Source organism: Pyrus communis, chromosome 11 (genome assembly GCF_041283825.1).
Source record: "Pyrus communis isolate YQ-2024b chromosome 11, ASM4128382v1, whole genome shotgun sequence".
NCBI classification, from domain to species: domain Eukaryota; kingdom Viridiplantae; phylum Streptophyta; class Magnoliopsida; order Rosales; family Rosaceae; genus Pyrus; species Pyrus communis.
The window spans coordinates 26,672,636-26,727,100 of record NC_142575.1 but is presented as its reverse complement, the minus strand read 5'-3'; the positions used below and the strand labels follow the sequence as shown (position 1 = coordinate 26,727,100).

The 54,465-nt window shown below is 38.2% G+C and overlaps 1 protein-coding gene, 1 long non-coding RNA gene and 1 pseudogene across 3 annotated transcripts; 1 reads left to right on the top strand and 2 right to left on the bottom strand.

Annotated features, from left to right (window-relative positions):
- Positions 1–14,545: 14,545 nt before the first annotated feature.
- On the bottom strand, positions 14,546–15,819 carry LOC148693193 (uncharacterized). The gene is made up of 2 exons (XR_015953688.1): positions 15,634–15,819; positions 14,546–14,811 (listed from the first exon to the last, which is right to left on the bottom strand). It is a non-coding gene; the product is annotated as an uncharacterized LOC148693193 (long non-coding RNA).
- Positions 15,820–17,999: 2,180 nt separating this feature from the next.
- LOC137742849 ((-)-germacrene D synthase-like) lies at positions 18,000–22,011 on the bottom strand (annotated as a pseudogene).
- Positions 22,012–29,294: 7,283 nt separating this feature from the next.
- On the top strand, positions 29,295–32,329 carry LOC137743838 ((-)-alpha-pinene synthase). 2 transcript variants are annotated; one of them, XM_068483771.2, is made up of 7 exons: positions 29,295–29,480; positions 30,124–30,400; positions 30,498–30,870; positions 30,983–31,201; positions 31,297–31,435; positions 31,523–31,771; positions 31,857–32,329. In XM_068483771.2, exons 1-7 carry the CDS (start codon positions 29,340–29,342, stop codon positions 32,148–32,150), a joined length of 1,692 nt encoding a protein of 563 aa, XP_068339872.2. In that variant the 5' UTR covers positions 29,295–29,339; the 3' UTR covers positions 32,151–32,329. The 2 variants fall into 2 exon arrangements, with proteins under 2 accessions (XP_068339872.2, XP_088535132.1); XM_088679006.1 differs by having other exon boundaries at positions 29,337–29,564.
- Positions 32,330–54,465: the final 22,136 nt, after the last annotated feature.

The window sequence follows — 54,465 nt, the reverse complement described above, 5'->3', positions numbered from 1 at the left end:
TAAATCGGTGTTCGATGAAATAGCTTTTCATATGGAGATTTGTTTGACAAAACCTTAGTTGGTAACCTATTAATTAGATATGTGGCTGTCAAACAGGCATCAAACCAATATTTGTCAGGGATGTGGGCATGGGAAAGCATGACAACACTAGTTTCGACTATGTGACGATGTTTTCGTTCCGCCATTCCATTTTGCTCAGGATGTTTAGGGCATGAAAACCGTTGGGAAATACCTTGAGTCGCAAGAAACTGTTTAAAAGCTTGACTCTTATACTCACCACCTTCATCACATTGAAGGGTTTTAATGAATGTGTTAAACATTTTTTCAACATGCGCCTTAAATGTGACAAAAATGCCAAATACTTCAGATTTGTGTTTCATGGGAAAAATCCAAGAATAGCGAGAAAAATCATCGACAAACAAAACATAATAACGAAAACCTTCAATTGATATAACTGGTGAACACCACACATCGGAATGCAAAAGTTCCAAAGGAGAGTGAGACACAGACTTGGACTTGCTAAAAGGAAGTTTGGTACTCTTGCCCAAAGGACAAGAATCACAAAACAGTACATCGGCAGTACCATGACTTGGTACTTGATTATTTGAAATTAAAAGCTTAATAATTGAAGACGCAGGATGACCAAGACGAGAATGCCATTTTTTGGCTGAGACTCTAACACCTAAGAATGTTGACATAGGATACTGGGTTAATCCACCGCCACCTGGAAATGGGTATAACCCATTCTCACATCTCACTCGGAAAAGCGTCTTCTGGGTCTTGAGGTCCTTGACAAGGAAAAAATGAGGAAATATTAGTAGGTAGCAATGGTTATCAAGAGTGAATTTATGGGCAGAAATAAGGCTAGTGGAGGCGGATGGACAATGAAGGATATTGTTTAGTTCAAATGAGCAAGCCTTAGTACTGATTTTATTCGAACCATAATGTTTAATGGAAAGGCCAGTATCATTACCTACACCACCGATATTCTCATTACCATTGTACTCCTTTGGATTTACCAGATTTTGAATATCAGGAGTGACATGGGCATTAGCTCCTGTGTCCAGTAACCAGGTGCCATTTTGTTGTCGATTCAAAGTAATGGGTGAAGAGGCCATAGCAGTAAGACGTTTGGTTGGAATACGTCCTTCATAAGCACCATTCATGCGCTGATAACAATCTAAAGCAGGATGGCCAGGCTTACCACAAATTTGACAGGTGATTCGCTCTCCACTTGTATTGAAGCGTTCCCCATTAATGGCAGGATTACGCTGATTAGTGTTGCGAGGAAAGAAACCTCGCTGGTTGATAGGCGAAGCACCACCTCGATTGGACGGAAAACCACCACGTCCATTTCCACGAGAACGTCCACCACGTCCTCTTGCAGCTACAAAAGCATTGACTGGAGTAGCTTCCACCATAGGTACAGTGTGTTCCATCATGCGCCTCTCCGTGGTCAAAAGGAGGGCTTCAAGGGTTGGATACTTGATCGGAGTATCACGTGCCTGAGCTGCATTGACAGTCATCTCAAATGCAGGTCCAAGGTTATTAAGAATAATTTGAACCAGTTCATTATCACTTACTGGTTGTCCGGCGAGGGCAAGATTATCGGAAATAGCATTGACATGATCCAAGTAATCAGCTACTGAGAGATCGCATTTTTTGGTCAGGAGCAATTCATTGCGCAGAAAGAGAATGCGATTCTGAGAAGTGGATGCATAACGCTGCTCAAGAGCCTCCCATGACGCACGAGATGTGCGTTTGCTGGCAACAGTTGCTAGAACGGAAGCAGTCAGCGAGCCATTGATCCAGCTCAGAACCATTTGATCGCGTTGCACCCATGTAACATACTCCGGATTGACAGCAGTATTTCCAGCCAAGTGTTTCGGAGGACAGTCCAGAGAGCCGTCGACGTAACCCATCAGGTCACGACTCTTCAGTATTGGCAAAATCTGCGCCAACCATAGAGGATAGTTGGCACGATCAAGCTTAATATTCACTATGGTAGTCATGGAAGAGGAGAAGGGATTGACGGATGAAGTTGTAGGAGGGGGAAAAATAGGGTTGACATTATTAGTTTCAGCCATGGAAACAGTGATGCGGAAGAAAAAAAAACAAGGATCTTTTGTCGTTAGACAGAAAGGCTCAGTATACCATGATAGAATTTCTGATCTCAATGAATCCTCTTTCTCATTCTCTACGGCCTTACAGGAAGGATCTTATATATATACTACAAAAAGACAGTTAGATGTTTTATATACATCTTACACACACACACACACAATAAACTAAAAACAGGCGTGCTTGCTGCCCATGCTGTCAAGGAATATTGCAGTCAATGCAGTATTCCTTCTGTCCAGGTTACTGCCCTCCCTGCTGTCCATGAGTCAGCAATCACATGTCCACTATAGTTGTAATGATGGCAGGCACTTTAGAGTTTAAACATGAGCTGGATGACTTGGTCTAACAAAATGGAGGATGGTCATGGATGAAAGAAGCCCATTCGCCTGAGGCTTTTGGAGGTTCTTTTCAGCGGTTCAAAGAAGTTGAAGGAGACAAGAATATGGTTCTCAGTAACAGCAACGATCGCTGGGCATTGCTGGTATAAAATTCATCTCCTTGAACTTACTCTCTCTCTCTCTCTCTCTCTCTCCCCTCGAATTAAGGGTCTTTTTTGGGTTGGGAAATTGGGGTTCTTGGTTTTGAAATCTTGGGTTTATTTTGCCCTTTTTGTAATTTTGAGTTCTAATTGAAATTGGATTTATTAGGTGTAGGAATCTGGTTTGATTGACAAGAATATGGTTCTCAAGAACATCAACGATCACTAGGCATTTCTGGTACAAAATTTCATCTTTCGAACTTGTACTCTCTCTCTCTCCTCTCGAATTAAGGGTTTTTTTTGGGGATGGGAATTTGGGGTTCTAGGCTTTGAAATCTTGGGTTTACTTTTCCATTTTTGTAATTTCAAGTTCTAATTGAAATTGGATTTATTGGGTGTAGGAATCTGGTTTGATTGACAAGAATATGGCAATTTTTTGTATTTCGATGTTGCAATCTTTATTTGTGTTCGTGTTTACCCTTGTACTTCTTTTTCTTAGCCCACATATTCTTAGAAACCAAACATATCCTAATCAAACCTAAAGGTGCATTTTCTCCATTTTGTCTTTGTAATTCATGATGTTATATGAGAATGCTGAGTGTTAGTAATATAATGGAATTATTAGGTTCCACCAATGCTCTTCAAATTAGTTCAAGAGCCAAGACTTCCGTCTCTAAGTCAAGAGCCAAAACTTTGTAAGCAAGAAACGGAGTGTGGAAAACCAAGATTTTACATTCCGCGTCCCATTAGAAGCTAACACAGTAATCAAACCTGATGGTGCATTTTGTTCTTGTGAATTGATTGTTGAAACTATGTTCGGTTATCATTTTAGAATTGATTGCGTTCAGTTCTCTCTTTACAACATTGGGAATAGGGAAAGGATTTAGAGCTTCACATCTTTACAGAACCCCATTACTACATTAGGATTAACTTGCAATCTCTTTTATTTCATGCAATTTCTCTGTACCTTTAATTTGCTTGTTTGCATCTTTCTTTGCTGATTGATACAGGAAGAACGCAATCGATGTGGATCTCACATTAGAATCTAACTCAACGTATGTGGGTTCTAGTATACTCAGAAACAAATATTGTCATATTCCCACACCTTTTTTTCTTTAATTTTTAGAAATGGTTTATAATTCAGAAAGTATATGTGATCACCAATTTCAAATTCTTCTTCTTTGGATACATTGCTTGTAGTGATGATGACTGTTTTTACCGAAGCCATTTGTAAGTACCCTTGATCCTTTGATTATGAGGCATTCTCCATTTTGATTAAGATACATAACATGTTTTATTTAGAATCATTTTTGTTGCATTTTTCTGAGAAATAAATAGGGGTCTAGAATTGCTTCTTGAGCAAGTTTAATAGTTAATGTATTATTATATTACATAGCTACCTGTAATTTACTAGTTATAGGTTATTGTAGATAGCTATGTGTATATACCTCTCTTTCAATAGTTCTTAGCACTAAGTTTGATACATTTCAAGAGACAAAAACCCTTATATCCTTCTCTTTATTACCCTTGTATCATTTTCTTCCCAAAGTTTCTTCTATTCCTCTCAGATCTTTCTCTCTGTTACTTCCTACCTATTCATTTGCCATGGATGCTGTAGACTTTAGGTCCTTAATGCTTATCAGGGGAGGTGTTGAAGTCCTTGTACAACCTTTCCAATGCCTTCACCCATAAACAAAGAGGGTGATTTTGAGGTATTCGCAGAGTTGCATCGCGATGTGTTGGGAGCTTTGGCCTCATGTTGGAGGCGCGTGGGGTGAATGTGTTCATTGACCTGTATGAAGGTAAGAAGGTGACCTGGCTAGATGTCTGTATCCACCCGTGGTATTTAAGCATGGGTCTCAAACTCCCCATGTTTGGCTTAATCAAAAAGGTACTAGCCCATTATCAGCTTGCCCCTATTAATCTTACCCCTACTACCTATAGGGTCATGTATGCTTTAGAGCGCTTAAACATGATTTATGAAGCTGGGTTGGGCCTTCCTAAGTTTTGAGCCTTATATCTATTAAAGAGCATCTCCACGAGTTCAAGCTACTTTTTCCAGAGTCGCCATGCCGGATGATGAAATCGAACTTGGATTAGGTTTGCCTAACCTTACAATCGTGACGTACTTCGAGTCATAAGGAATTAGGAGGGTGACATTACAGGCCGTCACATTCTCATGATACCTGCGACCTTATCTGCTATTTTGGATCGTTCATCCAAATCGGAATTTTCACAACAGAATGAAGGATGTTACTACACGGTGTCTTGAAGAGGTGGTGATTGAAAAAGTTGGTGATTATTTGGACGTGAAAAAGCCAAACAGAGTTGTCAAAGTTCCCAAAGATGACCAGACGGATTCAAGGGCGACGAAGAGGAAAACTGCCACCTTTTCTTAGAAAGAATGCAGGTCATCCTGGGGAAAGGTTCAAAAGGAAGTTGTCGATTTATGCAAATTTGGTGGCATTACAGAAGGTGAAGCGGAGTTAATGGCAGAGCTGCTGGTAATTAAATCTAGACCTACATTGGTGATTAAAGGAGGAGAAGCGGACCCGGAAGATTAAGTACCTTTAAGAAAGAAGAGACTTCGCAATGCAAATGAAGTGGTCGCTGCCAAGTTCATGAAAAGAAAGACAGAGTTGGTTAGGCTATTAATGTTGAGAATGTTGTGGAGGTTGTCAATGTTGGTAATGTTGTCGTGCCTGCTGATGGGGGGACGAATCCTGTGGAGTCGATGTTGAAGTTTACTGGTAGAATGGAGCTGAAGGACGTGGGAGTTTAATCCGCCAGAATTGACTTTTAGGTTCCGATCACTTATATCGCCAGACTGGCACCTTAGGCCGTAAAAGCCAACGGTCTTGACAAAGTGGGCACTAGAGAGTTTATGATATGAAGGCCACTAGAAGCTGGGTTATCTTTTTCTTAGAAGGCAGTTCCTCGCCATTCGCTTGCTTTAGAGGATAGTCGCCATTGATGTAATGTTGCCCCGAGTTTCTAGATTGAGAATTATGTATTCAATATCTTCATCCGCCTTGGATTCAAGCGTACAATCGTCCTGAGGTTCAAGATCAATGTTGAATTGCTTAATGTCCTCAACAAACTCCCATATTTTGATTCCTATGCAATGTTGATGGCCGGAGTGGGCAACTCTGCCCGGTTGGGCTTAAGGACAAAGTTAAAGCTCGAAACAACATAGGAATAAGCAGTTGCCTGGTCATCCTCAATCTCATTTACTCATGTTGGAGTAGGATACCAAATCACTTGATACTAAGTGGAAGGGACTGCCCTCATAATATGTATCCAATTCCACCTTAAGATCGCGTTTTGAGGCGAATATGTGTCTAGAACATGAAAGTTGATTATAGAACTATAAGGGTCGGCAACAATCTACAATTTGAGTCCCTAAAGTGACAGGTGTCATTTCAAAATGCTAATAGAATCAACCAAGTTTTCTTGATGTCACTGAGTAACCCCATCCACTCCATGGTGTCTTTGAAAAGTAGATTGACTTCGGCTCTGCTATCGACTAAGATACGACTCACCTTTGTGTGGGCTATCTGTAGAGTGACATTGAGTGCGTCGTTGTGCGAAGTGCAAACTAGCTCCATGTCTCAATCTGAGAACATGATTATGTTACTATTAATGGGGAGATCTTTATTGACAGAGGCCACTATCTTCAGTTTCTTACAGGAAATTCTCTACTCTTTTTGTGAGGTCCTTAGATACTTTTGGGGGTAAATGCAGTTGATATGAAATGTCGACCTTTTCATAGGTCTTTCGTCTCAGTCACTTTTATTTTGGTGTCATCTCGCTTACCTTCCTTCGCATTTTCAGCTACGAACTTCTAACAATGGCCATGGTCAAGTAGATCCTCGATGAACTCCTTGAGGTTTATGTAATTTCTTGTTGTGTGATCACAGGTTTTCTGGTAGTTACAATACTCCTTCGAATTTGGGATTCGAATTCCTATGGAACAAGGCTTCTTAAAGTAAGGTTTGTTTCTGATTTCATTCAGTATGTTGTTGAGGGATGTGTTCAGCAGAGTGAAGGAAAATGAATCTCTGCGATGCTCTATGCGTGGTTCGTTTGCCTTGCTCGTTTTCCTTTGCCTTCGCTATGTTCATATCAGGGCTCATTCGTTTTTTTTTTTCCGACGAGCGCGACGTCAATGAAGGGCCAGACTTTAATGGTTTCCCATTCCGCCAGTATTCCTCATCTCAGACGACTATCTCTTTTACCTTGTCGAAGCATTCTATAAGTGTGATATACTCGTACATGGGTTTATGCAACTAAGTTCAAATTTAATGAGAAGTCCATTTTTGAATGTGGTGGTTGCCATGCGGTCATCAGGTCTGTCAACCTTGGCGTACTCTGTACGGAATCTTTATATGTAGTTTCTGAGGCTTTCATTGTCTTTCTAATGGATCAGAAACAAGGTATCTGTTTCGTGCTTCACCTCCTTATACGCAGAGAAAACCTTCATGAATTCATCGTTGAGGATCTTGAAGTCGATGATGGATTTGGAAAAGAATTTTGTGTCATGGCATTTCCCTTAAATATGGTAGGGAACATTTTACATATTAGGGAATCATTGTGGTTGTACAAGGCCATAACATTCCGATACGACATCTTATGGCTTAAAGGATCGGAGTCCACCTTGAAATATTTCACCATTAATTACGTGAACTTGTCTGGTGGTGCTTCATACGCCAGAGCATTGGAGAGGGAGTCACCGCCATAGCATGACTATGTGCCTCCATCCAATGGTGCCTGGCTTGCACCATTCAGATAACAATTCAAACGTCTCTGGTTGATTGGAGAAACTCTAGTCTAGTTCTGTGCACGTTGGGACTGCATGACTGAAGGAGGCTCTAATGGTGCATCTCTTGCCCTTAGAGAGGTTTCTGCAGCTGTTGGGGCATGTACCAAAGTTAGGGCATTCGGGGGAATGTCGTCCTCCAGAGAGCCTAGATATCCCATCCAGGTAACACATATTCTGGCATTGTTGCAATCTAGGGTAGATTTCAGTCGCAACAAGCGTTTTTTGACATCATGTGTAGAGGATGCGTGCTGCGTAAAAGAGTCTGCAATAATGGCAAGAGTGGGTGTAGGGCATCTCACCATTTCTGCCTTAAGGAGACTGAAGCCGAAAAAATCAGCCATGATAGGATAATAATGAGTAAGACCTACATAGATCAAGAATAGGCAAACGTCGTGAGTCCAAGCGCTGAGAAGGGTGGTTCTCGGCGTAGAGGCTTTGATGCCTAAGCTAGTGGTTATAGAGAAAAGGGTGTAAAGTGTGTTTCTGAGCTGTTCTGGGCTTACCATTGGTGAGAGGTCACCAGGCACATTTATAGGCCATTTGTAGAGTCGGTAAATGTCACCCGACATTCCCCTTCATAGAAGGGAATAAAGGGTCCGAGAGGATACCATTTTCACATACAGATGCCATATCAGAGAAGGACAATTTGTCTCTTCTTCATCATGGGTAAGAGGAGTGGTTGTGTTAGATCGATCCCCTTCGGGGTAGACTTAGCCTTCACTTCATTCCAGGTCGTACCTGACGGTGCTTGTTTTACCATATAGCCCAGGTAAGGCAAATCCTCCATTTCCTTAGCCAACACCATATAGCTAAGTAACGCAGACGCAACAAAAACATTGTCCAGTTCCCTTGAATCTACCATTAACACGTCTCAATGGAATATTGGCTCCAGAACCAGATATGAAGCTCTCCCCAAAGTGGCAGGGCATGATTCTCTCCACCCACAAGAATGTCGGCTGACCGTGAAATGATTTTCCCTTCGCTGGATAACCTAACCTCCAGTAGCTTCTAAATCTAAGACCTCTGATGGGCTCTGAACTCACTCTACCCTCTTTCAAAAATCGCGCTTCCCTTTTCTTAGGCAAAGTGACTCATCCCTTAGTTACTCCGCTAGATCTTTTCTTAGTAGGCTCAATGATGACATCCCCTGTATCTACTTTTAGATTAATCACTTCACTAGTACATTTAATAACAGAAACATCCCTAGAAGAATCTACGCCAGCTTCAACAACCATGGGCTCAGCTTCTCGGTGAATCATTATCCCCGATTCATTTCCTCATTCCACGAGCTTATCCATACCTTGCTCTTCTCAACAGCTACGGACCATTTTGCTACTTTGTTGTTCCTAATAATCATTGACAATTCTTGCACTCTTACTCTTACCCTTATCAGGAACTGTGATCCTAACCTCTCTAGCAACCTTAATCAGCTTTGGCACAAGAATAACACGAAACCTATAAATCTTTGCAATCTCTTACCTAGCCTTTTTCTTAGCCACCGTACTTCTAGAATACTAGGACTCCGCACATAAAAGAATCACCTCTCTTTACTCGGTTGTAATCTTTAACCACCTTAGCAACCTTTAGCTCTAAGCGTTCTTCATCACTTCCACCAATCATCCATGCATGTCCCAATCCGAATGGGCGATCTACTGGCATTCCCTATGTCTACAAGGATCACTGCATAGATCTTGTTGATAAGATGTGCCATGACAACTCCAACTTTATCCAAAAGGTCATCCAACGTAATAGATTTGGTCCGAATGACTACAACTTGTTGGTGTCACTCATCGAAAACAATTAACACATCGTGTTGTAGTCTTGCGTGGGAAGGTTCTTAATTCACGAGTAGTTCCATTTCCAGGCAATGCAGCTTTGGAAGAAAAATCTTGAACTGGCAGGGATCATCTTCAAAAAATACAATGCTTTGAACTTCACTACGCCCATTCAGGTACCAGGGATAGATTCATTGAAAATGCTTGTTCCGCGTAGGCCTAATTCCAGATGGCATCCACCCAGAACTGCCCCACAAACTTTTGCAGTGCTGCCTTATTATACATCGTTGGCGGCATCGGAGGGCTGCACCTTGAATTGTTGAAAACAGGAATAACCTTAGATGAATGGGCAACAATGATTAGGGCTTTTGAATTAGGTGACGCCATCACAAGGTTGAGGAAGAATTGAGAATATCATAGAAGGATTTTCAACAATTGCTGGGTAAACTTGATAACTCAAGAACCAAGGTTTGCAAGATAAAAAATGAAGGCAGAAAGAGGGAAAAAGAAAAGGAAAAGATATAAATACCCAAAGCCCCAACTGCATGCAATTGGCGACGTTAAAAGCAATAGACCATGTGGCTATTTGTCCACCGTGATCGACGGGCTCGTGCACGCTCTCCATCTCCAACAGGCATGACACCTAAACTAATGATGGTGTTTAGTAGAAACAAAGCGTCCCCGACGCACCTATTGGGAAGAATATGAAACCAAGCGCCAGGGATAGTGGTTCCCGGCGTAGGTATTTTGACGATCAAGTTAGGAAGTGAATGAAATGGAGGATTGAGATGCTATGAGTATGGAGAAAACTTATAGTGTCTAACCATTCTGTAAAGATTTAGGATTCCTATTTATAGGCTATTGGGGAGTCATACTAGATGCTTTGTCAACTCTTTGAAACATCAGAGTTATTGGAATTAAAGGTAAGGCTCTATTCACTTAAACGTCTCTATTGCATAGGTTTAGCTCCCTGCACAGCATGGGTCAGTCTAGTTATTCATTTGCATAGTATGCTTTATCACATTGCCTATGCCTATCATTTTGACCAGACTTTCTATGTAGCAGAATGGAGATGACGTGGAGGCGATTAGACATGACGTGGGTGCCTATAATGCCCATTCTTCTCTGAGTGGCTAGAAGACAAATTGCATAATCCTGTTAAGGCTCCGACCTGGGGCAGTGAGATTTTTTTCTTTTAAAACCAAGTGTGATCTTGTTAGAGCTATCAGCAGAAGTGTGGTTGCCCTTTAACCTATAATCTGTTGAAATATCTTGGGGCCCCCTGCTTTAAGAAAGAGTTTCGGAGTGGTTGTGTTGGACTTAGCTAGAAACCACCAAGTTTTAGTATATTGCGATAGGAGGAATGAGGTACCTCACTTACTCCGGCTAGGTCTACAGGATAGGCTTGCATATTCATGGTTACAGCTATGCCCTAGAGTACCTCAGGGTGTAGTTAAACAAGAGACCGTACCCAGAGTAAGATTGGAGTTGTCATCAAAGGGATGCAATCTTGTCCTAGATTACCTGTTAGTAACTGTAGAGATTTTATTCCAACATTAATTATTTGGTGCGAAGTGGAAGTTGTCACTGTGAGCTAGAACTTGGATATGGGAAAGACTAGCAAACACTTAGCACTTTTTGGATAGTCTCTTAAGGAGCTTGTTGAGTGATCCATACAAATGGAGGCAAGAGTTAATGCTTGACGTCGAAGTTAAGGCGCGCACAGAACTCCAGTTTGTGTCAGAGATGCTTTGTTTCTGCCAACCGTCACCATTAGTTGGGGGTAGCATGCCCTTTATAAATGGTGGAGCATGTGTGAGATTTGGTCCGTCGATCACGGTCGACAAACCGCCACGTAGCCCATTGCCTCTGTTCGTCTAACGCCGCTTATTAGGCTTTGAGTATTTAAACCCACTTCATGACTTTTTCCTTATTTCTTTTTTCACTTCTGATCATGCCCTTGTTTTTTTCCTTCTTAAATTTATCTAGCAATTTTCAAAATTTTTTTTATGATTTTTCTCAGTTCTTCCTCAATCTTCCTAACTCAAAAACCCTTCGTGAAGGATTTTTTCCGGCAATTCAAGGTGTAGTCTTCCAATGTTGCCAACAATGTACAATGAGGTGAGGCTGCAAAAGTTTGTGGATGAGCATTAGGCAGTTCTTGGCCAATGCCATATGGAGTTGGAATCACGGGGAGCAAGCATTTAAGATAGCTTGAGTTTGGGGTGGCTCACCACCTCTACGTCTGAATCTATCCCTATTACTTAAGTTTGGAATTAATATTCTTGATGTCTAGAATTGTGAAGTAACCGTTGATTCACTACGGCCTTGTTCTTCCAACCTCACTTAAATTGCTTACCATGTTCTCACCATTAACTGGGATGGGCTTTGCAGCATTTAGAGCATTGTCCTTATTGAAGATGTTCCCTGCCAATTCAAGATTCTTTTTCCAAAGCTGCACCGGGGACCCTTATTACCAATTCGCTTGCGTTGGGCGACAGCTCCTCTCACTTCTTTTTTGGTCTAGGAGACTTCGGTACAAGCTTGAGCTTGATAGGTTTTCCCATCTTTTTGTATTATGTCCTAAGCTACAATTTCTTCCACCTTATTTAAGCACTCCGACAAAGTTAAAAACTCACATTTTGGCTTGTGGAGTTTCTTGTTACTCTCAAGCACAATAAGAAGGCCCTTCTTGAAATTTGTGGCAGCCAAACTATCATATGGTCTATCCATTTCTGCGAACTCCGTTTGGAATTATTTTATGTACTCGCGGAGACTTTCTCCTTTCTTTTGCCTTATTAGGAAGAAAATGTATGTCTCGCTCTCTTCGCTCCCCTGTAGGCGAAGAAAGCTTTCACGAACTCTATGTAGAGGGTCCTAAAATCCGAAATGAACCCAGATGAAACTCAACATTCCATTCTAGATTAAGGGAACACTTTGTAGATCAATGAGTCATTATTGCCATATAGAGCCATAACATTTCTATATGAAAGAATATGGTTGGAGGGGTCAGACTTTCCCTTGAAATATTTTACTCGGAGTTGAGTAAACTTATCTAGAGAAGCATCCCATATCAGATTTGCGAATAGGGGGTCATATTCGACTGACGACTGCAGTCCTTTTTCGGAGTGAGTTCGGCTGGAGCCGCCAAAATCAAATTTATGTCGTCTGGGTTATTTGGAGGTGCCTTTGTCTAGCTCTTCATGCTGCGGGATTGCACGATAAGCGACACCTCTATGAAAGTCACTCATGCACGAGAAAGTATTTTTGTAGTTATAGAGAATGAGTCATCGCGCTGCGCTATTCATTTACCCTTTTTTGGATGAGAGCAGACCTTAAGAAGGGTGTAAAAGGTTAGTTAACCCTCTCTATAAGGAGATCAGACCTTAAGAAGGGTGTAAAAGGTTAGTTAACCCTCTTCATAAGGAGAGCAGACATTGAGAAGGGTGTAAAAAGGTTAGTTAACCCTCTCCATAAGGAGAGCAGACATTGAGAAGGGTGTAAAAAGTCAATTTACCCTCTCTTGGTGTAGAGCATAAAAGTCGTTGAGTATGTGGTCAAGCAATGTTTATGAATGATTTTATGAATCTTCATTGAAAATAAGTAAAATGTATCAAAATTTGCTAGAAAGAGAAAACTACAAAACAACAAAGACAATCCTCAAACACTTAGAGGAGTATATCGATCTGCTTGAGTCTTTGAACTTGATAGGCCTAAATGAGATTCAAGGAGTGACGGGAGGTCACATTTAGTACTTTCTCATATTGTAGGAGTTCTTATGCTTTTTAAATCTACTTCTCGTTCATGGTGGTGAGGGTGTAGCTACTTTTTCCACCTACCCTCCTAACAACCTTCTCAGATATGATCCATCTTTATAGAGCCTTCTCCATGGGCAGTGATGAAGGTCTTTCTTACGAATATGTCTTTAATCTGGAACTATTAGATCTTGGTCCTTTTATTGTAGTAGGACAAGAGCTGCTGCCCAATTTAGTGACAACCTTCTCACATTCTTCCTTTGCCAGGTACAAGTTAGTGGCCACCTCATTGTTTTGCTCTAAATTTGGCAGTATAATGCTAATGGTTGGCATAACGATGTTGGGATGGATGATTGCCTCAATGCCAAATGCTAAGGAGAAGATAGTTCACCAATAACTTATCATTTGGTTGTATGACACGTTCATAGAAGGTTGTCTGGCCACTTCCCTTTCTTATGTATAAGAGACTTCTTGAGGCAATCCAAGATAGTCTTGTTGGATGCCTCATCTTGCTCATTTCCCTAGGGGTATCTTGGTGTGAACATGTGATGCAGGACGTTGTTAGTGACGGTGTAATGCAGGATTCTAAATCAGCAGAAGATGTTCTTCTAGATAAATTTCTCTATGTCCGTCTCGGGGTTCAGCCTCAACACATTTGGTGAAGTAGTCAGTTACTACAATCATCATGTCTCTGCCCCAGTAGTAGGCGGCATTGGTCCCACCATGTTGGTTGCTCACTACATGAATGAGCAAGGGCTTATCTGCGGATGAAGTACGATGGCAATTATTGCACCTTTGTACAAGTTTCTTAGCAACTTGATGCATGGTTCGCCAGTAGTAGCTTAAGTTAAGAGCTTTCTGAGGGAATCCCCCTCTAGAGTGGTTGCAACAAACGTCTTCATGGATCAAGCTCATAACCTTCAGGTCTTCAAGAGGCGCCACACTTTCGTGCTTCTTTCGGTAAAAAAGTTTGGCTCCTCATTAGGCCATGGGCCAAAATCCTTCAATTAGCTAAGTCTTGATGAAGACTATCGTGACTAATTTCGGGAAACGCTGGCTCAAGTCGTCATGCACCCATTTACACCAGAGCAGCCAAACTCATCCATGTTTGGATATACGGGTAGTTTACCTTTTCCCAGGGGAAAGTAGACATTGAGAAGGGTGTAAAATATTAGTTTACCTTCTCTTGGAGGAGACTAAGTCATGAGAAGGGTGTAAAAGGTGAGTCTACCCTCTCTCGAAGGAAAGCAGACACAAATAAGGGTCAGTTTACTTTCTCTCGAATGAAAATAGCCCCTAAAAAGGTGCAAAAGATTAGTTTCCCCCATCTCGGATGAGAGCATGAAAGTTGTTGTTGACTATGCAGTCAAGCAAAGTTTAGGAATGATTTCTCTTGAAAAGAAGTCAAATGTATCAAACTTAGTGCTAAAAACTATTGAAAGAGAGGTATATACACATTGCTTCTACAATAACTATAACTATTAAATTACAGCTAGCTACGTAATATACTAGTACATTAACTATTAAACTTGCTCAAGAAGCAATTCTAGACCCCTGTTTATTTCTCAGAAAAATGCAAAAAAATGATTCTAAATAAAAATGGAGAATGCCTCATAATCAAAGGGTCAAAGGTACTTACAGATGGCTTCGGTAAAAACAATCATCATCACTACAGGCAATGTATCCAAAAAAGAAGAATTAGAAATTGATGATCACATATACTTTCTGAATTATAAACCATTTCTGAAAATTAAAGGAAAAAAAGGTGTGGGAATGTGACAATATTTGTTTCTGAGTATGCTAGAACCCACATACGTTGAGCTGGTTTCTAATGTGAGATCCACATCGATTGCGTTCTTCCTACATCAATCAGCAAAGAAAGATGTAAACAAGCAAATTAAAGGTCCAAAGAAATTGCATGAAATAAAAGAGATTGCAAGTTAATCCTAATGTAGTAATGGGGTTCTATAAAGATGTAAAGTTCTAAATCCTTTCCCTATTCCCAATGTTGTAAACAGAGAACTGAACGTAATCAATTCTAAAATGATAATCGAACATAGTTTCATCAATCGATTCACAAGAACAAAATGCACCATCAGGTTTGATTACTGTGTTGGCTTCTAATGGGATGCGGAATGTAAAATCTTGGTTTTCCCCTCTCTGTTTCTTGCTTACAAAGTCTTTGGCTCTTGACTTAGAGACAGAAGACGGAAGTTGTGGCGAAGATGATCCTACTTACTATCCTCAGCGAAATTCAAATATGCAGCCTTCAACTAGCTTGAAGAGCATTGGTGGAACCTAATAATTCCATTATATTACTAAAACTCATCATTCTCATATAACAGCATGAATTACAAAGACAAAATGGAGAAAATGCACCTTCAGGTTTGATTAGGATATGTTTGGTTGCTAAGAATATGTAGGCTAAGAAAAAGAAGTACAAGGGTAAACACGAACATAAATAAAGATTGCAACATCGCAATACGAAAAATTGCCGTATTCTTGTCAATCAAACCAGATTCCTACACCCAATAAATCCAATTTCAATTAGAACTCAAAATTACAAAAAAGGCAAATTAAACCCAAGATTTCAAAGCCAAGAACCCCAAATTCCCAACCCCAAAAAAACCTTTAATTCGAGGAGAGAGAAAGAGTACAAGTTCAAAAGATTAAATTTTGTACCAGAAATGCCTAGTGATAGTTGCTGTTCTTGAGAGCCATATTCGTCAATCAAACCAGATTCCTACACCTAATAAATCCAATTTCAATTAGAACTCAAAATTACAAAAAGGGCAGAATAAACCCAAGATTTCAAAGCCAAGAACCCCAATTTCCCAACCCAAAAAAAACCCTTAATTCGAGGGGAGAGAGAGAGAGAGAGTAAGTTCAAGGAGATTAATTTTATACCAGCAATACCCAGCGATCGTTGCTGTTACTGAGAGCCATTTTCTTATCTCCTTCAACTTCTTTGCGCCGCTGAAAAGAACCTCCAAAAGCCTCAGGAGAATGGGCTTCTTCTTTCATCCATCACCATCCTCCATTTTTGCTTCTGTTTTGCTATTTTGGATGGCACAGTATGTATGCTATTTTAGCTTTCAAAGCTGCGAGACCTCCCCGGACATAGACCTGGTTTTGTTACTGAGGTGATTCTGAAAAAAGTTGGTATAAAAAAAAGCTGAGAGCTGTTTTTGTGTTTGGTAAACATTCAGCTTTAGTTTTTTTTCACAGTTTTGGGTGAAAAAAAGCCAAAAACAAGAAATTGCAAAACCCAGCTTTGAAAAATTGGCTTTTTTTTTTTCACATCTGTTTTACATAAAAGTTTACCAAACACTATAATACTGTTTTTTTTTTGTTCAAAAGCACTTTTACAAAAAAGTTTACCGAACACTCTGCTGCTTTATTTCACAGCCGCTTATTCTCACAGCACAGGAGAATCAGCTTTTTTTTCAAAGCACAACAATACCAAACCAGCCCGGAAACGGACGGCGCAGGACCGTGATTGTGAATGGATAGAGCTAGCTTCAACTATTTGACCGTTAGTGGAATTCAAATTTCAAGGAAAACAAAAGGTTCTCACATTGGTAATGGGCCGGGTTCAAATTGAGGTCCGTTTCAAAATGGGCTGATGGGTTTAATTTTGGCACATTGTATTTTTAGAGGTTTCAAAATTATATCAATATTTGACAGCCCGTGTAAGAGACCGGATAAGACTAAAAATATAGACCCGTTTACTTGAAGAGGTTTTTTAGTGTACAGGGAACACAGTCGAATACACCAATTGTCATAATACAAGTAGTTGGATACCTGAAAAAAAAAAAAAATTTCAATCATTTATATTATGATACTTTAGAGGTACGCAAAAAAAAAATTTCTCGTTTATCTTGTCAACATCATTGAACAACCTTGACATTTTGTGGTACCCATACCTGTTGCGAGTTCATTCATGTCTACTGATAAAAGAACGTTGTGACGGACGGCCTTGCCAATTGAAGTTATAACATGAATCTTGGGTATCATTATTTTGAGAATCCACCTGAATGAATTGGAACTCATTTATTTGATGACTTGATCGGAGTCTTTAGGACTCGAACTATTTGTAATAATGTATGGGGTAATTGCATTCTGCGACCTCAAGTTTGGGTACAACTGCAAACTCATACATCACCTTTAAAACATTGCAATGTCATACACAAACTTACTATTTCATTGCATTGCAGTTTCATACATCCATCCCAATGTCTGTTATTTCCTCCATTATTTGCCTATTTGGAAGTCGTGAACCCCACATATTTGTGCCATGTGGATTAAAAAAAACCTTAAAATGTTAAAAATTAGAAAATCTCATTTATGGGAAAAAAAGAAGAAGGAATGCCTACTGGATCTCCCATTCTCATTGTCCACCGAGAGTAAATATACAGGTCATGAAAACGTGTCTCAAAATGTGTGTCTAAAATAGTGTCCCCCCAATTCTAACTCTTTATATAAAGAGATGATTAGATATAACTCCAAAAACATAATCAATTATTATGGCACTTTCTATCCCGCTCCTTCACGGTGGAGCGAGATTCCCAACAAATTGTACAGATTTGTGCCGTCAAAGTTGTTTGGAGACTTGCAACCGAGTTCCTAGATTAGAAAAATCTATCCCTTACAGCGCTAGAGTGGAGAATGTCTTAGCTTTTACGACATCCAAGGGCTATGAAGAAATTTCAAAGTGAAGTAAGGGCAACAGCGCCGGCTACAAAACAAACATAACAGAAGATGTTGGAATGCACAATTCACTCTAGAAGAAAAACTCAGACTATTAAACATCTTCCCTTTTTGTAGATAGTAGATGTAGACAACAAACTGACAATCCAAATCATTTTATTCAAGCATTTACACACACACACACACACACACACACACACACATATATCAACAAGAAGAAACACTGTCTTTCGAAACTAACTTCAGAGGACTTGCTGCTCCGTGTTTCACTACAGGGCCTTCGGAGACCACATTATTTATCGGCTTATAGCAAAGACCATAATTTTTAGTAGGCTTAATTATATGGGCACGGGATCGACAAACAAAGAAACAATGGAATCCTTAAGCACTAGGTCGGCATGAGTAAAGCCATCTTCATACTTGTATATAACTTCATTTGTACGTGCCTAGGAATGGTGCCTAGGAATTCGCAACAGAAGGTGCCTAGGAATGGTGAGAATCAGCCATTCTTCGTTTATGTCATTCCATGCATCATTCAGTTGTTTGGTGCATTCGATTGTTGTTTCTTCTTCTGTGGCACCATGTTCCGTCATGTAGCATTCCACTGCCGATGCAATACGTCCTCTCTTTTGCTCAAACTACATATACATACATACATGCATGAATTTTAAGGTTAAAAGAGTTTTTTAACTGTTAGATCTTGATTTGTGTGTGTGTGTATGTGTGTGTTTTTTATTTATTTTTTATATCAAGGATCTAAAGTTTAAAACTTAAATCTCCAGAGTATCCAATGCTCGGTTGCTATAGAAAATCCCATGTGATTGTTTGTCTAAGAACAAAATATTGTTTTACGAAAAGAAAAAAGAAAAGGTTGAGAATAAAAATACTTTTGTCTATGAGTGATGTTGTTCGTACTACATTTACTGATGAGCATCTCAACTAAAGATGAATCTCACATAATAGGTGAGTCGCTTCTCTATTATTGAGTAACGTATTTTGTAAATATTCTACAAATATCTAGCATTACTCTAAGTATATTACTCATATATCACTAGATATATACGTTTATAGATATTAGTATAGGTACGAACCTTGTGGGATTTCATGTCATCTATGAGTCTGCCAAGTAGTAATAAAGCGTGAAAACTCTTAGAGTCATTGAAAATCCAGTCCAAGGAGTCTTTTGTCACAATATCTGCCATTCCGACAAATGACACGACTGATAGCAGAAAGTAGGACGTGGTAAGTGCTACTGACATATATTCATCCATTTTTGGTGTGTAATTTTGGTGCAACCATTTGGCTTCCTCGAAGTAAGCTCGAACTAGAACTTTCATCTACGAAATCAACACGCAGTCTCTAGTTAATTACTTTCCATATGTAATCTGATGATAATACAACTACAACATTATTTTCCATGATCAATTAAATTTGTTAATAAACAAGATTAATTTAATGGTGTAATGGTATTCATATAATTAACTTATTATGTGGCTTAAGCTCAAATCTCACACCCCTGACTCTATATCATGAGTTTTGGTAATTTTCACGGTAGTGGTACAAGTGTGACATTGAAAGTCAATGAAGTGTGGTGAGTCATTGAGACTTTCAGAAGCCTTTTGAGCAATTATTATGAGCCACTAAAACATGGTATAATCAATTCATTTATATCATGATAATACTTTGATATGTTCTTACTACTATAATATACGCATAAATTCACTTTTAACCCCTTATTATAACATTGATATAATATGAAGTGAATGTGCTCAGTTGAAAATATTAATAAGTCTTGCTGCTTCTCTCGCATAGTGAATGCCATCTAACTTCCCCTCTTTTGTAAGCTTTTCTTCAATTTCAACGTATTCATCCAACATATCTTGATAACAGACTTTCATATACTTCGGCAGTTAGTCGATGACTGAGATATCTCACCTCCAGGTGATTAAAAAAAATTAGCAAGACCTTCTCGAGTGGTGATTATATATTTAATCAGTGTTTAACTAAATTTGTAGTATAAGGTATGAAATTAAAAGGATAATTGACTGTATTAGTATATAATCTACGAACTTTTCAATAGCTTTAGTAAACAGCTCTTGTTTGCATATGTTCCATAAGCATCATAAATGTCATCAATAGTCGTAACCATAGCATTAGCTTTGCAGAATATTCTCCTAGCAAAGTAATACTTGGGCTCGATGAAGACTCCCAAAGCCCAAAAGTAGCATTCAACCACTCTATCTCTTATTTTGTCCACCAAAAAAAAAAAAAAACAAAAAAAAAAAAAATACTCTCTCTTATAAAAGGTAGTTTGTTTACAAAGTCGAAATCCTTCCACCACCTGCCAATTAATACATAATAATAATGGAATTAGTCAAACCAATTACTATTTATTGTAACCTTTGTGTATGCACGTGCGTAAAGAGTGATGCTATATTTAGACACACGAACACACTTGCTAGTATATGTAGCCATAGAGAATAGTAGGGCATAGTTTGATTAGTGTCAACAAATGTATTATAGTTTTATGTGTCTAAATAGCATTATTCACACACTTTTACATTCACTATTGTAAGAACTGACATGTCACTACAAAAAAATAACCATAAAACAAGTGTGATTTTTGTCCTTTTTCTTGTAGCATGTATATGGCTCGTGGACGCGATCAGAGTTAGCCTTGTAATTTCACTTAGTTCTTTTTTATGGACTTGCTGCAACAGATTGAAGTCCAACTTTGCAAAAGTTAGGAGAGTTTGATTTACTAAATGACCACGTTCTTCATAAATAGACAAGTAACTCCATGCTTCTAGCCTAGGGAAGCCCTTCCAGAATGGTAGATACAAGGCATGAGTTACTTGTTTTGAAAGTAACGGGCTTAAACGGTGCGCTTCAATCGATGATTAAAGATGAGTGGTGGTGAAAGTCAGTGCTTCATCTAGCAAGTCCTCTCCGTGAACTCTACATGTGCGGCTTCGAACAAGCTTAATAGCCCTACTGCATCAGTTGCAAGTGATTCCTTGAATTTTCCATGGACGTCCTTGAACTTATTGAACATGTCTGCTAGCTCCACCAAATAAACGTGTTAACGTAAACAAAATTAGGGAAAATCCAAGGTTATAAACATTATTAATTAACAAACCATGACCGCAGAGAGAAAACTGACCACATGAAACCTTAAAACCTTGTTGTCTAACCAACCGAAAACGGAGAGCGGTGGAGTAAAGGTCATCATCATTTTCTCCGCCATCACCTTCATGATAGTCTTGTGAATTTGCTGCAAAACTTCCTCAATCTCATTTTCGAAATGAAGGGAGACACCTAATTGCTGAACGTTGTTGATTAAGTTCAATTTTTCGGAAGGCATTGATGGAGCCATTACCATCCTCTTCACTTTCTCTTTCAGTTCTTGGACATCTTTCTCAAGTTTTGTATCTGTTTCCTACATAAACAAATTTAAAGGATGTTAAGAAAAGTATGATGTTCATGCATGGTGTATGCAAATTAAAAAGTACTTATAAAAATTAATCTACAATAACAAAGTATATACTCTAAATGTAAGTCGCAGCTAGCACTTGATTAGTATTAATAGCCCATTATTAATTAGCATTATTAGGCATAATTTTCTACCAGAGAAGCATATGAAATAAAATAAGAGTAATGTTATTCCCATCCCAATGTCTTATCTTCCCACCCACTTTTTAATAAATTTTTTAATTACAAATTTGTTCATTTACAAAAAGAATGATAAGGACATTAATTATCTTATTTTGCTTAATTTAAAAAAAAGGTTGGGCATGAGAGACGATTTGTCTATCTTAAAACCCTAACTCATATTTTTATCTCCTTTCATTCAGAGAAAGTAAAAAAATATCAATAGACTTGGAAGATGACTTTTTCATTGAACAAGTGGAAGATGACGCTTCTACGGAAGAGGTAGAAGATTATGTTTCCATTGAAAAGGTAGAAGAATAATTTGTGTGTAGGTCATTTGAATTTGTCCATCGTGTTTTTGAATTTGTCGTTGTTGAATTCTTTTGAATTTGGATACATATGTCGTTTCCATATGAATTTGCAGACCTTAGTGGTTTTTTAAGGGACAATTTTATAATTTAATATGTATGTATATATTAAAGATTATTTTGGGAATAATAGTGGGTGGAGAATTAACATTTTAATTTTTTAACTTTTTAAGGTGAGTGAGAAAATAGGACAATAGAATGGGTCTAATAACTCTGTAAAATAATCGCCCCAAGCGCTGGAAGAGAAATTAGCTAAACGTCGTTTAACATCTTCCGAAACCACATTTAGTGTTTGACCATGAGATGTAGCTGAAACTTGATGATCTGACATTTTTTTTCCCTTATTCGGATAGACCATGGAGATCAATGTTCCTTTAATTATTATAAAAAGGGCTATACTCGGCTATTTATAGTGAAATCTCCCTCTCTCCCTCCCTTCCCCCTCTCTGTGTGATTCATGCCATATTTGAAAGGGATAACCTCTCAACGATTGTTACATCTACTTCACAAAAAAAAAAGCAAAAAACATTTTTAATGAATAACTAGCTTCAAACATTTCACTGAATTAAAATCTCCATATCTCTCTCTCCCCTTCTCCCTCCCTCTTTGTATGATCCATGCTATAGTTGAAAGGGACAACATCTCTAATGCGTGTTAAATTTGTTCCACAAAACATAGCTAAAAAAGTTTTTTAATGAAAAACTAGCTTAAAACATGTTATTGAATTAAAATCTTTATATCTTTCTTCATCTCGTTGTGTGATCCATGCTATAGTTAAAAGAGATAGCATATGAACGCATGTTACATCTGCTCCACAAAACATAGCTGAAAAGGCTTTTGATGAAAAACTAGCTTCAAAAGTTTTACTGCATTAAAATCTCTATGTCTCTCTCTCTCCCCTTCTTCTCCATCCTTGTGTGATCCATGTTATAGTTGAAAGGGACATCATCTCAATGTGTGTTACATTTGCTCCACAAAACATAGCTAAAAACGTTTTTAATGAAAAACTAGCTTCAAACGTGTTACAGGATTAAAATGTCTATGTCTCTCTCCCTCTCTTTATGTGATCCATACTATAGTTGAAAGAAACAGCATCTCAACGCATGTTACATCTGCTCCACAAAACATAGCTGAAAAGGTTTTTAATGAAAAACTAGCTTCAAACGTTTTACTGAATTAATCTATATATCTCTCTGACTCTCCCATCTCCCTCCCTGTGTGATCCATGCTATAGTAGAAAGGGACAACATCTCAACATGTGTTACATTTGCTCCACAAAGCATAGCTAAAACCGTTTTTAATGAAAAACTAGCTTCAAATGTGATACTGAATTACATCATATATATGTCTCCCTCTCTCTATGTGATATGTGCTATAGTTGAAAGAGACAACATCTCAACACGCGTTACATCTACTCCTTAAAACATTGTTGAATCCCCCCTCTTCTCCCTCCTTTTGTGATCCATGCTATAATTGAAAAGGACCGCATCTCAAAGTGACTTACATCTGCTCCATAAAATGTAGCTAAAAACGTTTTAAATGACAAACTAACTTCAAATGTTTTACTAAATTAAAATCTCTATGTCAATTTAGGAGGCAGATTGTCTGCCCTCCTGTTACCAGTGCCCTTTCCATCCCCTTTTATTTATGGGGTCACGGTTAAGTCACGTTAACATTTTATATTGCTATTGATTTTTTTGTCTTATTATCTCTATTAAAAAATTAATATAAAATGTTGATGTGACTTAACCATAATCGCATAAATAGGAAGGGATGAGAAGAGCACGCCAGCAGAAGGGCAAATAATCTGCCTTCGTCAATTTAAATATCTAATAGTAACAGTTAAAGTATCGATCATTAGTCTTTATCACGACACGTAGAAAGTATGTATGAGTTTTATATCATAGTAAGAAGGGAATGCACGAAACTAATATGGCTGGGGCAGTACAGATGTCAAAGTGCGGTCGGTAGGATCAGGTGTGGCAGGGCGCAAAGGCACAACAGATGAGCGCACGGCATAGCTGAAAAGGTTTTACTGAATTAATCTATATATCTCAACGCATGTTACATCTGCTCCACAAAACATAGCTGAAAAGGTTTTTAATGAAAAACTAGCTTTAAACGTTTTACTAAATTAATCTATATATCTCTCTGACTCTCCCCTCTCCCTCCTTGTGTGATCCATGCTATAGTAGAAAGGGACAACATCTCAACATGTGTTACATTTGCTCCACAAAGCATAGCTAAAACCGTTTTTAATGAAAAACTAGCTTCAAATGTGATACTGAATTACATCATATATATGTCTCCCTCTCTCTATGTGATCTGTGCTATAGTTGAAAGAGACAGCATCTCAACACGTGTTACATCTACTCCACAAAACATTGTTGAATCCCCTCTCTTCTCCCTTCTTTTGTGATCATGCTATAATTGAAAAGGGCCGCATCTCAAAGTGACTTACATCTGCTCCATAAAATGTAGCTAAAAACGTTTTAAATGACAAACTAACTTCAAATGTGTTACTAAATTAAAATCTTTATGTCAATTTAGGAGGTAGATTGTTTGCCCTCCTGTTACCAGTGCCCTTTCCATCCCCTTTTATTTGTGGGGTCACGGTTAAGTCATGTTAATATTTTATATTGCTATTAATTTTTTTGTCTTATTATCTCTATTAAAAAATTAATATAAAATGTTGACGTGATTTAACCATAATCGCATAAATAAGAAGGGATGAGAAGAGCACGCCTACAGAAAGGCAAACAATCTGCCTTCGTCAATTTAAATATCTAATAGTAACATATAAAGTATCGATAATTAGTCTTTATCACGACACGTAGAAAGTATGTATGAGTTTTATATCATAGTAAGAAGGGAATGCACGAAACTAATGTGGCTGGGGCAGTACGGATGTCAAAGTGCGGTCGGCAGGATCAGGTGTGGCAGGGCGCAAAGGCACAACAGATGAGCGCACGGCCTTGGACTGGGATAAGATGTCGGTACCGTGGGGCTGCAAAAGACTGGTGCAGCAAGCCTACACGAAACACAGGGAAGCAAAGTGAAGGTCTGTGGTAGGCTAGGTAGACAATGGTGATACCGTATAGAAATGACTCTTTGTATTAGTATGTGATAAATATTAAAATATGTATAAGGTTATAACAATTTTTATTTAGGTAAAATATGTATAAGGTTATAACAATTTCTATTTAGGTATGATGTATACACTAATTATAATAAAAGATTGTTATAATGCATGCGAGAATCATGTAGATACGTTCGGATTAATTAACTCCAACCTAACAAAAGTAGGACAAATTGAAGAGTATAGTATAACTTTATATGAAAAAGATGCACAATTTTTTTTTGGCAAGAGTCCTCATTTTAAAACTTTGTACTCTACTAATTCTCAAAGAATAAGCACGATTATTTTAAGAGCCTTTTCAATGGGAGTCTCTATTTATGGACTTCCACCATCACCTTTGAGAACTCATTTAGGGATTTTAAGGGAATTTTCCTGTCTCTAAAAGAATATTATCTCCAATAAAAGAGTTACAATTTCTAAATTTGAGGTTTTTATAATTTTAAGTAATAATTTGATTAGATGAATTTTTTTTGTTTGTGTTAACTTTTTTTTTAATTAATTTCGTATTACGTTGTTGTAAAATATTTTGACAAAAAAAAAATCAAATTTGATACCAAATTTTGTGTTCCAAAAAAAAAAAAAACGTAATTAGAATGATTACATTATTCAACATCATGGCTCATTATTGAGCTCCATGATTGGATTATGAGTCATGACTAAAAAGGCATCACTTGAAAAAAACAAAAACCCAACCATCTTTTTTGAATCTGTTGGAAAGAAAAAAAATTCAAAGGCAATCACCATCTTCCTTGAATATGTTGAAAAGGATAAAAAAAAATAAAATAAAATAAAAGGTCATCATCATGGCCATAGAATATGCTGGATAGAAGGGGATAAAAAAACAAAAGTCTCCCGGTATCCTAATAATAAAATGTCATCACCCGTTAAATCGGTGGAAAAGAAAAAGAAAAAGGAAATAGGAGCTCTAGCTTTTGTTTTTGTTTTTTTCTTTTCTTTTTCCACATTTAAAACGTTTCTAGCAAAGCCTAGCCACTCTTCACTTTTTTCTCGCACAAAAGCCCCAACAAAATTCCTGCTTCGTCGCCGAATTCTTCCTTTCTAATTGGAGAAATTTTTTATTGTGACCGAACGTATTTTTATATAAATGGTGAAAATTTTTAATTTTTAATTTATTAACTTTTTAACACACAATCTCATTATTTGTATAATGACACGTGATGTACCACCCATTATTCCGATCACAACGAAAAATCTCTGCTCTAGTTAGGGTTGGCAAAAAACTTACTTGATGTTCCTCATTTTCCTTCTCCTCTCCAGCGTTCTACCCCTCCTTCAAATCATCTTTTTTTTTTTTTTTTTTTTTTTTTTTTCTGACAAACTTTCGAATCATCTTTCATCCCTCCCATTCGGTCGCCCCCCCCCCCCCCCCTCCCAACTTACTTCTTCCCAATCGCTCTCTCTTCCCTCCCATATTTTATGGTTCAAGTCCCCTCTCCTCAATTTCATGTTTTATTTCTCTTCTTTGTTTCTGGTAACGTTCTTAATTTCTAGTTTTCTTGAGCTTGTCTCAGATCTGGGCTTTTATGCCCTTTTTCTTCCTCCATAGCTTATCTCCATCGTCAGTCTTCCACCACCGACCTTTGCTACTCGGCTCAAGGCGCGTCTCTCAACGACAGCACACTTTGGTGTTGTGTGGTTGTTAAATTGTTTTTAGCACTAATTGGTAGGATTATGGGAGCATTTTTTGCGTGGTTGTCCCTATATTTTTTTATACCTATTTTAAACGTTGGTTGTCCCTATTTAGGGACTCCACTGAAGATGCTCTGACCAACGGCTAGAAGATCAACTGCCTGAGCCCCGTATAAAAGAGGGCCCCCAATTTTTTTTTGTTAGTACACATATAAGCAAAAAATAAAAACGCAAATATTTAATATTAGGTTATGCGAAAAGTAAGTTTTTAAATCTCAATATTGTTTTTAAAGACCCAACTGTAAAGGTCCAAACGAACAATATATTGATTGAATAATTAAAAAACAAGGAGACATTGGATGTGGTCTTTAGCCACTAATGTCCTTGACTAAAACCTTATGCCATCTCCCATCCGTCCACCACCTTTCTTGTGCCTTGAGCTTGACTGATTTTTTCAGTCTCTTAATAATTAGTATGCATATGCATTAGAAGAACATCTAAGCTTATTTAGGATAAACATCAATCACAAGCGGGAACAAAATTATTATGTGTTATCAAGTGTTTCAAGCCTATTTTGTGTTGTAACGAGTTTTAACTTACTCACATGCATTACGTGATAAATTTAAAATACATTCTCATATGTAGTTGGTACTTCATTCCTTAAATATTATCTTCAGATTCAAAATAAAATTAAATAAATGAAACGAACAAAATAGTTGAAAATACGTATAAATGAATAGTTGAAAATACGATGCTAAATTTTAGGTATTTTGCTCCTACCATTGGTTTAACAGATGGTTCATCGTGAATATATTAGTTGGTACTCAGTACTCAAACTATTAGTTTGTTCTATACATTTGGATGTATAGACGATCTCTAAATTGAATAATTTTTTGTAAAAATGATCTTTAAATTAAGAAATTGAATAGTTCCAATCATTGAATTCATACGATGAATATTCGCAACAGGTGAAATATGTCATTCTTCAATGATAGTAGGCATGTATTTATCCAACTTTACCATATGAGAATATGTAGTTGGAAGATCAATTGTGCAAGAATGCACTGCACTGAAGTATTGACGCCCCCCATTACTCACCCACCAACCTATTGAAAGTGTCATATTTGTTTAAGTTCCAGTTAATTTTTTTTCCCGTTCAATTTAACTAGCACTTAATGGAAATGAGTTTTCAAAAAATTGGATACATATTTGCAATGTTTGAAAAGGTTAGGATCACCTTGGAATGATACTAAAAGGTTAGGGAGCGTTACATAATTAACATACAACCTACACACAAAAATTCAATAATTATTACAACTAATTTGAAAATTACAATTAAATGCCAACGACTAGAGTAAGCTTTTAATATTATACAAGGTTTTATTAAAAAAAATAATAATATTTTTCAAGGATTGGAATAGAATTTTCTGCTACATGGTATTATGAACAGAAACTATTGAGGTTATGAATCACACATCTGTAAAAGAAGAAATTTTACATGTACTAATAAGTAATTGTGTTACTCTACATATATTTCATTATTTGATGATAAAACTGCAACTTTTGTCAAGAACGTCACTTAACAATTAACCTCGTTCCATACAAGGTGTTCTCATATTTCATACATCTTCCTCACATGCCAGAAACATCGACATTGAAATTAGGCTTGGCAAATAGGTCATGTTTGCTGTGTTTCGTGTCTTTTTCGTGTAACACCTATTATCTTAACGAGTCCTTAACAGGTTGGGTCACTTTGCCCAACAGGTAAAATGACCCGACCCATTAAAAAAATATTTTTTTCCTTAAATTTGCACATACCACATTGTCACATAAATATTACTTTAAAACATAAAAACATATTTGCCGTTAAGTACTACATCTACACTCCAAAATAAAAGACTAATAAAAAAGCACCAATACACTACTAGTTTACTACAAAATATCAAATGTGCAAGGATATGCAAAATGAATGAGTTTTTCTTTTCAAGGTTGTGAAGACTTTCTTAGAAATTAAAATCTTGCCAATGAAACTCAAAGTTTGCATGTTATTCATTTTCCAAAATCCTTCAATTTTCATCGATCATCATGGGGAAATTGTATTGGAACTTTGGCTTGATCAACCTTCAAAAGTTATGTTGATGATGTTTTCAGTAAGATTGTCAACATGAGAACTCTCTTCCGCATAAATTAAGTATAGAAAAACTAAACATTATAAATCATTCAAATTATGTGAAGTTTATCAAAATAATTATGAAAAGAAACAAAACAATAGTACTATAGCATATAAAAATGCATTACCTCTTTTTCCAAATTTTCTAAATTTAATTTAATATATATAATTATATATATATGTGTGATTTTATATTTATTTATATATATATAATTGTTATAGTATTTTTAAGGATATAAAATTATTATTAAATTAGTATTTTGCTTATAGTGTATAGGGTTACGCACGTGTATAGCCGGACCAATCCGTTATCTTAACAAGTGTTTATCCAGTTATCTGATAACGACTTGATTCGTTACTTGGTCACTGGATAACTTGTTAATTTCGTGTTGCTTTGTATCGGATTAATGGATCGTGCTAGAAATTGCCAAGCTTAATTGAAATAATGCTATAAAGTGGAAAAGGACAAACTACTAAACGTCCCAGCAATTATGTGACCCCTGAATAAAGGGCTCCCACTCATAAAACGTGGAAGGGAGCATTGCCGTTCGCTGACATTCAAATCATTGCATACTTTACAGATTTTTCACATGATTTATGAATCTGAGTGTTATCAAATTCTACATTTGCTTGCCTATATATAGACGTGATCGTCCACGCATTGTTCTTCAAATTGACTAAAATTTTCCAACAGGAAAGCATGGAAGACATGGCATTAATCCAAGGTTCAGCAGAAGCTCAATCACAAAATCCCAAGCCTGAAGTTGCTCGTCGGACGGCAAATTTTCACCCAAGCATTTGGGGAGATCAGTTCATAAATTATGATGATTCCCAAGACATTGTAATACATATTATGCAAGCATGAACATTTTCTTTCTACAACACCACAGCTGTTTTTCTTTTCCTTTTTAGAAAATCTTCGTTTGTGAGTTTTCTAATTTGGTGGAAACTTTAGTTATTTTTTCTAATAAATGATAGTATCTACATTAAGGGAGAGGAGATGACTCTGGTTTGGTATTGCTGTGCTTTGAAAAAATGAAAAAAAGCTGATTCTGCTGTGCTGTGAGAATAAGCGGCTGTGAAATAAAGCAGCAGAGTGTTTGGTAAACTTTTTTGTAAAAGTTCTTTTGAAAAAAAAAAAAAACAATATTATAGTGTTTGGTAAACTTTTATGCAAAACAGATGTGAAAAAAAGCCGATTTTTCAAAGCTAAGTTTTGCAGCTTCTTGTTTTTGGCTTTTTTTCACCCAAAACTGTGAAAAAAAGCTGAAGCTGAATGTTTACCAAACACAAAAACAGCTTCCAGCTTTTTTTTATACCAGTTTTTTTCAGAATCACCTCAGTACCAAACCAGGTCTTAGTCTTACAATGGCTTAACAATAATGTAGTTCAAATTTGCCTTATAGCTAATTTTGCACGTGACTTTAATTTTCTCAAAACGTTTTCTGACATTTTTTACTCACGTAAATAATTTGTTGTTGCAGATTACACAAGCTCACAGTCAACAACAGGTTGATGAACTCGAAAAAATTGTGAGGGAACTATTGATAACCAGTGCAACTGATTTTTCACTTCAGCTAAAGTTGATTGATGCAATCCAGCGCCTTGGCGTGGCATACCATTTTGAAAGAGAAATCGAGAAAGCACTTGAACGTATGCATGCTACATTTGATGGTGACCATGGCAACGATGATGTTGATCTATACACTGTTGCTCTTGCTTTCCGGCTGCTAAGACAACACGGGTATAATGTTTCATGTGGTAGGTGTAAACAAATTAACTTAATTGATTATTTGATTTTGAGTTACTATTAAAACTTTCTTAATTCTTGTGTCCCTATTTTCTGAAAATCATGCAGCCATATTCACCAATTTCAAGGATCAAAGTAGTAGCTTCAAGGAAAGCTTGATTGATGACGTGTCTGGTATGCTAAGCTTTTACGAAGCAACACATCTGAGGGTGCATGGAGAAGACATATTAGAAGAGGCTCTTGTATTCACCACCACTCACCTTGAGTCAGCAGCAACCTGCGTAAGCAATCCACTCGCTACACAAATAACTCAAGCCCTAGAGAGACCCCTGCGAAAAAGTCTAGAGAGATTATCTGCGCGACGTTACATTTCAATCTACCAAGAAGAAGCTTCACATAATGTCTCTCTTCTGAAACTTGCAAAGTTAGACTTCAATCTTGTTCAGCTTTTGCACAAAAAGGAGCTCCGAGAGATTACTAGGTAATTAAGATGATCTTATTAGTTTGCAAGATGGCACCAAATATATATATATATATATATATATATATAACTTTCGAATTCGAAGTAATTAATAGGCAAGTAATATGTCTAGGTGGTGGAGAGCACTAGACTTTGAAAGGAAGCTGCCATTTGCAAGAGATAGGATGGTAGAGTTGTACTTTTGGATCGTCGGAGTGTATTTTGAACCCCAGTACTCTGTTGGGAGAAAAATTATGACAAAAGTAAGTGTCTTGCTGACAATATTGGATGATATCTACGACGCATTTGGTACATTTGAAGAGCTCGTAGTCTTTACTGAAGCGATTGACAGGTTTGAGATATTTAAATAATAACTATTTGTTAAAAATAATTAAAAACTGCTACTTTATTCCAATGATTACGATGATGATTATGCTAGCGCTTCAGGTGGGATGTCAATTGCATTGATGAACTCCCGGAATATATGCAAACATTTTATCATGCACTTTTAAATCTCTACAATGATATTGAGGCAGAGATGGCGAAGGAAGGAAGATCATACCGAGTTCCATATGCAATACAAGCTGTACGTAGTACATAAACATATGCAGAACTTTCCTTTTGAACTTTTTTTCTAACTGGTAAATTAACGTATATAGCCTTGGTTCGTCAGATGAAAGATCAAGCTCGATCTTATTTTAATGAGGCCCGATGGTTGCACAAGGGACGAGTTCCAAGTATGGAGGAGTATATGCGCGTTGCAACAGTTTCGATTAGTTACACCTGTCTTACAACCATATCTTTACTTGGCATGGGAGATGTTGTGACAAAGGAAGCATTTGAGTGGTTGTTCACTGACCCCAAAATTGTTAGAGCTGCAAATACCATTTTTAGGCTCATGGATGACATTGTTTCGACAAACGTATGTATAATTTTATCAACTTCTTGTGTGATTATTTCAACACAGCAAGATCCTAAGACATTAATTTTGGATTTAACTTTTGCAGTTTGAGAAAGAGAGAGGGCATGCTGCTTCTAGTGTTGATTGCTACATGAAGCAATATGGGGTGTCAGAGCAAGAGACAGTTGATGTTTTTCAGAAGCAAATTACGAATTTGTGGAAGGATATAAACGTGGAGTTCTTTAGACCAACTTCTGTGCCAATGCCTGTTCTTATGCGCGTTCTCAATTTAACAAGAGTAACTGATCTTCTTTACAAACAGGAAGATGGATTCACACATGTGGGGAAGGTGACGAAAGATAGTGTTGCTTCAATTTGTATCGATCCAGTGCCACTATGATGTGGTTTCGTTGTTGTTAGAATATTGTGTTGTTGAGTAGGATGACTTTGGTACTTATCTTTGGGAGCCTTTTAGAGATATGACTTAAATAAGGTGATTCTAAGAGTATAGTCTTATGGCTAGTTTGGTATTGCTGTGTTTTAAAAAAAAAACTACTTCTGTTGTGCTATGAGAATAAACAGTGTTGTAAAATAAAGTTGTTGAGTATTTGGTAAACTTTTATTGTAAAAGTTCTTTTCACAAAAAAAAAAAAAAAAAAAAAAAAAAAAAAAAAAAAAAACAATGTTTGAGTGTTTGGTAATTTTTTATACAAAACTGTTGTGAATATGTTAAATGACTAAAAATGATAAGGTATTTAATGCGATTCACTAAAGAGAATAATGTAGGGGTAAAGATTGTAATGTTGTAAAACATGTAGGAGTATAGTTGGCATTTGAAAATTTCATTAAAGGAGCATTATTCACTATGCTTTGAACAAATTGCTTCAAGAGGTAGTCTCCCTCCGTCTAAAGCGTTGTTGCAAGTTTTGGACGAAATGAGCTGTGTGTTACTTTGGATTGCCTTCCCTTTCAAATTGCATGAACATAGTACGTTGGAAGCTAGTCAACATCCGCAAGCTATCAATTCGTTTGGTGTATGGCTTGGAATACATCAGTGTACCTTGCGAAGCACCTTCATTCTATGCTCTGATGGTGTTTGCGATCATGTTCTGAAGTTGTTGGATAAAAAGAGAGCCCATTAACATGGCTTCGAACTCTGGGTTTTGTTTCCCCCCAGCGTTGTCGACACAAAGCACCTCCTCCTCGCCAGATTCCTCGTCATGCTTATTCTTCTTTGGGTTAGGGTCTGCAACTCCAACCTGCTCATAAGCATAGTGATTTGCATGTCATTCTCATTGACAGTCCTGGTCAGCTTTGCTATCGCCTCGTTCATCTATGTGAGTTGTTCTTTGATTGAGGTGGCACTGGTGGTCATAACTTGTGCAACCAAATGATGAAACTCTTTACATACATCAAGGGTGTCAACAAAGTTTTTATGCGACTGTCGCTACTTGATGATCTACGGTACAATCTTGCGCTTGAGGCTTTATCCAAAATTGGTGACAAGGAATGCTCATTTAAATCATTTGAAGTCAAAGAATGCCACTCATTGCTTTAGGACATCTTCTTTTGTGTTGCTATAGTATGCTTTAGTGCCCCTAACAAGGCTAGGTTGATGACGGGTTTGCGCCTCTGGCATTCCCTTTGCTTCTTTAGTGTCACCAACTTGGAAGTGGCGTGTTGAAGCATGGGCACCACCTTTGACTTTCTCTGAGTTATGACACCAATGGATTCTCTGCTTGTAGCAGAAGTGCTAATGCTCATTCGCTTGGTTATGAGAGTAGCTTGACCCTTCTTGGTAGCCATTGATTTCGAAGTGTGTTTGGATTTTTTGAATGGAGAAAGCTATGAGAGGTAGAGATTGTCCCACCGAGTGTGTCAAATTTGTAAACACGAATTTCCTATGACAAATGAGACAAGAACATGTGTACAAAATTATATTTGTATTAATGTAAATGTTTAGGGTTTACAATCTCTGTTACAAATTTGAATCCCCTGATTTGGTCTCTGGAATATAAAATGTGTGTAGGGAATTGTTGGTCCAAGGGTCACGATGACTTGATCTCAGATGAACGAATGTTGTAAGGGTTTGCCTTGTGGCAATGGAAGAATTGGCATGTGTAGTGGTGCTTGATGATTTTTCACGAGTTTGATAAAGAATGTAAGGAGTTTTCTGGAGCCTTGTATTTATAGACTCTCTAAGTTTGTCTACAAAAGAACTAAGATTTGATTTGTGCCTTGGTTCGAGATTTAATTTCATCAATTAATATTTGATTTGAATTTAAATTAATTAATTAGTTTAATTTTAATTTAAAAACAAATAATTCATTTCCACCAAATGTTGACACGTGTCCGTCTTCAGGACTCATCTAGTTTTGATGAGTCACATGCCATGTGTACGATTTGTGAGTCACATGGTGCATGCCATATAAGCCCAGCTTGTCAAAATTTAATGTGTTGGTGAACATTTATTTTCACCAAAATTTACATGTCTATAAGGGATGGGAGTGGTTCAAAATTATTACAATAAACTAGGGGAGGGAGAGTTTTGAAGCCCGGGACACCTTGACATCCAAGCTTCTTTCGCCTTCAAATTATCCTATCGTCTCTGTGATCCAAAGCGACCGGTATTTCCATCATTCTCTCTTTGTTTTCCTTGATTTTATATGTCTATATTTCTAGGTAAGCAATACTATGATCATGTTTGATGTTTTAATGAAAGGTTTTATAGTTTTAATAAATGGTTTTAGATTTTTGGTAATATGATGGATTGTTACTTTTTTTTTTTTTTTTTTTTTTTGGCTAGAAAAAGAAATTCATTAAAGAGAAGAACCTCTAGTATAACCAATTCCGAAAGCATCAAACAACAAAGCATTTGAAGTTTTGACCAGAATACAGGCATCCTAAATATAAGGATAAATGGACTTGATACCAATAGAAGCTAAAACATCGGCCACAAAGTTAGCTTCCCTAAAGATATGACATCACCTAACTTCCTGAAAAGTGCTGGCACACCACTAAACATCCTTAAGGATGGATCTCAAGTTCCAAGGCATCTCGCACTTCCCTTGAACAGCATCAATGATCAGCTTTGAGTCGCCCTCGACGATGAAATGGGAGAAATTCTTCCTCTATGCCTAATAGATAGCTTCCTGGAGAGCTAAGGCCTCATCCACATTAATGGTATTATGGCCCAAATTTAAAGCACCCATAATTAAAAGGTTCCTAAGCACATTCCTAACCACAAAACCTCCAGCTGCAACTGAGTTAATGACCGACCCATCAAAATTGATTTTAACAAAGGGATGAGACGGCTTGCACCTTTTAATAATGTCATTAAACTCATGGTTCCTACTCGAACACTAAAACTGACATTTTCCTTTAAGAACTCATTCACAACTGACATTGCCCTAATGTAAGTTCGTTACAAATAGGATTCTCGCTTCTGAAAATAATACCATTTCTATCATTCCAGATTTTCCAACAAATTATTAATGCATTACCAAAAGTACTTAGCTCCCTCCCATCTTTATGAAGAAGGGCAGTCAACCAATCCACCACATTGTTACTAGTTAGAGCATCTCTCAGCAAATCAACATTAGCCAAATTCCACACTTGCCTAGCAAAATTACACTATACCCTCTTTGTTATTTTTACAAAACGGATAACTCGTATCAATGTTATTAATAAACCTACTCAGTCGTGCTTTAGTTTAAAGCTTACCTTTAATGAGACACCACCCGAATATTTTAATTTTAGGGGGAAAAGTTCATTTCTAGAGAATATTGAGAAGATTTTGCACAGAAGACAAGGCATGGTTATCCATTTGCAACCAAGTAGTTGTCTTAACTAAAAACTTACCATTAGCAAAAGGGCCCCAAATCAATTTGTCTTCATTCTGTTGTAAATGAATAGGGATACTGCAAATCTTAGTGAGAATACAATTATCAACAAGATGCACTCCTCACAACAAGAAAACCTACAGTCACACAACAAGAAATTGCATAAACCTCAAAGAGCTCATTAAGGATTTATGATCATAGCCATTGTTGGGAGTTTGTAGTCGAGAAAGAAAAGGAAGGTAAACGAGATGACACTAGAAGATCGACTCCGAAGAATAAAAATGACGGAGACAAAAGGCATGTGTAGAGGCCAACGTTTCATATCAACTGCATTTACCCCCAAAAGTACCTGAGGGCCTCACAAAAAAAGCAGAAGATTGCCTGCAAGAAACTGAAGATAGTGGCCTCTGTTAATAAAGATCTCCCTAGTGATAACAACATAATCATGTTCTTAGATTGAGACACGGAGCGATTTGCACTCTGCACGACGACACACTCATTATCACTCTACAGATAGCCCACACGAAGGTCAGTCGTATCCCAGTCGATGGCAGAGCCGAAGTCAATCTACTTTTCAAAGACACCGTGGAGCAAATGGGGTTACTCGGTGACATCAAGAAACTCAGTTGATTATAATGGCATTTTGAAGGGATATCTGTCATTCTAGGGACTCAAATTGTTGATTGATGCCAACCCTTCCAATCCTATGATCAACTTTCATGTTCTAGACACGCATTCGCCTCATAACGTGATCTTAGGGTGAAACTAAATGCATCTTATAAAGGCAGTCCCTTCCACTTACTATCAAGTGATTTAGTATCCTACTCTGACTGGGGTAAAAGAGATTGAGGATGACCAGTTAAGCGCTCGCTCCTATGTTGTTTCGAGCTTTAACTTTGTCCTTAAGCTCAATCAGGTAGAGTTGCCCACTCCAGCCATTAACATTGCATAGCAATCAAAATCTGGGGGTCTGTTGAGGAACATTAAGGAATTCGACTTTGATCTCGAACCTCAGGACAATTGTATGCTTGAGTCCAAGGCGGATGAAGATAATGAATACATAATTCTTAATCTAGAAACATGAGGCAACATTACATCGATGGCGACCATCCTCTAGAGCGGGCGAAGGGAGATGAACTGCTTTTTAAGAAAAAGATAACCCATCTTCTGGCAGCCTCTATATCATGGACTCTTTAGTGCCCACTCTATCAATACCACTGGCTTTTACCCCTTGAGATGCCATTTCGGTGATACGGGTGATCAGAGCCTGAAAATCTACTTTGGTGAATTAAACTCCTGTGGCCTTCAGCTTCACTCTACCAGTAAACTTCAACATCGACTCTACGGGGATTCGTCCCCCCATCAGCAGGTGCGTCAACATTACCAACATCGGTGACCTACACATTCTCAACATTATCGGTCTCAACTAACTCTGTCTTTCTTTTCATGAACTTCGCGGCGGTCACTTCGCTGGCCTTGCGAAATCGCTTCCTTCTTAGAGGTACTTAATCCTCCGAGTCCGCTTCTTCTTCTTTAACCGCCAATGTAGGTCTAGATTCAATTGCCAGTAGCTCTGCCATTGACTTTGCTCCACCTTCTGCAGCGCCACCAAATTTGCATAAATCAACAACTTACTCCTGAGCCTTTTCCTAGGATGACATGCATTCTTTTCGAGAAAAGGTGGCAGTTTTCCTCCTCGCCGCTCTTGAATCCGTCTAGTCATCTCTAGGAACTTTGATAGCTCTGTTCAGCTTCTTCACGTCCAAATAATCACCAACTCTTTCAATCACCATCTCTTCAAGACACTGCTTAGTAACATCATTCATTCTGTTGTGAAAATCCTAATCTGGATGAGACCAATCCCTATGAATGTTAGGAATGACAGTGAAGGCATAATCAATTAGGTGCGCCCTTACAACTCTGACGGAGTGAGCATGATCGAAAATAGAGGATCAGGTATCACGGGTATGCGACGGCCTGTAATGTCACCCTCCCAATTCCCTATGACTTGAAGTACGTCACAGTCGTAAGGTTAGGCCAATTCGTAATCCAAGTCCGATTCCATCATTCGACATGACGACTCTGGAAAAAGTAGCTCGAACTTACGTTGATGCGCTTTAACAGATATAAGGCTCGGAGCTCAAGAAGGCCCAACCAAGCTTCATAAATCATGTTTAAGCGCTTGAAAGCGTACATGACCCTATAAGCAGTAGGGGTAAGATTAATAGGGGCAAGCTGATAGTGGGCTAGTACTTCTTTGACAAAGCCGAACATGGGGAGTTTGAGACCCAGGCTTAAATACCACGGGTGGATACAGACATCCAGTCGGGTCACCTTCTTGCCTTTATATGGGTCAATGAACACATTCACCCCACACGCCTCTAGCCTGAGGAGGGAGCCCCCTAACACATCGTGATGCAACTCTGCGAACACCTCAAAATCACCCTTGTTGTTTATGGGTGAAGGCATTGGAGGTTGTATAATGACTTGTTGAAAACAGGCACATTAGGTTTAAGACCTGCCCTAATAAGCATCAAGGACCTAGAGTCTACAACGTCCATGGCAAATGAATGGGTAGGAAGTAACAAAGAGAAAGATCTGAGAGGAATAGAAGAAACTTTGGGAAGAAAATGATGCAAGGGTAATAAAGAGAAGGATATAAGGGCTTTTGTCTCTTCAAATGTATCAAACTTAGTGCTAAGAACTATTGAAAGAGTGGTATTACACATAGCTATCTAAAATAACTATAACTAATAAATTACAGCTAGCTACGTAATATACTAGTACATTAATTTTAAACTTGCTCAAGAAGCAATTCTAGACCCCTGTTTATTTCTCAGAAAAATGTGAAAAAATGATTCTAAATAAAACATGTTATGTATCATAATCAAAATAGAGAATGCCTCATAATCAAAGGGTCAAAGGTACTTATAGATGGCTTCGGTAAAAATAGTCATCATCACTACAAGCAATGTATCCAAAAAAAGAAGAATTAGAAATTGATGATCACATATACTTTCTGAATTATAAACCATTTTTGAAAATTAAAGTAAAAATGTGTGGGAATGTGACGATATTTGTTTCTGAGTATAGTAGAACTCACATACGTTGAGTTGGCTTCTAATGTGAAATCCACATCAATTGTGTTCTTCTTGTATCAATCAGCAAAGAAATATGTAAATAGTGCTCTAAAAATCGCCCTAGGCGTTGGGCGGCGGAGCCCCGACGTGATTTAGGCCAAAACGATTACTTGAGGTGGGGAGGATTTAGGTGGCCGCCTAGGCTCTTGCTAGGTGGTCTAGGTGGCAGTCTAGGGAACTGCAAATCACAAACTTGGTGCAACTCTCCCAACAAATCTGAAACTTTTAATGTAGTACGTAGCAGCAAAGCCTCGACGATCTTTTGCAACTTGTCGTTTGTAAGTAAATGAGAGAAAGATAAGGCATTTGACATTTTATCTGAAGTGGCATGAGCTGCAGATCCATTGATTTAGTTTGAAGCTCTAGAATGGCTCTGAAAGGGCTAAGGAAGAAGAAGAAATGTAAAGGTGTAATACAAAGGGTTTTTCAATTCTCAAGGGGTAAAAAATGTGTGATGATTTGGGACTCCACCTTTGGGAATGTGAAAGAGGTGAAGTGGCACATGGTTTTGAATTATGAAACCACCCACTACTTTTTGTCTTTTCAAAAGTTGTCAAAAGTTTGAGATTTATACATATAATATATATATACATATAATATATATATATATATATATATATATGTGTGTGTGTGTGTGTGTATGTTATATGAATTTTTTGGATAATGTTATTTTTTTCTTAGACCATCAAATTATGTAGATAAAATAAATAATATATAAAAAAAATTATCTAAATCCACCTAGCCCCCCTAGGCGCTAGGTCCCAGCTTACCGTCCGACTAGCGCCTAGCGTCTTTTAGAACCATGGTTGTAAACAAGCAAATTAAAGGTCCAGAGAAATTGCATGAAATAAAAGAGATTGCAAGTTAATCCTAATGTAGTAATGGGGTTCTGTAAAGATGTAAAGCTCTAAATCCTTTTCCTATTCCCAATTGTAAACAGAGAACTGAACGCAATCAATTCTGAAATGATTTCAGCAATCGATTCAGAAGAACAAAATGAACCATCAGGTTTGATTACTGTGTTCGCTTCTAATGGGATGCGGAATGTAAAGTCTTGGTTTTCCCCTCTCCGGTTCTTGCTTACAAAGTCTTTGCCTCTTGCCTTAGAGACAAAAGACGGAAGTTATGGCGAAGATGGTCCTACTTACCGTCCTCAGCAAAATTTAAATATGCAGCCTTCAACTAGCTTGAAGAGCATTGGTGGAACCTAATAATTCCATTGTATTACTAAAACTCTGCATGCTTATATAACAGCATGAATTACAAAGACAAAATGGAGAAAATGCACCTTCAGGTTTGATCAAGATATGTTTGGTTGCTAAGAATATGTAGGCTAAGAAAAAGAAGTACAAGGGTAAACACGAACACAAATAAAGATTGCAACATTGAAATACGAAAAATTGCCGTATTCTTGTTAATCAAACCAGATTCCTACACCCAATAAATCCAATTTCAACTAGAACTCAAAATTACAAAAAAAAGGCAAATTAAACATGAGATTTCAAAGCCAAGAACCCCAAATTCCCAGCCCCAAAAAAAAACCCTTAATTCGAGGAGTGAGAAAGAGTACAAGTTCAAAGGATGAAATTTTGTACCAGAAATGCCCAATGATCGTTGTTGTTCTTCAGAGTCATATTCTTGTCAATCAAACCAGATTCCTACACCTAATAAATCCAATTGTAATTGGAACTCAAAATTACAAAAAGGGCAAAATAAACCCAAGATTTCAAAGCCAAGAACCCCAATTTCCCAACCCAAAAAAAAACCCTTAATTCGAGGGGGGGGGGGAGAGAGAAAGAGAGTGGATTTTTGGGAATAAAAAGACAAAATTATCCTTGAGGAGCATCAGAATTCATACGCGTGAGCAGTGGACAAACACCCCACAATCAAATCAAAAGTGCCCAAATAGGTATTTATTATTAAACCTATTTCATTCGTCCTCATCGAATCCTCTCCACAAGGTAACCCCCAAAACATTTCTTTTTAAATTATGTTAATTGGTTAATTAATGGATTTATTACCTAATTAATCTCTTAATGGCCAATTAAACCACCAATTACATCCAAAAAATACACAAAAGGCCGGTCACCTTCTCACCAATTCAACGTCATTTCCTCTAAAAACCTAGGTCTTGACTCTTGCTAAACACCCAAAAATTCCGCAAACACTTTTCTCTCAAAATTTTAACTTTGGCATCGGAGGTTCTTTGACCAAAGCCCCCCTCCACATTCATTGTGGGCGTGTGAGGCTTTTGGCCTTGACCAAAGGAGTTATTTGTTTTGTAAGTGCAATTTTGTCCAAGATTAAGGAGGAAGAAATTTGCATCCACAAATTGGTGCTTTCATTGAGAGTTGAGTCTAACACTTGTGGAAGACTCTCGCATCCAAGGTTTTTCTATTTTCTTGTCCATTTGTAGGTTTTTCATACATTTTTATTATTTTTTTATTTGCAAAAATTCTTTGATAAAACATAAAAGAGAAGTACAATGACAAGAAATTTAGAAAATTCAACAAGTGAAAATTCCAATATTCAAGAGATGGGACCGTGGTGATCCACGAGGCTAAATGTGACAATAAGTGGAGCGGCACCACTACCACGAGTTTCCACCACCATGGTAGTTACTTGCGACGAGGTCTATGGTGTCACACCACGGCCCGAGCCATGCCATCCAAGGCCCACGACACCAAAGCCATAGCCCAAGCCATGTCACTCCACACCCAACAAGAGCCCAAAGCGTTGCCAAGCTGAGCCCTAGCCTCGTACCCACGTGCGCCACACACTAAGCAACCCACTCCCGTGGCCCAGCTTGCTGCCACTGAACAACCCACTCCCGTGGCCCAACCTGCTTCTACCGAGTAGCCTATTCTCGTGGCCTAGCCTGCTCTAGTGGCCCAGCCTGCTTTCACCGAACAACCTACTTTCATGGCCCAGTCTACTCTTGTGGCACAGCCTGCTCCCGCGGCCCAATCTGCTCCTGTGGCCTTCCAAGCAACCCAAATCGATCCAAGATTAGTTCAACCGTACCTGCTCTAAATTTCTGAATCAACGATTGAACTAGGAGCATTTTCACCATATTTTTCTGCTGATTTGACATTTCCCAACTCAAATCTTGTGCCCAGAGTCTACCACATTTCCACTGCTAAAGGAGACGTATTCATTCTAAGCTATTCCAACCCAAATGGAGAACAACACTTGTCTCGACAACTAACAGAGTTGACGAGCGCCCTCGCACAGCAGATGACCTTGGTGAACCAGCTCATGCAGTGCACCGAGATGTAATGTGCCCAAGACAAGGTGTCCTGAAGTAGGATAAAGGCAGACAAAAAACCTATCCAGCAACGTCCCAGCAAGCAGCCATTTGACCAACCACGAATTGAGCGTTCGGGCAGTTTGCATTCCCAATTGGGCCCCTTAGATAGCGTATACTCATGTCTTAGAACGCGGATGAGAATGCACTCTCGATAGTCAACATAAGTAACCTTCCAGACGAAGTGTTTATTCACAGCTAAGCCTTCAAGGAACATCATCCACTTTATATCGAAGTAGGCTGCACGACGGACGGAGAGAAGCAGTCACTCAATCCGGCTTAAGTTCAATTGGCAGCCTAGACTAGTAAGTTACAACTAGGGGTAGCCGAGAGCTCCGCTACCCCCAATAAAGGCAAATTCAAGAAGAAGTAGAGAGACTCTTGACTAAGCGATTGCGTAATTTCCAACACAACGAAGTCACCGACGAGGCACTATGATGGAACACGACCAACATAAACAGGTCACCCTTCATGGATGAAATCAAGCAGGCAAAGCCTCTATGCGAGTTCAGCATGCCACATTCCATATCTTTCAAAGAGGATGAATACCCGGAGAGACACTTAAACCACTACTAAAGCCCAATGATCCTCTATCGAAACAACAATGATTTCATATGCAAGATATTCGCCACCACTCTACAAAACGAGGTGTAAGATATGTTCTACACCCTGCCGCCATAATCTATCCAGAGTTTCGATGAACTTTCATTGGTCTTCACCAAAGAATATTGATCATATCGCCCGATAAAAAAGAAATCTGACCATTTGTCCAATGTCAAGAAGAACCCAAAAGAGTTGTTTCATAACTATATAAAGAGGTTCAAAGCAAAGAAGGCAAGGATAGTCTGATGCAATGACTCGATAGCTAGAGCAGTCTTCCAAAAAAGACTTCCAGCTGCTATTCGGAAAATTGATCATGAAAGAAGATCTAACTCTGGCAGACTCTTTCGCTCTGGCAGAGAAGCATGCATTTTGGGAAAAGGTTTGCTGATGCACATTCAAGGGCTTGAAGAAGTACTCGACATCACTTCCCTACTATCCAAACTGGAAGCAATTAAGGACTTATTGGCATGTTTGATTGTATTTAAAGAAACAATAAGCTCTACCATCATACGAGAAGATTTGGGGGCCCAACTATGTGTATTCCACAGTTCAAAAGCTTTCATCGATGCTATCAGAATTTTGAAAGCTAACTATGGTGATAGTTGTTACAACCCGGAAGCTCAAGTTTTACCTTCAAACGTAGGCAGTCATCCTCATGACGCACTATTCTGCCCAATCCAGATGCGTGACAATAAAGGTGTAGATCCTGGTAGATGCAAAGTTTTCTGACAAACGCAACAATTCTGCCCAAAAAACATGCCAAGGGCAAATGAACATTAGAATGACACACTCGAAAGCAAGTTTTGTCTTCGTAGCACCAAAAAATTCTACATAGGGGCAACATGTACCAGCAGTTGAGCACCATCTCATGTTGCTCGTCACACGGCCCTAGCCTACCCTTGCTCTATAATTTAGCTCGAGAGTGGTCCAATACCGGCAGTTGAGTATCTTCTGCTATGTGTAACATGGTCCCAACTCCACGACTCCCTACCACGCATTCACAACTCAACAGAGAGGCCCAACGACGCCCCAAAGGAACTAAGCACGCCTTAGCCGCGCCCACTCCACCTGATGGAGACTTCTGGCATTTGTATGTCAATGGCGCATCCAATTACAAAGGTTCGAAAGTAGGCATAATCCTTATCACCCTAGACGATTCAATACCCGAACAGGCGATCATTCTAGGCTTCAAAGCATCAAACAACGAAGCAGAGTATGAGACCCTACTAGCAGGCCTCCGAATAGCAAAAGACTTGGCGGTGAAAAAGCTTGCAATTCATTCTGATTCCCTGTTAATCACTATTTAGACTACTTGAGGTGTTTCAGACTTACACCCTCAATCAAATTCCATAGGCAGACAACACTCACGTGGACTTACTAACCGGCCTAGGCTCCGCCCTGACCACCAACTCAAATGCTTTATTCCGGTGGAGTATCTAGACGAGCTAAGCATAGAGGCAAAGCCAGCAGCTGAGGTGCCACAGGTTAATACAACTCCAAACTGACAAGATTTCATTGTAGATTACTTGGTCAATGACACATTCTCCACGAAAAGATTTGAGTCTAGGAAGATCCAAATCAAGGCAGCATGCTACTTCATGTGGAATGGCATTCTCATCCGAAAATCCTACACTAGACTATATCTCCGCTGCCTAGCACCTCCTGATAACTTGAAGGTTCTAAGCTCAATCCATGAAGGCATTTGTGGAAATCACTTCGAAGGTCGATCCTTAGCACTAAAGGCTTTTAACGCAGGCTACTGCTGGCCTACTATGCACCAAGATGTTAAGGCGTTAGTACAAAAGTGTGACCGTTGCTAACGCTACAAGCCAATACCATCACTTCCTGCCAACGAGCTACACCTGCAGACGAATCCTTGGCTATTCATGTAGTAGGTAATCGACCTGGTAGGACCTATACAGCCTACTACTGAGGGCAAAGGCATGATGATCATGACAGCCGATTACTTTACCAAATTGGTAAAAACAGAGCCCAAGATGACCACAACTCAGACGGATATAGAGCATTTCATATGAAGGAACATCATTTGCCAATTTGGCATCCCTCAATCTATTGTCACAGACAATGACCCGCAATTCGTGGGCAAAGATGTGGCGAAGTTCTTCCAAAAGTATGACATCAAGCAGCACATGTCCACGCCGAGATATCCTCAAGGCAATAGGCGAGCCAAAGCATCAAACAAGATGATCCTCCACTGCCTCAAGAAATCCTTCTCCAACAAGAAAGGAAAATGGTTAGACGACCTTTCCGGATGTCTATAGGCATAACGCACCACCAAAAAACGAGCAACCGGTGAGATTCTTTTCTCTTTAGCATTTGGCTCAAAAGCAGTCATTCATCCCAATGTCATTAAGCCAAGTATCATCACTCTACTACCAAGTATTGAGCAGAATAGTAAAGAGATGGTCACAAGCTTAAATCTGGCAGAGGAGATGCGTGAGCGGACCATCACTCGCATCATAGCCTGCCAATAGCAGCTCCTCTGTAGCTACAACAAAAGGGCCAAGATCCAACAGTTCCAGCTTGAAAATCTAGTCTTAAGAAAAAGCCTTCATCACTGCACGCAAAGAAGGCTCCAAAAAGATAGATCTGATCTGGGAAGGTCAGTACAAACAGAGTAGGCGGTAAGAGTAATTACACCCCCGTTACCAAGAAACGACAAAAAGATCAAAAAATAGTGGAACGCCCACAATCTGAGGAAGTACCATGTGTGACCTCCCACTACATCAAAGCTTGAAGACTCAAGCAGCTTAACGGGCACCACCTCATAAGCCTAAGATTATCCAGTTGTTATGCAGTTTCTACCTTACAACTAAGTTCTCATTCGTTTCACTCTTTTTTCAATGAGGAATTCAAAAGTAATCATAACTTGGCTCGGCTACATGCTTACAACAACTGATCACTCTTGCACTTCAAAAGAAGATCGCACCCTTCTTAGGGACTTATTGTAAGAATTACGCCCCCAAGAGACCAACCATGCTCTCAAGTGCAAGAGGGTAAACTAATTGCTCTTCAGTACGATAAGGTAAACCAATTCCCCGACACCCATATGGGTCAGCTCTCCAAGATGGAAGGATAAACTCTACACTCCGAATATCCAGATATGGATGAGCCTGGCTGCCTTAGTATAACTAGATGCACGATGGCTTGTGCTAGGATTCCTAGAAGTAAACACAATGATCTTTTTCAAGGCTTAGCTAACTGAAGGAATTTGGGTCTCTTAGCCCAATCCGCAAGGAACCGAGCCCGAGAGACGAAGAGGGCATATTGCACAGTACGCCCTATAGACGGCTGCCTTAGAACCCTAAAGCTGCTACCGAGTGCACTAAGGTAGCCTACAGTTTTCGAAAGATTGCCTACGACTTGCCCTTCGAGCAGTAAAACCACGCTAGACTTATACAACCGCATATTCTTGTGAAAGGTTAAATAAGCTAGCATGCATATACGAAGCTGTATCCACTGTCGACATGCTACATAGTCAATAAGCTTCACTTCTGCCAAGCATGGAAAAACCTACACCAAGTCCTAAAGTGTTGTGATACTTGCTACGCAACCTACGGAATTGGAGAAAGACAAGGTTAATAGCCTAGTGGTTACACAAACTTGTCTGTTTTTGTAAGTAAGACATCCGGTTGCTAACCCTATGGCTAACACCTTTGCAAAATTCTACACCAACACATACAGCTGCATAGGTTACGCGGGCCTATCTGCTTTTAGAAAAGTAGCACGCCTGCTACTGGTCTATAAAGTCTAAAGGTTAAGGCATGAACAAAAGAAGCGAATATGAAGAAAGGAAAAGGAAATATGTTTATAAATAACTAGTAAAGGCTGAAGGAGTTCAAGCAAAACAAGATCTACAAGGAAAAACAAAGGCAATCCTAAAGGCTACCTAGAAGACTACACTTCAGCAGCTTGGACATCCCACGACTACTCGGTTGCCACACCTTCAACAGCCGCTATGCTCTTAGCAAGAACATCATCCAGCACTTCACCTCTGGCTACCCCAGCATGGGCACCAACTTTTCCAACTACTTCACCAATGAAAGCCTCAAAAGTAAAAGCAAGCTTATCTTCTGGAGAAATAGAGAAGGTCTCGAAACCTCGAGCCCATCATTTTCACCCTTCACGGAAGTCTTGCAACTCATCCACTTCCTTCTTCAGACTTTTGTTGATTTTCAGTATACCTTGAAGTTCCAACACTTGGGGTTCAAGCCTATTGATGATTCTCTTGAAGTGGATCACTTGATTATAAGCAGCAATAACTCTTCATCCTTTGCATAAGCAGCGAAACAAAGCTCAAAAACTGTAAACTCAAGATCTTGAATATGAGGTATGTAACATCCAATCTCTTTCTCTACACTTTTATACTTAACTTGGAACGCATCAAGCTTAGTCTTTAAGTCAATGATCTCTTGGCAAGCGGCCTCAAGCTGCAGAGAAGTGGGGGCATAAATATTAGACCCCTTCAAAAAAACGAGCTCATAATCTAACCTCTTGATCCCTTCGGCCGAGGAATAAGTTTCAGCTGCCATAATCTTCGCCACCTCCTTGGCAGCCTTGCTATATCTACATCATAGCAAGCAGAGCAATTCTTCTATATTGGGTCATATGCTTCACAAATGAACTTAGGCAAACAAACCTTTCTAACGCCATCAACAAACTTGGCACAAGCGTCTATGTTTCAAGCAAATCTGGTTTCAAGAGCACACAGATCTCAGCAGCCTCCCCAGAAGCAGGCTTAGTAGATTTCTCACAGTTACTCACGCGATCAGCCTCCTCCTTCCCAGTATGCGAATTAGTCTCAGTAGCAGAGGGAATGGGCCTTAGTGCCACATTAGTAGAAGATTCCACCTTATTGCTCTTTATAATAGTAAGCCTTTTAGAAGGAGAACCGGACTTAGCTACCAACAGACGTCTTAGCATAGACTTCAACACTGAAGACATGACAAGACCTCTACACTAAGCAATAGTATCAGCAATAGAATTAGCCATTCTCGACATACTAGGCGCCACAGGCTCAGATCTAGCAGCCTCACTTTTCTTCCCAGTGGAAGAAATCATGTCAATCACAGGCCTCTTGACAGTAGGCGGACCCTCATGAGCAGCGGAGGAAGTCTTTTTTCCTATTAAAAAGGGAATCAACATCAAAATAGGAAACAATCCTATGTTTCCTAAAGCAAGAAGATCTTTACACCTACAGCCCTTTCCTAGGAGTAGCCCAACAAGTGTGGGGGAAATTTGTGGATCCAAAAATAATCAAGAGGTGACACGTGGATTTTTGGGCAAAAAAGACAAAATTACCCTTGAGAAGCACCGAGATTCCTGCGCGCGAGCAGTGGATAAACATCCCCCAATCAAGTCAAAAGTGCCCAAATAGGTATTTATTTTTAAACCTATTTCATCCATCCTCATTAAATCCTCTCCACAAGGTAACCCCCAAAACATTTCTTTTAAATTATGTTAATTGGCTAATTAATGGATCTATTACCTAATTAATCTATTAATGGCCAATTAAACCACCAATTACACCAATACACACAAAAGGCCGGTCACCTTCTCTCTCAAAGGGACCGGCCATGCACTATATTGGACCTCATTTCCTCTAAAACCCTAGGTATTGACTCTTGCTAAACACTCAAAAATTCTTCAAATACGTTTCTCTCAAAATTCTAACTTTGGCATTGGAGGTTCTTCGGCCAAAGCCCCCCTCCCCACCCCCTCCCCAAAATTCATCGTGGGCGCGTGAGACTCTTAGCCTTTACCAAGGGTGTTATTTGTTTTATAGGTGCAATTTTATCTAAGATCAAGGAAGAAGAAATTTGCATCCATAGCTGTTACTGAGAGCCATATTCTTGTCTCCTTCAAGTTTTTTGCGCCGCTGAAAAGAACCTCCAAAAGCCTCAGGCAAATGGGCTTCTTCTTTCATCCATGACCATCCTCCATTTTTGCTTCTGTTTTGCTATTTTGGAAGGCACAATATGTATGCCATTTCAGCTTTCAAAGCTGCGAGACCTCCCCCGATGTAAACGGATGGTGCATGACCGTGATTGTGAATGGAGAGAGCAAGCTTCAACTATTTGACCATTGTTAGTGGAATTCAAATATCTACTGGGAAAAGAACGTTGTGACGGATGGCCTTGCCAATTAAAGTTATAAAATGAATCTTGAGTATCATTATTTTGAGAATCCACCTGAATGGATTGGAACTCATTTATTTGATGATTTGTTTAGAGTCTTCAGGACTCGAACTATTTGTAATAATTTATCTGGTAATTGCATTCTATAACCTCAAGTTTGGGTACAACTGGAAACTCATACATCACATTTAAAACATTGCAATGTCATACACAAACTTACTATTTCATTGCAATTTCATGCGTCCATCTCAATTTCTGTTATTTCCTCCATTATTTGCCTATTTGGAAGTCGTGGACCTCACATATTTGTGCCACGTGGATAAAATAAAATAAAATAAAATAAATGTTAAAATGTTAAAAATTAGAAAATCTCATTTATGGAAAAAAAAAAATAAGGAACACTTACCGGATCTCCCATTCTCATTGTCCACCAAGAGTAAATACGCAGGTCATGAAAATGTGTCTCAAAGTGTGTCTAAAATGGGGTCCCCCCAATTCTAACTCTTTATATGGAGAGATAATTAGATATAACTCCAAAAACATAATCAATTATTATGGCACTATCTATCCTGCTCTTCAACGGTGGAGCGAGATTCCCAACAAATTGTACAGATTCTGAAATCACAACAACAAAACATTAGGATCATGAATAAATCAAATCAATATAAAATCGAGAATGACTAATTATATCAAACTTATCCGTAGAATACGGAACACATGGTTATGAAGATGAAGCCATTGATCCTTGCAACAAAGTAGAGGTAGTCTACTACTTCCAATACCTCTCAATGAACTCTACCATTGAAATAGGCTTGTAGTTTTCGTGAGTTTCAGTTGGTATGGAAGCAAGGACTATTCTTAGGTTAAGGAAAATATCAATTGAATAACCTGAATAAGTGGAAGCATTCATACCTCAATTTAATTTCCAACTTAATTTTGTTGCTTAAAAATTATGGTCTGCAAAACCAAATCAGTTTATCATCACACTACTCCAAAAGAGACTTATAGTGTCAGTGGGTGGTGTCGATTTAATATAATGTAGTGGCAAATAAGACAGTTGCGACACTAATTGAACATGAAGTCGGATTTACTGTCGCTTATAAGCATCATAAAATGTATACGTCACTTAAAACCGACGTAAACATTTAATGTCGCTTATAACCGACATATATTTTAAAAATTTTAAATACTGGCGTCGCTTTAAACAAAATAGTGTCACTTTTAAGCGACATAAATTATAAGTGTCGCTTATATCCGACACTAAATATTGTTTTTAAGTATTTTAAAGCTTGCGTCGGTTCTGAGCAACATAGATTTTACTTTTTTAAAATATTTTGAAATCCGATGTCGATTGTAAGCAACAGATTGATCATCTTTATATACCATCCCCCGTGTTTTTGAAATATTTTGAAATCCTATCTTGCATTTTACTTATTCCTTCTTCCAATTTACAAACCCTCCCCATGTTCTCTCTTTTGCACCTTTCTTACTTGTTCTTCCAACTTCATTTGTATCTTCTTCACAACAATAAGTTTTTCTTGCTTCTAATATTTTTATTTTCTCCACTTATTTTTAATTTTTATTTACAATTTATTTTTGTAGGGAATTTATTTGAGCTAGTTGAGTACATAAAGAATTGATCGACAACGGAATTCTTCCATAATTCAGGTTTCTATCACTAAATTCTTTAATTTTTAAATTGTATAATGCACAAGTTTATTTATTTAAAAATTCTAATTTAAGTACTTAGATAAATTTTTGCTATTTTTGTTAAATTAATAAATATTTAGTCCAATTAATTAATTTTGTCACTTGAATTGTTATGAGAAAATGGAAATGAATAATATTTATAAGTATTTATGTTAAATTAACAATATTAAATATAGCATAAACTTATAATATTTAGTAATATAAGAATATATTATGTTAAATTAATTTGTTTTGCACTCTAATTGTTATTTTAATTTGTTTTTGTTGTTATTTTGATAACTTTGTTAATTTTTTGTTGTTATTTATTAGAATGGATTAGATGAGCATAATTTTGATAACTTTTTGTTGTTATTTTAATTTGCTTTTACTATAATAGGTGTTGAAAATTAAAAGATTGCAATCGTGATAAAGTTCGAGGGTTGAAAGATAGAAATTGAAAATTCTAATAGTTATGCCTACATGATAGGGATTGAAAGATTGTAGGCATCTTAGTGTCAACGTAATATTTTTCCCTCGTAAGGTGGTAAAGCATGGACAATAGTTGGTTGACGATACCCGAAATTTTGAAGCGTATAGAGTTGGAATTAATTTGTTTTTGGATCAAGCAGTTGCAAATGGTGTTGGTCCTGATAAGTTTAGATGTCCTTGCAAAAGATATTGTAATCGATATTCTTTTGTTAGGAACACTATTGTTGAACATCTCATATTGTATGATATGGATAAAGATTATAAAAATGTTTTGTGGCGACATCATGGCGAGCAAAACATTCAAGAGCAAAATGTGGCAATTGGAGAAGAAGAAACAGGAGATGAGGTGATTGGCATGCATGATTTTCTTAATGATGTATTTGTCCAACCATTAACAGAAGAAGGTGTTAGGCTGTCTACTACACCCCCTATTAGGGGACGGCGTCCAGAAGAGGGGGATACTTTTTTTTAGGTTGCTTGAAGAAGCAGATGAAGATTTGTGGCTAGGTTGTAAGGAGTTTAAGAAATTGGAAGCAGTTGTAATATTGTATCAGATCAAATGTTTAGTGGGAATGCCAGACGAGATCTTCACCACTTTACTGGAGTTAATTAAAAGAATGTTGCCTGAAGATGATTGTTTGCCTGAATCTTGTTACAAGGCAAAAAAACTTATAAATGACTTGGGTCTGATGTATGTGAAAATTGATGCATGCCCCAATGATTGCATGATCTATTGGAAAGATAATTCAGATTTCACCGTGTGCTCAGTTTGTGGTGAATCTAGATATAAAATTACCAATGCAGATGGTAGCTCGAGAAAAAAGATTCCAGCTAAGGTTATGTGGTATTTTCCTTTAAAACCATGATTGCAACAATTTTTTATGTCGAAGCATACAGCTGAACATATGAGGTGGCATGCAACTGAATGTCTTAAGGATGAGTTTATGAGGCATCCTTCAGATTCTCCAGCATGGAAGCATTTGGATAATTTATATCCGGATTTTGCGTCAAAAATTTGAAATGTCCGATTAAGGTTGGCCAGTGATGGATTTAATCCTTTTGGGAAAATGAGGAATGACCATAGCACATGGCCTGTGGTTCTTTCTGTTTACAATTGGTCGCCTTGGATGTGTATGAAGTAACCAAATTTGTTGTTGTCTCTATTAATACCTGGACCGCGCAGTTCTGGTAAAGAGATTGATGTATACATGCATCCACTGATTGACGAGTTGAATGAGTTGTGGGAGGTGGGCACTCCCACTTATGATGCGTATTCCAACCAAAGTTTTATGATGAAGGCTACCGTCTTATGGACTATAAGTGATTTTCCGGCTTATGGAATGTTGTCAGGATGGAGTACACATGGCTATAAAGCCTGTCCACATTGCATGCATGATAAAGAATCTATTTACTTGCCCGCGAGTCGTAAGATTTGTTATATGGGGCATCGACGCTTTCTTGAAGATAATCATAGGTTTCGAAGGCAAACCACAACTTTTAATGGTCATCGAGAGCATCGTAGTGCACCAAGGTAGTGGACTGGTTTACAATGTCTCGAAGAACTTTCTACATTGAGATTTACTTTCGGAAAACCAAAGAAAGATGCTTCAGTTGGACAACGCAGAAAAAGAACTTCGAGCAGTACAAGTAGTAACAGTCAATGGAAGAAGAAATCTATTTTTTATGAACTATCTTATTAGAAGCATGTGTTGAATAGACACAATCTTGATGTTATGCATATCGAAAAGAATATATGTGACAGTGTGGTGGGAACATTGCTAGATATAGAAAAGTCTAAAGATGGATTGGTTGCACGTGCAGATCCTGAAGTCTTGAACATAAGACGTAGTCAACACCCACGTAGAGAAGGAAATAAAACATTTCTACCTCCAGCATTGTTCACGTTGAAATGAAAAGAAAAAACTACGTTTTGCAAAGTGTTGTCTACTATTCGAGTCCCCGATGGATATTCATCAAATTTATTGCGATGTGTGCATGTGAATGAACGAAAAATACATGGGTTGAAAAGTCACGATTGTCATGTTTTAATGCAGCAGTTACTCCTGCTTGCAATACGCCCGATTTTGCCTAAAGCTGTTACTATGGTATTATTAGAGTTAAGTGCAATTTTCAGACAATTATGTAGTAAGAAGGAGTCTGAGAAAGGATTCAAGCAACTGAATTCAAGAATTTCCTTGACATTGTGTCAACTTGAAAAAATATTCCCTCCTGCATTTTTTGATATAATGGTGCATCTTCCAAGGCATGTTCAACATAGATGGGTGTATCCAATTGAACGGTAATTAATAAATTTTTATAAATTTTTTACAATTGTAGTCATAACTTTAATTTATAATTATAATAATTTGTGTTTCGTTTATAATTGTAGGTATTTGCAAACGTTGAAGCGCTATGTTCGTAATAAGGGTCGTCCTAAAAGTTCTATTACTGAAGCATATTTGGCGGATAAGTGTTTGTCCTTTTGTTCCATGTATCTTAGAGATGTCAAGTCTCGTTGCACCCATAAAGGGCGAAATGAAGATGGTATTGGACGTGGAGTGTCTGGTGGGTTATCAATTTTTGACTCCAAATGATGTTATATGGGTTCAGGAGAAAATGTGGAGCTTGATCTAAATGTTCTAAATAATTGTGATGAAGTTAAGCCATAGATACATTCTAAATAATTGTGATGAAGTTAAGCCATTTAGAAGGTAAGAACGTTTAATCATACGTCTTAATGTTTTATTGGTTTTCTTAACTTTGAAAAATTAATTATCTAAATTTGGACATAAATGCCCAGGCAACATGAGGAATTCTTGAAAACTAAACATCATCGAGAAAGATTAACTATGCGACAAATCAAGGAGCTAAGCAAGAAAGAATTTCCAGAATGGTTTAAGCAACGTGTGAGTTGATACAACAATCGCATTATTTATTTACATTTTAATATTTTAATTATAACATGTTTATAGTTATTGTGTCAACTTTTATCTTCATTCTTATTATAGAAGAATTCAAGATGTCATCCTAATGACACGTTGATATCTCAAGACTTGCATTGGCTAGCTAATTATCCTAGCAGAGTTGTGAGTATAAAAGTCACATTGTTCATAGGTTCAGATTTCGTATAAAATCTGTGGATGATAAGCATAAGAATCAAAATTGTGGTGTCTTTGTACCTGCAAATGTTCCTGGTGCAATTGGGCAAGTGAATTGTTATGGCAGAGTTGTAGATATGTTTGAGGTTAAATATTGTGGTCATGTTGAGCTGGGAGATAGGGGTCGAGCTGTGATGTTATTTAAGTGCGAATGGGTTAATAGTGAAAGTCCACAAGGAATGAAGACTGATCAATATGGATTTACTATGGTGAACTTCAATCGATTAGGATTTAAAGATGATCCTTTCATATTAGCATCACAAGCATTTTACGTCGAGGACACAATTGAAAAAGATTGGCACGTAGTTGTTCGAACGCAGCCAAGGGAT

Coding starts and splice junctions, on each gene's coding strand:
- LOC137743838 (XM_068483771.2), top strand. CDS start 29,340: ATGGAAGACATGGCATTAATCCAAGGTTCAGCAGAAGCTCAATCACAA. Junction 30,401..30,497: donor CGGGTATAATGTTTCATGTG/GTAGGTGTAAAC, acceptor AAAATCATGCAG/CCATATTCACCAATTTCAAG. Junction 31,202..31,296: donor TTTACTGAAGCGATTGACAG/GTTTGAGATATT, acceptor CTAGCGCTTCAG/GTGGGATGTCAATTGCATTG.